The sequence below is a fragment of the Diadema antillarum genome, unplaced genomic scaffold, assembly GCF_040938485.1.
Source record: "Diadema antillarum isolate AM-2024a unplaced genomic scaffold, OU_Dant_1.0 seq00001480_RagTag, whole genome shotgun sequence".
Lineage (NCBI taxonomy): Eukaryota > Metazoa > Echinodermata > Echinoidea > Diadematoida > Diadematidae > Diadema > Diadema antillarum.
This window is the reverse complement of record NW_027272219.1, coordinates 127,195-199,283: the sequence shown is the minus strand read 5'-3', so window position 1 is coordinate 199,283 and position 72,089 is coordinate 127,195. Positions and strand designations below refer to the sequence as shown.

Here is a 72,089-nt window from a genome sequence, read left to right as displayed (position 1 = left end):
ATACACAGATAGAAACTCTTTATGCCATTATATCTTTTGTGAATCAGGACTTGAAGTATCATAAGTGGTTAAATTTGCAATATCATCAAGATAAAAACCATAGCTATGGATTTTGAATGAAGTATTATCTCTTCCCAAGAAGCAAACTAGTGATTTATCCATCCTGGAGATGATATACATTTCAATAGTGATGTGGGAGTCAATATTTTATGTGTTTCTTGAAATGTCTAGCATACACTGTCAGTAGGGACATATACATTGTAGTAGGCTGGTAGAAGCCAGTAGAGCAAAGTTAATTGTGGAAGAGATGGGTAGAGGAGGAGATTGAGAAGGTTGGCTTTAGAAAGGAGGATACCCAAAATTTGGTTAGATGACAAGAAGGTGTGAGAGCAGTGTGCTTTTAGAGCAAGGTAAATCTTGCCAGACCCGGATCAAAACTGGCTAATGTAATGTATGTAAGGTAGAAAGCTGTTTATTAAGCCTGAAAGAGATTTCTCTGCTTGCGTTGTCTCTGCTCCAGGTTGACTTTGTCAACATCCAGGCCAGGTCGGATGCTGCCAGGCAAAGGGAAGAAGAGAGGCAGCGGCGTCTGCAGCTGGCCCGCACCCAGAAACTCAACAAAATCACAGAAGAGATGAGTGGTAAGCGAGTATCTCAAACCCTCTTCAATGATGCCCCAAATCCCCAGATACTGAGCACCCTTTGTCTGGTCATGTTAAGAAAAATTGTGTCCAAACGTCATGTGAGTGGAAATGGAGCCAGTACTTATGTCTTTTTGTAGGGAAAGACCACTCTCAGCCCTGGTTGACTTTAATGAGAAGATAGAAGAGTACAATCAGCTGGATGGAACAGTGGAAGTTTTATTAGAATTTGACACTAATGAAATAAAAAAGTGAGAATGCAGTGAGGTGGCTCAGACATTAGCATATCTGCATTTCAATCATATAGCTATAGTTTGGGCATGGGTTTGAATCCAAGTGAGTTTTACTGAGCAGTGTTGTGTGTTATCATGCTCTCTCCTATGCGTAGCGGCGAACCACTCTGTCCGTCAGATAGGACAAAAAGTGGAGGTCTAGTGTGAGAGAGTCACGACTCACACATGTATCCTGCTTCATTCATTCATCGTGAAGAGCAGGATGCATAACCTGTTGTAATGGTTTGCCCCAAGTGCAAACAACTGGACCCCATGGAAGACCAGCTAGAGCAGCTGAATAAGGGTTGTTCAGCCATCTTGATAGATGGAAAATAAAAACAGACAAAGTTGTGCAATTTGATTATGTAATGATGTTGACACCTCATTACTCTCCCACTTGTATGTACATGAAAATATAGCCATTTTATTTTTTCTTTGTCAATAATTCAACAACTGTACAACTCTTCCCCTGTACGAAATTAACATTAGTACACTTTACAACTCAATAAAAACTTGATGTGAACAATATGATTTCTTCCTTTTGATTTCTTGTCAAAAAGAGGAAATTGGAGGAAGATTTATGTGCGAGCGTATGGGAAAGGGATACTTGTGAGGCCAGGACTTGTGATATTATCTAGTTTGGATATGAATGTGAGGAATGCAGCTTTGCTCGGAAAACATTTAAAACTGTGAAACTCAACAGCTTTCGAACTTCATGTCCACCCTCCATGAATCTTCAACTGTTCTGTTTGTTTGATCTTACTCTATATTGAAGAACCAAGTTCAATGTAGTGTTACCGTTAATTTGAGATATTGCTTTATTTAAACTGCTTCATGTGATTGTCTCTCTTGCAGAACTCATTCCAGAGATCCAAGAGTGTCTCACGCAGTGTGAAAACTGTTTCCAGCTTTTGCTGCCAAATATGGCACAACCAGAACACTCCCATGATTCTCCCAAGGCAAGGCAGAAGAAAAATTTCAAACGAGATGAAAGAACTCAATCACCGCAGCCATCTACCACTAAAAGGAAAAGAAGGAAAACCAGTGGCAGTGCAGACCAAAGGAAAGAAGAACAAGTGGACCCACCGACAAAAATGAGCCACAGCAACACCACGTCTAAGATCAGCCCTGCAGACTCTGTAAGAACAAGCATATTTGACTTGGATGAGGAAATGACAGCAGAGGGGAAGTCCTCTGGAGATGTAACTGGGCATAGTGAGGCAAAAAGGGACAATAGAAACAAAGGAGATGGTGAACAAACCTTGGAGAGCAAGGAGGATCCAGCCGCAGGGAGGAGAGAAGGGAAAGATGATGAGGGGAAGACCCAAGAGGGTACCTGTAGCGGCCATAGTGAAACTGGAACGGAAGGAGACAACAGTGCCAAGCTTTGTACAGAAGACAACACTGATAACCTTCAAGGAGTAGATGATGGTGACAGTAGCAAGGATGAACCAGAAGAGGAGGAGGAGGAGGAACGAGAAGAGGAACGAGAAGAGGAAGAGGAGGATAGGGAGGATGTTGAGATGACAGAGGGGTATGAGGATGACACTGAAGGTGGAAGCAGTAACCTGAAGCATCACGGCTTGCCTTCATGGACCAGCATTAACATCAACATCAATGTGGATGCCGGTGAGAAGATGCTTACTTCTTGCAGTTTTCCAAGGTTTGCTTTGAGCGAGATTTAACTTGAGTGATCTTTCCATGTTGAGTATTGTCTTTCATGCCCTAGATTTTATCTGATAGAAATTTGATGCAACAGGAAAATAATTGAATTTAGCTGTATATGAGAATATTTCAGAACTGCATCCAGCTTTGAGATTAGATTCATTGCCAAATATCTGACATAACATCCAGATGTGATCTTGTTGATGAAATCAAGGTATCCTGGAATCTTCCTCCTTTTTCTTTGATCATTCACACTCTACTCCTCTAGAGATTCAGACAGTACCAGATCTGATCGATGAAGCATTTGGCCAAATCTGAGTAATGCAGTCACTGCTAACAAAACAGTAAAAATGTTATAGAACTATAGATTTCTTGTATTTCTCATTTGGCAAGGTGGATTAAGTATCAGAGAGGATGTCGACAATACTGATGTTTTGACCAGCCTAACTGACCAGCAACTTCTATTGGGCACCAGATACCTGACCAACATCAATGCCTGGATGGAGGTTAGCAGAAGATTCTTACTAAAATACACATTAACCACTGGCTATTAACTGATAACTGTAAGGGAATGTGATATTTCTTCTGTGATATAACAATGCTGCATTCATTGGTGAGTACTGGAAGATGCTATTTACTAAAGTGTGAATGTTTCTTGAGTAAATTGTTCGAGGTGTGATTTGGAAACTAGATATAGATCTCCATATGAAACTTACAACTTTCAAAAAAAATTCCTGCTTTCATTTATGTAACCAATTGCATCATAGGTTTTTCTTTTGTACAATGTTTATTTTTAATTTATGGTCATCTTTGAATGCCCACACATAACATCAAGTACTCCCCAATAATATAAAACAGCAAAAAACAAAAACAGCAATAACAGTTCAAGAGCAGTTGAAATTGTATTCATACTTGTTATGTACCTTGGGGTGCATAGTAGATCTTTGGTGTTTTTCTTATTTGTGGGGATGGACAATCAAGAACAAGAAAGAGATGAAGGGTAAACATTGTACAAATGTAAAAAGTGAGCAACCTTGAATATTGACAGTTCCGTTCTTTCTTTCCAGTCACTCACCAAAATGGGTCAGTCTGATAAGGTCAAGCAATTGATTGACCTCAAGAGGGAGGTGTTGGCCAGTCAGGAGAAATTTAAGACGCTGAGTGTGCAGTGGTCAAGGCCTCAGAGGAAAGGCACTGCAGGGAAGATTAAAGAGAAGAAGGAAGCAGTGGACGATGACGATGATGACGAAGGGTTTGAAGCCGTCCCTGAGAAAGAGGGATATGAGGCGGATATCCCAGAAGAATTAAAACGGGAATTTGGTGAGTGTATTTCATTACCTGTGACTGAAATGGGAAATTCCTTTTTTTTAAAGACAAATCATTGTGTACTACATTTGTTCTGCAAACAAATGTAAGTAGAAGGCATGTATTGTGTATACGGTTAAGCTTTAGAGGAGAAACCAGTTATCTGCTATAACTACTGTTTTAAACACACAGGAAAGCAAGAACATAAACAATGATAAATCTTGCTTGCAATAACTAGTCCAGCTATCTGAAATTGTGTGGAAAGCTTTTAGACCTGCTTTCTTCAGTAACTCTCTAGGATCTTGTGTTCATGTTTTGTTCAACTTTGCTTGATCCTTAGTATACTGAACAGAGCTTTATCCTTCATTCAAATTATGCTCAATGCAAACTGTAGAGTACAGAATAGATTTCATTACAATGTACTGTAATTTTTGCACATGAGCATGTCATGAGGGCCGCAATTTATTAAGAAAACCTCACCACACACCAATGTGATGTTAAAGTACAAGTTCACCTTCATAAACATAAGGATTGACCAAGAGAATGTAGCAATATTAGTAGAACACATCATTGAAAGTTTGAGGAAAATCAGACAATCCATTCAAAAGTTATGAATTTTTGAAGTTTTTGTGCAGTACCCGCTGGATGAGAAGACTACTGCAGTGTATGAATAACTTAGATGTCACATGCGTACAACAATATAAGGAAAATATCAAGAAAATTTCACAAAATTCCATCTTTTGAAAAAAGTACACATTCCCCTGACTCGTTACCGACAAATGTTATGGGTAATATCATTCCCCCTGCCTTTAGAAAGAGGCAAGTCAAGTGCTCTTTTATTATGCGAAAAAAGTGAAAATATGTTGAATTTTCTTTTACATTTTCTTTATACTGTTGTACGCATATGACTCACAAGCTGTAGTAGTCTCCTCATCCAGCGGTTCCAACACAAAAATTTTAAAAATTCATAACTTTTGCATCGATTGTTCAATTTTCCTCAAACTTTCACTGATGTGTTCTACTAATATTGTTGCATTTTCTCAATCCTTATGTTTATGAAGGTGAACTTGTCCTTTAAAGTAACAGCTACCATTGGCAGTGAATACATTGCAGTATTTATTTTTGTGAGGTTTGTTTGTTTGTTTGTTCATTTGTTTTGCTTCTGTTTCAAAATGTTTGAGAATGAATTTGACTGATCGTGATGTAACTATAATCTGCTCAGACCTGAGGCCTGCAGAGAAGGAGGAGCAGACGGAAGAGGGGGAGGCGGGGACCAGTGCCAGCTGGCATCCGTACAGGGATGCGGACATCAATCTCCTTGATCCCACCTCCCAGGCGGGAAGCGTGGCGGCCATGAAGGAGCGACTGAAGAAGATTCGGGATGAGAGGCAGCCTCCTCCTGGGTGAGTCCTCCATAGAGCATTCCTGGGATCATCACTCAGCGTCAGGGGCGATGAGGGGACTCGGTTGGCAGAGTGTCTGCTGTACAAAAGCTCAGGTTGAAGTCCTATTAAGTCTAACCGAGAAATATTCATGTGCAATCATTACATCCAATCTAGTAAGAGGCAAAAACATACTGTCCCTTGGGTCAGATATTAAATGCAGGTCCTGTGTATTAGGGAATCATAACTATAACACGTAATACTGGTAAATCCCACTTCACCTCTTAGTAAAGAGTAGGGTGTAAACCTTTGTGAAATGGTTCGCCCTACAGACCCACACCAGCGAGGGATAAATGATACTGATCCTACCTGGAGTTTGCCCCAAGTGACTTGCAATAATCAACGAACAGTATCAACCTGTCACATTGTGCCATAAGAGAAGAAGAAGAATCAATGTCAAATGCATTGATCACCTGTTACAGTGTCACTGACAGCTCATTAATCAATGTAATATGGATATGTATACAGATAAGCTGCAAAAATATGTATCCTAGTATCATGTAACACTTTTTCTAATACCCAGAGTCATTGTGAATTGATCATTTTCATTTCTTTAATTGTTCATGCACAATGGAAAGAAGCAAATTGGAACATTTGTGTGAACAGAATAATAAGTTTGTCTAATAGTTGGATTGTTAAAAATGAGAATCTGAAGTGTTAACAAAGGTATGAGAAGTAATTATGCAGTATGTATAACTAAATGAAATTATATTACTTTGTTACATTGTATATTACCATATTATTCACTGTGGTTTTATCATCATTGATTAGAATCAAGTAGGCCCTACTGCCTGCACCAAACACAGTAATGAGTCAGCAACTCAATTACATTCATACCCATGGCTTTTGTTCTTGATTGCAAATATAGCTCCATATGATATCTTTTTCCAAGTCCATTCGTGGAAAGTTAACATAAGCAGTGAACGAAGATGACACATTCTCTTCATTTTAGCCGTGGTTATGAAGTAGGCTCCTGTGAAACCATAATGGATGTAAATCAATGCGTGCATCATTCATATGCATTGAATCTATGGGTAGCAATTGTGATGTTCTTTGTTCTGATGTTGGCTTACTCAATTTTCATCCATCCATCCATCAAAGGACCTACGTCATTCCTCCAAAGGGGAAGAAGAAGCTAACGGCAGAGGAACAGGAACGGGCGGAGCTCCTGAAGAGGGCTCCTGTGGTGTCCTTTGGAACTGACCTTGCCTATTGGTCAAACCCGGAGGACATTAAGGCCCCGGTCATCCTGAGGTCAGTCAAGTCTAACTGCATTGTCATCCACCTTTGCTGCCACCTCTTTCTTATTTCCAGCAGTATTCACAGAAGTGATCATCCCACAGGCCAAGAGTGAATGAGATTTTGGAAGTGGCAGAAAGAATGTGCTGTTAACAAGGCTTTGCACTTTATTTTGTCATCAAAACAACGGTTACATTTCATTGAATAAATGTAACAGCTCAATTCAACCATGTATCAGTAATTGAGTAGGTGAAATTAATTCGTATGTAACATATTGTGAAGTATTGTAGCTACTAAGGATGTCTAACAAGTTAGTAGAAAATCAGTGAAAGATGAATGATTATATTTGTGTGTGTGTGTGTGTGTGTGTGTGTCTGTTTGTTTGTTTGTCTGTGTGTCTGTATTTTTGATTAACAGAATGCATTTCCCCCTTCTCCAGACCTGACACAGATGCAAGAACGTGGATATCTCACGTTGACAATGAAGAGGTTGTTATCGAGGTATGTCCAAAATATCTGCATTCCAGCAAGATTTACAGAGTGACTTATGCAGCTTTGGGCAGGAAATAAAAAAGCCTTATTGTGCTTGTTCTTTACCATGTTGTTTCCCTGATTAGCACTTCTTTTGGCATGATTTCTCCTGGATGTAAAATGTTTCCACTCCAAGAGACCCATATTTCTGTGGTTTGATGTTTATTTTGACTTCTACTATTCATTGTTGGCATTTCATAAGGTAGGGTAAAAAAAAAATGAAACCTTGACTACAGCTTTCAAAGAGAAGTAAAGTAACAGAAATAAGGGGGAAACAAGATTTCATTTGCCACTGTTTCTTTGAGGTAGTGTATGCTGCTGTCACAATGAAGATACCGTGGGGGTATGCTGTTAGATATAATTTTCTTTGTAGACTTATTATCATTTCATTGTTCATGAGTTTTACATTCATATATAGATTGCTTGTCGCTATCACTCAGGTTAATAAAGCATATTTTCATAGATGCCATTTACAATGTTAAAATGAAGAAAACAAGTCAAATAATAAAAATGTGGGTAAAGATTGCCAAGGGCAAGAAAGACATTCTTAAAACAAACACAACACAACAAACAATAAAGAGTTAAATAAAATGCTAAGTGCAGCAGTAGCAAATGATTGATGAATTTGACCCATTGAGGACGAGTCCCGAGTATACTCAGGCAAGTGTCTATGGGAAATGCATGTTGTAGCAAAATCAGTCTGTCCTCAACGGGTTAAAACAATCAAAACTATGAGGAAGATGAGAAAGAAAGAAAAAAAAAAACCCAAAAGTACAATGTTGGTAAGGAACCTATTTCTCCAAAATGAGTATAACTGATTTAAAGATAACTGTTGATTTATTTTGGGTGGTTGGATTCTGAATGGAAAGGTGAAATAATGTCTTCCAAGATGTCAGCAACAGAAGAATGTTTAGTGACATCAATCTTAGATGTCATCTCTGTTTGCATTTCATTCATTTGTTGGCATGAACACACAGTCCATTAAGGATGACCTGAAGACCCGAGTCATGAACTTCACCGGCTCCTTCAAGCCTGTCAAGTGGAAGTGCAGGGCTCCCCTCCCCAATGGGTCGCTGTGCGAGAGGATGGACAGACACAAGGTTGGTGTGGGAGAAATACCACCTTGGGACCCTCTGAAATGTGCTTGTGATGGCCTCCTCAAAAAAAAGAAAAAGAAGAGGCCATTAAGGGTTATGCAAACTACCAGGAGTAGGAGTTCCCTAAAGAGTCAATTCTAGGCCCAAAGGTTAATAAAAGAAGCAAAACAAAGCTAAAATAACATTTACGTAATGCATAAATTCATATAAAGCGCATTTTATTTGTGCTGAGGTGTGTGTGTTTGTGAAATTTTGTGGCATGTGCATGGCTTTATCTGGGTTGGATGCTGACCAATTGCTGGATATTAAACACCACTACCAACCCCTAACCCCTAATCCAATACCCAATATTTAGTGAGTGTGGAGAACTGTTGATCAATAAGCTGAAATCATTTTTAGGTGAGCTTTGTGTAGAGATGAAAACAAATACAGTGGTAAAAACGGGGAGGAAGGCCTTGAGCCTCGGTGATTAAGTTTGCCTTTTCCTCCCCTGGCAACCAGCAGTATGCACCCAGTACCACTAGATTCTTTATATCATGGAATATGACTTTCTCCTTCTGTTTTATGTTAAAATGCCAAAGTCAACACACCAAAGCAAATCAAAATTGCACATAAACTAGTAATTTGTTTGTTTGTTTGCTTGTTTGTGTTTTTTGTCAAGTGTCCTTTCCATGGGAAAATAATACCACGAGATGAGCTTGGGAATCCTCAAGACTCCAGGCCATCGGACACACCCAAGTCAGAAGCAACTGCACAAGGTACAAATGATAATCATTTTGTTATATAATGTATATAATGTTTAGTGTGTATTGTATTAATGTTAATGGCAGTAGCTCTTTTGGCACTTTTTCTCAATTTCCATGCAAAATTTTCTCACATTTGCATTTAAGAACAACATGAAGTATGACATTTTAGATCAAGTCAGTATCCTGTAGATGACTGGAAATGTACTTTCTTTCTGTTTTCATGAATACAGTGGGCAACTCCCATTTGCCTTCTAAAAGGCAAAGGCTTTCTGCTGTGAGTTAGTGGCTACTTAGTCACTAAGTCTTGAATGGTCATATCTGAAGAACTCCCATTAATGAAAGTACAAGTAGGTGTCTCATTATTATGGAGTACCAATGCAATGATTGGAAATGAAAGACACCAAATTTACCCTTTTCTCATGTGGAAATATATTTCAAACTTGAATTCAACTTATACTCAGAAGAGAAAGACAATATTTATATTGTGCTGTTGAGCAATTTTGATGGCCCTGTTGAATCCTGTTTCATAAAGTGTGATTGCCAAGAAGTTAGATGATCAACTACAATTTTTTTTTAATGTTTTGTGATGTCTTGCTTGTAGACAAGAAATATGAAAGTGGTCTTTGCTGGTCTGAAATTCAATACACCTTTTACAGAGACTCCAACCCCAAGCACCTCATCTGGAGATTCTCCTGCCCGAAACCCCTAGCAAACGGGAGACCTCAAGTTGATGAGTGCAAAGCATGAAGTTCCTAGGGTTCTAGATGTTCTCTGGTGCTATCTAAGGCTTATTTTTTCAACATACGATAGCAATAAGTAAGAAATCCTTTCCACCGGGAGACACAGAGCCAGGGCGGGAGAAATCAAATCTCAAGCGGGAGAACGGGAGATTCTGCGAAAATGGGCTTTCAGCGGGAGAGTTGGAGTCTATGCTTTTATGCATGGATTATTATGTGAACATAATGTATAGTGGACTGTATCAGTAAAATGTGAGAGTGCAGTGTATTGTAGAGCAGACATACAGACAGAATTACCAGAGCTTGTGTGCTACTAGCACTTTTCAAACAGATATTGGTTCTGATAACTTGCTGTCAAATTTAGAACATCCAGCAGCATGGCAGGATCCAGAACTGCTGCGAGACATCGAGGGTGCAACGGGACTGGACCTTGGTTCATCGTCCTCCTCCTCGTTGGGAAGAGCCGGGGGTGCCGGAAAAGGAGGGAAAGGGAAAGGCTCCGGCAAGAAAGGCAAAGGAAAGGCCAAGAAGTACCCGGGCCTGACCGACATCAGGAAGATTGAGAACACATCCAGAAATCGGCTGGAAAAGCGTGTTCTGAGCAGGTACAGCTGCACCTTGACGTGTCACAACTTGTCAGGTTCTCTAGATGCATCCATGCAGTGATGTGATAAGTGTCTGTTTGACATCTCCCTGCCTCCCTCCCCCCCCCCCCCCCCCCCCCCCCCAAGTTGTTCTCATGGAATGAAAATGTGATAGTAGTATGGGCCTACCTCAGTAACACTTCTACTTTTGAGTGCCAGAGGGCTCAGTGTTGGGGATTATACTCCCCGGGAGTGACTATGCATTTCTGCCAAGAAGAGACACATTTGTCATTCTCATTTTAAAGGGACTGTACAGTACTGGTTGAGATTTGGGAATTGTGCATTGTCGTTTACTAACCCGCGCGGGATTTACGCATGAACTAAAACATTATTGTTGCTGATGTCAGGAGGCATGTTTTGGCGGCAAAAGGAGTAAGATTTGGGTAGCGATCCGCATAGTATTAGTGATCCAAATCTTACTCTGTACAGGGGAAATTAGTTTTCATTTATAAGTCGACAAAATGTCGACTTACGCATAAGTCGACATTCGCGTAAGTCGACATGTTTTTGCTCAGTCCCGATTATGTCGACTTACGCGAGGTTGACTATACATGTATTAACAAAATGTGGAGACATTGAATTTGCAATGTTTAACCTTTTCAGTATCATTGCAGTGAATGACTTAGCAGTGTTGCCAGGATTACTTTTTATTTGACATATTCAGAATTTGGTTAGAGTGAATCTGAGGAAATGTGAATAATGTGATAGTTCCTATACCAACATTGGTAGTGCACTGTGTGCTTATTATGTTTGAGTGTGTTATTTGCCACATTTTCAAATTGAGACAAATGAGCGCTTTTGTTGACAATGCTTATGAATAGAAATGACTGCTGTGAAGTAGGTTCCATGTATTCCTTTTCTCGTTTTCTCATTTTGCTTTTGTATTTTTTTGTATTGTCAGGCAAGCCATGAAGAGAGTCGCTGCGGCCATGAACCGGGTAGATCAGCGGAGGTACATGGACAAGTTTGGTAACAACTTCAACTACTCCATTAAACAGTGACCCACCAACAGCTGGTGTGAGCACACGGTCTATCTTACATCCCCCATTACTGACAATAATTGAACTTGGTTGCCATGAGAGTGCAGGGCTTTTTTTTACTCCCCATTTTTCTAGTCTTCTATACTCCATGAAATTCATATACAAGGTGATTTTTGAAATTGATACTTTTGGTTTTGATCACAATGGAAGCGCCTAGACTCATATAGATGTTTTGTTTGTTTTGAGCATGATTTCCTTTTTAAGTCTTATTTTTCTTACAAAATAGACTGCAAGAGAAAAAAGAATGAAGTCACATACATTTTGTCATATTTCCCTATGTCAAATTTTCTAAGTAGGATGTCCAGAGTACTCTTTTTTATGACATTGGATGCTCCTGTTTGTGCAATGTATATTCAGAAATGTTGGCAGGATAGTTTCTTGCCTATCTACTGTAGGGAATTTTATGTATGAAATGTCAGTCTGTACATGATTTTTTTTTTTGGTAAAAAATGACTCATGTGCCTCCTCCACAACCACAATCAGGAACATAATTTTGGAACCACCCTGCTCCAGCAGACAAGGGAGAAAAAAAAGGGAAGTACAATGTATCTGAAAGTCCTTCACATAAAGTAACACGTTACTCTTTGTGTGTACACAGTATGAACAGAATGAGAGAAATTTGTGAATATCGTGTGAGTAGTTTGCATTGGAAACAAATTTGTTGATTAGTTTATGTGAGTCACAAACAGACTTTGATTGTTCTGATCGAGTGCTAGTATTTCTCTGTTACTCTGGATGTAAGGCTGTTGAATGATCGTCTTCCTCCTTCTGTCTGTCTATTTATCTGTCTGTTTCTCTCTCTCTCTCTCGCTATAATCTCTACCTCAGCATAATTGTACTACTGCTAATGCAGCAGACTATAAATTGTATACGTTATATTTTGAAATATTTTGTGAGTGCCACATTTTGCGAGCACACTGGCCAAATGTGATATTCAAATAATTGTTATCCATAGCAAAACTAGAATTCCGCCCACTGAAGATAATATAAGACTATATTTTTGTGTTACAGGAGGGATTTTGGGGGGAATTTATTGATTGTGCGAATACATTGTATCACTTCAGATATGATACTCCTTGTACAATTATATGGATGCAGCATAGAATAAAATGAGATCTCTCCAGAGAGAAAGGTGAAATAGTCCACAGCTATTTTATTTAACCTACTTTCCATAAACCATTATTTGAAATGGATCACTGCATATGTGTATGTATCTAATATAGATTGTAAACATAAATGATATGAAGTTCTACTGCAGTGTACATTATATGTATTTATAGATATGAAGTACTGTAAATTTTATATGCAGATTGTGCAGACAGTTTGTGAATTTGTAACACTTCATGCGATCCGAACATTTTAATTCTGATCCTGAAGACCTTGCTATGAGAAAGATATACCATACCATGACAATTTAGGATAATGCCATCTACTGTTGTCACTGCAACAACCAATTAACATGTGGGATTTCTACTTGTTGCCATGGTGACTGAAATAACTGTAGGCATTGCAACAGGGCTGTGTTTATCTTTTTGTATGATGTGCAATAAATGATGACTTCTTGATCTAACCACATTATGTAACAGGACTGTGTATTCCTCCACCCCAAAGGGTGCAGGAGATAGGCATATTCAGGTTGTCCGTCTGTCTTCTCATCTGTAAAAGCATGAGATATATTGGTTTTTATCTGTATTGCTGTGTCTTTCATTTCCTTGTCCTTCCACACGTTTGCACAACTCTCCATCTGTCTGGGTGATGTCCATAATGGCAATCAGAGGAGCTGCTAGAGATAAATTTATGAGAGGTTGGGGAGGTTGGTTGTTGCTGTATATAGAAATTCTTTTTGGATGGCAATCTCATCTCATTAGTTGTACATATACTCCATGCAGTCAAGCACATTACGACAGAGACATGTACATGCACATACCCACACACACACATTTTCTACAGTTTATATGTGCCTCATGTATGTGTATATGTGTACATGTATATATATATATACAGTGTATATATATATATATATACATTATAGATAAGTACATGTATGTAAGTGTGTTTGTGTGTATATAAATGTAAATACACCTCTGTAGGTACATTTTGTATGCATTCATACGACACGTAGTATGTGTATCCCTTCCCTTCATACACCTGACAGGAACACAAGCACAGTACCAAGGTACATAGTGGAATTGTACTGTAGATGACTGGTCACTGAAACGCACATTTGGCATTGAAAATTCATGGTTTATTAGTGATTTCCATATGGCGACATGATTTCATATTAAGGGGATAAAGATATGAATAGCATTCATACAACATGAATCTCTCCAACATGGGGCAATCTACGAGGCTCAATATTCCATGATTGACGTTTTCCAAAGGCTGCAAAGAACACAGTAAGACGTGTGCAATCGAATACAGTACTGCCATCAAATGATTACGGGGTATTCATATAAAACATAATACAGAACAAAAATTATTAGGAAAAGAAACGTCATTTCAGAGGTGCACAAGAATTGAACAAAAATGGAATGCAAGTGAAGCTAGCTCTAATAAAGAGATTGAATACACAGGGACATGTAACATGCACTGCAGTTATAATGTGAACAAGAATACATTACATATAGTGCACATAGATTGTGCTTGACAATTTTTTAAAATGGAAATGGCAAGCAGATTTGAGCCTTCACATCAACATGCCTGGTAAGAGACACTTGGGCATGATTGTCTGCACTTCTTGATTTTACTGTCAATCAGACATGTTCTAGTGCTGCTTTGCTAACCCATCAAAGACTACAGGCGTAGTCCTGAGTATACTTGCGCAAGTGTCAATTGTAAGTGCATGTTGTGGCATAATCGACTCGTCCTCAACTGATTAAAAATCCTTCTGATACTGAATACTCGTTAAGTTAAGCATTTGAAATAGGGACATTGTAAATGTACAATTAGGTAACAACTGGAATTCATGCATTCTTCTGTTGCAAATTTGTAATCTGTACATCAAATGAAAACTGTACAGTGAGTTTTGCAGGACCTCTAACCCAATGTCTGTATTTATCCCTCCAAACAGGACACATCTTATCTTTTACTCAAGATTTCTGTTTGAATTTCTTAACACTGAATGGCTCTTTGACCTCTGTGGGATCTCACATCTCATATTAAACTTGCAAGTATGAGGAGCCTGAGAAGTCACAATAACTGCAAGAAATTTTCCATCTTACTTGATTTTCTTTTAAAGGGAAGGTAATGATTTGCATGGAAATTTGGCGATGCAATCAGACATCGTGAGATCTGGACCCTGTTTTATGAAGAGTTAAAATTGATTATAAAGTTGATTTCTATCGTAAGTCTATGGCAGCCTGTGTGTTCAGGAAATTTAAAATTGATTACATCGTTGGATAAAACATAGCCCTGGATAAAAAATTAGCATTTTCTTTTTTCAGATTTGTAACAACTGATTACTTTGTGTCTCTAAGTAAGCTACACCTTGCAGAGCATACAGTCTGTAGATAAACTTCTGCAAAATCTGTTCTCCACTGCAATCATATATGTAGCAACCACAACACTTGAAAGTACATATGCTGAAAAAATAAAAGTTCATCAATGAAAAATCATGTGTACCTCTGGAACGAACAATCTGTACATAAAAATATTTGAACAGATAGCAGCATCTTCAGACTTCTATCACATAGTGATAATGTTATTTGATACCCATCTTTGTGGTGAAATTTGACAGTCCTCCAACGGACACAAATCATAGCTTGTGTTCATGCATCTCGACTCATAATTGAAAATGATTTAAAATCAAATCATATAATGCATCAAAAACCAATCCAACAAAATTTGATTAGCCATGTTACATCCAGAAACATACACAGAAGTATTTATACGTACAACACAAGTAACCTTTAAAGACCTAATGTTTCACAGGGGTTAATACAACACACGTAACAGCAACTGCTACATATACAATTCATATTCTCTGCCCACTTTACCCGGTAAACACGTATGTCAAATCTTTTCTATAAAGTTGACTGGGTCATGAACTACATTCTTATAATCAGCACTTGTGCATTTGCACATCATCAGATGAGAGACTCTCCCAAAGGTGGACCATAATATCATACTTTCCACACATACGGTTCAAGACGTCTACTGTGTCTTAACCCTAATCAGGCGGGGGGGGCGGAATCTGCCCCCCCAGACGTTTCGCGCAATATCTTCGCAGCGCGATTAGCTCCCGCCGCGATGTTTCATGACTTTTTTCTTTCAAGTATCGCGCAACTTTTGAGACCAAAATTGTTGCGCCCGCACATACCGTTTTGATGCGACGCCCGTTCGAAAAAAATTTGTCAACCCCAAAATTGCTCCAAAACGTAATTTTGTGTACAAATCCAATGCAAATTGTGTTTTTTCAATTAATTCACATAAAAATTCAAATCTTGACTTAGAATGGACGAAATTAATTTATTTTAGCATAATAAAGCTTCGAAAAATGTCTGTGACAAATTTTGGCCAAAAAACGAACAAAAACAAAAGGTCGAAAAACAAGGAAATACATAAGAAATTCAAAAAAAAAATCAAATACATGCGAAATTAAATTCGATACAGATTTTTTTTTATCCTTTGTCTCAGGAGAATGATACAAGAAACATTTTAAAAAAGAAATTAGCTCTATTAGAGCATTAATAAGTGATTTAGAGCTCAAAACTGATTTTATGCATAAATTACAATAATTAATTAATATAAATATAAGAAAAATTTTTCGGAGAAAGCAACCATACATTTTGATAGTATACGTTGCGGGCGTCGCGTGTCCCAATTTTCGGCGCGATCACGCGTTCCATAGGCGAGATCTGAAGGGGGGGGGGGGGGGGGGGCGGAATCCGCCCCCCCCCCCCCCCCCCCCCCCCCAACCCCCACCCCCCAATATAGCATAGCCAAAAAAAGCCCAGCCTGATTAGGGTTAAAAAACACCTACGGTGGATTCTAACTTTGACAATACCAAACTGACAATCACCCACAAACATCGCACCAGTTGACCATCACAGCTAATGGTAGTACTTGAAAAGAAAAACACCCTCATTTGCACAGATGAAACCAAAATGTAGACTCTCCATTATGAAAATACTGGCATGATTATTACCAACAGACATCGTACAAGTTGAACGTCAGAGGTAACGGTACTTGGAAGGGAGATACACTCAGTTGCATGGATTGGAGGTGGCAGACACACCGGACGCACAGCTTGGGGTCACTTCTTAGGAGACGACCAGTTCAGTGTTCCCTGCTTTGGTAATGAGCTGGACAAGAGAGCCAGACGCTGGACGTTCCTCACCCTGCGACCACTTGAAGAGGAGTCTGCAAAGAGAAAGAGAGAGCATATGAGCATCATGTGCATGCTTGTGTGTATCTGTGCGTGTGTGTATGAAATCGTCATCCATAAAATTTTGATGCAGAATATGTCAGAATTCACATGTGAGGGCAACAGACTTTTTTAGAACAGAAATTCCAGTTTACCGGGGACCTCTATACTAAGGAAGACTTTTGTTTGTCTATTTTTGCTTTAAAAACACATGCTAATGATATAGCTGTTGCATGGCTACAATTTCTGTGAAGAAAAAAAAACAGTGAACAATTGATGGTGGCATTTTTGGAAATTATCAAATCCATCAATTCTGTGGTCAATTTGTTTTGTTTGAGTATATTTTTGATAATATGATACTTCCAATGCTTAAATCTTCCAAATTATTAGGTCCACTGAATCAATGCTGTTTGGGGAGCTTTGCTCCATGATCCTTTAGCTGATAAAAAGGATATAGAGCATTCCAATGTGTCTCACATATATACTTATTGACTGAAGACTACAATCTTAAACTAAACACTGGAGAAATCTCAGAACTGAGGAAAATCAGGCAAGTATTGTGGGCCCCCACTAAAGATTCTGTCTGTCCTTGTATTGATGTTACTTACTCCGCCACATACTCCAGGGTCGTCCATGAGGAGAAGTCGGCATTGGCCATGAATTTCCTGTTCATGGGAGTATCTAGAGTGACACTGTGGAAGAAAGGGGAGAAAGTCTACAAATAACTGTTTGAATATCTCTTGTTTCATATACAAGGCAGGACATGCTTGGCAACTGTGTGGCTCACTCACAAAGTCAACTCTGCATGGAATTGCCTTTACACAAGTTCCAATTTATGAAATATCATGCTTGCAAAATACATGGCATACAAAATGAATGAGTGGCAATTTTGAGCTGCAGTGACAATACATGTATTTCTTTTTAAAGGCTGTGACTTTTATGAAGAAAGGGAAAGGCAATATTGCAATGACACAACTGCCACAAGGTAGATGCATATTCTCCTCAACAGTGATAACATATCATAATGCTAGTCCACTTGGGGGAATTATTGTGCCTGCATATTCTAATGCAAAGAGAAGATTAAAAAAAGGAAATACAATGCTCACCTAAGATCTAGAATCAAATATATATCACATGCATGGGTGTTCATATCTGTTCACACCTGCTCGAGTCTGCTGTGTGAATAATTTCCCCTAATCTTTTCAAACTCCTCCTATTCAACTCACGGCAAAATTGCAACAGCAGTTGAGCCAGCTGGAAGCCCACTATTCTCCATCCCAAGACCTTTGGTCAGTTGGTGGACAGCTGCTTTGGCCATTCCATAACCCATCATACCTGTTTGAGGACCAGAGAATGAGAGATTATTTCAGGTTCCCTAACCTTTTATCTTTGACACAAAGTATCACTAAAATCACAGCCAATTCTATATGCTTTCAAGACAAATTTACATATTTCATCTTCCATTATGTTGCCAATTATATGTCCCAAGGATAAGCTAAGGAAGGAAACATCATCCATTGCTTGCAAGAGGTATAAGTGTAAAGGCTCCAGTTTAGATACATGTATACTACTAATACTAGTAACTAGGTGGGCAGTTCTCAGTGTCTGATAACACGTAGACACATTTTGCCATTCTGCCGAAGGACAGCAACCAATGTCTGACAACAAAGACTTGTGTATTGGGAGTGGACATCATAAGAGTATTAAATCAAAGTGCAGATTGAAGAATCATGTCACCAATATTGCATCTGTACACCATCTTTATTTGGGGTTATTTTTGTGTTCGCCTATTAACTGAATTCATCAGTTCATGTATTTGTTTATTATTGTCATTCAATTTTTTTCTATGGGGTACAGGTAATCTTTGTAGCTACACCTATTCTTTCTGTGGCATTTCAGTGAGTATGAGTACTCTCTGTCCTAAAACACCAAGTCTTATACACCTGACACACCTCAAACATTGCAGCTCACAATGTATATAACTGCTCTAGTGGTAGTTATTGTACGCTACATTAGTCCATCCCAAGGCATCAGGTTAAATGCCCAAATGTGGCTCCTAAATTCCAACTCAAAAGCATTCTTTGTGCATTTTATGGTTTCATAGATGCTACTGTATTGTCATTGTTGTAGTTGTTGTAGAACAATAGCCAAATTGTATGAGAGGCTTACACTTTCTGAGGTGGAAATTCTTCTCTTTTTTTTTCATTCATAGTTCTTGTTAATCTAATTTCCTGTGTGTCATGAGAGGGCTTTATCACACAACCAGATCAGTTCAGAGCTCAACGGCGCAAAGAGTTAGACAACAGTCACTCATAGTGTCTGTACGAATACTACCAAGTAACTGTGCAACAAAACATTATTTACATTACAAACAGCAAATATTCCATATGATAGGCCAGATTAAAGTAAGTGCTTTTTTTATAACAGAAACATGTGACAGGCATAGCATGGTGTAATGGCTCGGAAGGGTTGAACTATCAATAGACTTGACCTAGGAGTTATTGCTTCTCAATACCTGGTGTGCCGTCCAGAGCAGGTGAAGCTCCTGTCAGCTGTAGCAGCCCACCCTCTTTCAGGTGGCGTGCAGCCAGGCCAGCTGAGATGGTGGAAGTCCAGCAGCTCTGCTTGAACATGAGGTCAGCATTTTTCACAAGGTCTACACAATATGACACAGAGAATCTTTGGTCATTCACTTTATGTCTGTAAGTTATACCTTACACTTTATTCAAAAGGTTAAAGAGATGGTTATAGTATTGGTTGAGGTGAGGATTCAGCTTTTAATTTTTCACAAGATACTTTAAAAACCACTTCAAGAAGTGTTAAAGAGCATACAATTTCAAGAGGAATTCAAAGTTTATTTGATGAAAATCCATTCTGAAATGGGTGAGATATCAAAAAACAAAGTAAATCAGAGTGATTCTAATGAAAGGTGGGTCCCACCATTTATTAGAATCACTTTATCGTTTTGTTTATCTCAGCCATTCCAAAACCAATTTTCACCAAATATACTTTGAATTCCTCTTGAAATTATATGCCCTTTCATTATTTCAAGAGGTTTTTCAATATCTAAAAAAAAAAAAAAAATGGTCATCATCATAAAATGTTGGAAACCTGAATCCCCATCTCAACCAAAACTGTACCATCCCTTTAACAATAATTAGCATCATTATTCATACTTACAGGTACACCCAGGTCATATTTTTCATCCTCTTCCTCTTTTAATCTCCTTCTCCCTCTTCTTTCTTCTCATCATCATCATCATCATCATCATCATCATCATCATCATCCCTATCATCATCATTCCTGTCATTGGTAACATACTGATCTGATCAGAACTATACTGTTCATACTGTGCCAATTAGAATAGGTGTAACATTGCTATACAATGGTTTCAAAATATCTCCTCTTCAATGCAAATTGGTAGACCACAAAACATTGTCTACTTGCACTGTGCACAACCTCAGTATGAAGAAAGACGAATTTAACTGTTATTTATAATATGTCTGTGTGCTACCACAGTATATGAGAGGCATTAATGACTTTTTTCACAACAGAGACTAGATTAAGACCTAGAAAAGAAAGAAAGAGAAAACACACACACACACACACACTGGGGAGATGATTCTATCGAACCACTAGACTACCATAAGAGATCACAAAGTCTAAGCAAAGGAAAAGGAAATAAAGCCTACATCACACAAATTACACTGTATTGACTTGTTGGGGATTTAAATTATATGCAAACACACTCAGTGTGCCACATTCATATGAAGGAAAGCAATCAACTGTGCAACTCTATCTTGTTCCCTAAAAGGGGTAATTTTGCACCTTTTGATTTTGCACTGCCTCCAGCCCAGCCACCTGCCACGCACAGGATGGCATTCAGTTTTTCTCCAGCAAGGGCATCCTCCACTTTGGAGTAAACCTCTTCCGACTGTTGCGTCCATGCATTCAGCTCTGATATGATAATGTTGGCATCTGCCTGCTCGTTTGGTGCCAGGTCAGCTGAGAGAACCCACTGTATCAGCAGAGATTCAAGAAAACAAACTCAATAGAATCTAATATTGCCTCATTTATAGGCAGTAATACTAAACAAACATTGTAACCTCTTCCAACATCACCTAAATATTTGCAGGAGCTAGATTGCCATTAAAATTGTGAACATCAGTTTTTCTTTTTCTGATATGACTTTTCATGACATTAATATTCAAATATTTTACAACAGCAGTAATCCACTGCATTGAAGAACAAAGCAATATAACTTCTGACTTCTCTCTCTGTACCATCAACATTAGCGCACCCCCTGTCCGGTTGGCCAGTGCCCAGGGGTGTTGGGCAGTGCTACTGAACAAGAGGAAGAAATATGTGCAGGTTTAGAGAGGAATAATCATGTGTCAAGAGATAAAAATGTTATTAGCACAGACACAGAATGTTAAATCTATATAGATTCAAATTTGTGTGATACTAGTAACACATAATTTTAAAACCACTCAATCATTCATGGTAATATAAGAGAAGAGCCTGTAGACATATACAACGTATCGTTATAACAAATGCTGTCAATCAATCTTGCTGATAGTTGCATGTGTGTGTGTATGGGTGCATATCCCCTATCTATAGATAAAGTGGAAGTTACTTTCAACTGCTTTGGGAAGTAAGGGTACTCTTGCACCTGATTGGACCTTTTCATCAATGAATGAAATGGCCCGTGCCACAAATAGGCACCCTGTCACAAACAGGGATAATTAATCTCTTTATATATACACCCAGTTCTATATAGACATGATAGGCTCCAAACAAATTCAAATCTAATTTATCGGAATGTAAAATGGCCTACAAATGTAGATCTGTTTAGATGTATAATATTAGAATCTCACAGAGTCTATTTCTACTGCATCCTTCTTTGCTTATTCAAGCGCCCAAAATACCCATTGGCCATCAGTAATTTGCTGCCATGTCCCTTGCACTGGCATGAATGCCCCTTTCAAAATCAAACCGTTCACAGCCACAATATTTTGTTACTGGCCTGACTGTCTAGGCATACAAGATTTCTTTGTATTTTTCTAGGGACATTTAAAAGCACAGTGCAGTGATGAGACCGGGAATAAATCTTCCCCCTAAATACTGCAACAAAGTACAGCATCTCTCAAATAATTTTCTCACATTGAAAAATAATTTTTCACATCTAGTGCATAACCTTGTAGCCAGGAGGCAGTAACCTTTGCCCTCCTGTTAAAAAAAAAAAGAAAAAAAAAAGTATGGAAACGTAGGAAGAGTGAGAGGAGACAAGGAACAATGACAATGGAACATCAGACTCAGAGCGTCTGTGCTTAACTGGGGATGGGGGAAACTCCATCCTCCCAGCTCCCTGAACCCTCCCCCTTAGGGAGCTTAATATGTAATTCACGGTATCGCCAATTCACAGAAAAATTCAGCACATACACTGAAAAGCCGTCACAGATGCACTGTGGGATTCCTCAGAGCCATTGTCGCTTCCAGTTAGTTCCCATGCAATTCAATGCAATTTTCATCTGCTTTTCTTTCATTACTGCTTTTTTCTTTGCTTAGAACTCAACTAAAAAAAAAGAGTTTTAAATTTCAAAATTTTACTGATATGCAGTCACTGGTCATGGTTCACGACTGCAAGGCTTCAATGTGCTGGTCACATCATGAAAACCGAAGAAATTTTCAACAAAACATATCCTGGGATAAAAACGGAATGTGATTCTGAGTGCATATGCTGCCAAAATTGAGGCAAATTTGTCCCCTGAGCCACAGGTGAGCTATCCCATATAATGCATCTAAAAATGCTGCTCTGTGCACGGCACCTACTGTTGGAGATACTGAATTCACATAATGTTTGACGTACAACACATGATATGGCTGACATTAAATAAAGATAAGTCCATGCATGATCCAGCAAAAAGTTATGGTTGACAAGTAATGTAAGCTGCCCATGATTCGACCACAATGGTAACGCCGTCCAAAATTTTTGACTACCGGCTACATGTAAATTTAATGTAGAAACCTAGATATGCTTTTGCGCACGCTCGTGCTCAAACTTAAATTGGAGCAGCTGGTGCTGATTTAATTTAAAGTATGTGAACAATGCGCACTATGAAAATAGAGCTAGGTGAATTTTGTGCACACTTTCCAATTTAGCCTCAGTGCCCCTTTGAGACTGAGTGGATTAGTGCCCCCTCATCAGATGGTCTTGACTTAAGTTATGACTGACTGCCCCACTCCCAAGCTGGAACTTGACCCAAATTTGATATTTGAGGCCTGTAATTGAAATTCATATCAAATTCCTGTCCATCTAACATCACTGCCCCTCGGTACGAGTTATCAACGTTATTTGTCCTCCATTCTTGCTTTTCCTGTCATGTAATCCTCGAGTCAAGTCAGTATCCTGAGGAAACAAAATAGATTCAGAAACTCAACAACAAAAAAATAATAACCACAAGTACAGCAAAAATAGCAATAGTTGGGACTACTATACAACGGGTTAAAACTGGCACATATAAATTATAGTTTTTGGGTATCATCCACGACTCAGATGGAGCACATGTCACACCACTATGTTAGGAATTGTACATAGAAGTTATTACCCAATTCTTTGCTTCGAAAAAGTTCACTAATTGTGAACCAAGGGCTCCTTTTCCACCGTACACGAGAACACGAGCAGTAGCAGCCATCTTGATGTCGAAAGTTCAGAAATTATTTTGCTATTTCTTTAGGATTGATATGATTACCTTTAAAACTATATGAAAAAAATTGAATCAATATTTATTTAATATTTTGCTGTCAAAACATTCTCTTACTTTAGAATTTTTTATTTATTTTGACACTCTTTGAAATATCGGTACCTACGAGACTGTGACATCACGCTCATGGGGCTGAGTACTTCTGCACTTGGTGTAATATGCTATTGACAAGTTAATCTAAAACTATCATTTTATTTGCATTGGAAGAACTAAAATTTCAAGTAAATGGTACAGATAACTCACAAACGTCAGTTGAAGTGGTGCATGGATTTTGTGTGCAAGGTGGGGCTGAATTGTCGCCTAGGATGTCCCGACATGAAGGTAAGCATATTGCCGAAACCGGAACATGTCGGCACTAGATACGCTGATTCGCACACATCATCGTACAGGCAGCAACGAGACACGACATGCATGCATCACGGTTTGCACAAATGAGGGATTGACTCCACAGCTCGGTAATGCTGCACACATAAAAGAGTAGGGGTTTCTCTGACATGACGGGGCACGATTTGCAAATTGTAGTAGGCCTAGACACTATCCCGGTTTAGATTGTCCATCTTTCTGTGTGTGCACTATGTTAATTAGTAAAAGGGGAAGGTAGGAGCATCTTGTCCATCCCCATTTTAATGTAGACTCGTAAGTCTAGAATTGCTTCTGAATGTTAGGCAACAAATTGCACCTTGGTGGAAGTTGGTCCTTGACTTGAGAAGTCTTGTGATGTTTATTGTTGATTATGGGTACACTGAAGTGTAATTCATGAAACGTCTCTCAAAGTCAAAATGCAGAACCAAAACAATCAAGTGAATCTTACATATGTTACGATTGTTGTGGATAGACCGACCAGATGCTGTGCGAAGTGTTTTTACAGCGACTGGGCTGTTTTGTAGATTGGGGAGAATCTCACACCCAGTTGAGCCAAAGAAGGCCATAAAGAATAATCAAGATGATGCTCAAATCCGAACACGGTAAAAAACCTGCACCAAGGTTCAACCTCCCGTGCCAAACTGGCAAAAGTCAAATTTTGGACGGTGTTGCGCATTATGGTCGAATTATGGGCAGCTTGCTTTAGAGCTACTTCCCGTCTAAAGTTTAACTTTACATTGTAGAACATGCATGTAGAAGTAGATTTGGTGTGTGGAACCAAGTTTTTACCGTTTAAAATCATGTGATTGTGTATAAACTTTACCAGTCAGACTGATATCTGAAAGACTTCGACTTGAATATATTATAGGAACAAGCCAAGACTACAGTATATGTACATGTAAATGCCTCAGAACCCAAATCATTCCCATGGCCCCTGATGGCCAACTCTAACAATGCATAATTTAAGGATTGATTATCTACATGTACTTGTGATTGAGTATAAACTTTACCAGTCAGACTGATATCTGAAAGACTTCGACTTGAATATACAGGTGTATTATAGGAACAAGCCAAGACTCAGTACATTATATATGTACATGTAAATGCCTCAGAACCCAAATCATTCCCATGGCCCCTGATTCTAACAATGCATTTTAAGGATTGATTATCTACATGTACGTAGTGTTTTAACAAAATTCTTATAACAAAATCCTTGGGACTGACAGTTTTCTGTTGGAGTTATGTTAACATATCAAAATTTCATTCAGTAAGACTGTATATCAAACTGAAGAGAATTTTCAGCATACACTGTAGACTGTACCTGTAATTATGATAATTTTGGGACCTGAATTTGTACCTGAATATTAATAGGTGTGTGAAATTCATTACAACTGTGTCTGTTGTAACAGTTCTGAGTGCCCTTTACTCATACATGTACAGTGTAGTTTTGAAGATAGAATCTTTAATCTACCCAACACTGACACAAACTCGCAGATGTGTCAACCACATTTAATATTGGCATGGGAGATTTCTTCTACATTCAACAAATTAGTAATCAGTACCCTTTTGATCACCTACACTGTACACTTTGTACCTTGTATGGTTCTAAGTTTTGAACATTACAAGAACTGTACAAGTCCTCTTGTACATACACTGTACTAAGGTTTACACTTATAACTGTACATACCTCTATATTCAGATCCAGAATGAGCTTCCCTCTCAAGTTCGCTTGGTCATTTCCTGGTACACTTGGACATGTAATCATCAATCATAGTTGCTGGGCTCACTATTCTAGTCCCCTTCCATCTCCATCTAATTTGAAACTGATAGCAGTTACTAACTTATTCACCATTTTGAAGACCATCTGTGTCATGCACTTAAATTGAACATAGGAGGTACAGGTGTATGTACAATTGGTGTATGTACAGTGTACCTCTCTTTTTAGTCCTTGGCATTAACAAAATTTCACTTTGATCAGTGACCTCTGATTCTGAAAGACAGGGCATCATTTCATATATCAAACCTAAAGATCAGATAATTTCCCTCCCCCTATCTTCTATTTGATAGCTTTTAGAGTTGCCCTAAGTGTATGAAGTAAATTTAGCAGCCAAAGTTGTACAATTGTATGCTGAAGTTTCTTGCAAACTTGTGAGCTTTACAGTGTATGTGCACATTGTGTATGGCAGGACTAGTGTGAATGGATATATGAAGTTTACCTTCTTTTTTTTTCAAATGCTCGTTTCTCTGGATTTTGTTGATTAAATTTTTATTTTAAAAACTTTTTGTCAACATAGCCAAGATACAATCATTAATGTGTGCAAATTTTCAATATGTTCCTGATCAAGCTTGGTGTCCATCAAACTGAAGTTGATGCCTACTGCATGCCTCCTAGACCAAGGGGATCTTATGAATACAATGTACATAGCATAATCAGTGAACACCTTGTAGATCAACATCTTAGTGTAGTTGTATGATGTGTAAACCATATATATATCACAATGTAATTAATGTCCGGTGTCAAGCTTCAAGGTAGCACCAATCAGTAGTAATTATAAACAGATTAGTACTCAGTATATCAAATGTATGTTCATTATGTGTGTATACTGATGTGTGTAAAGATATAATGAAATCTACATTTTGCATCCCCACCCCCTACTTTCTGTCGGATACCTGAAGTACAGTAGCCAAAGAGGAATTGTGGTAACAGGGAAATATGGCTGTTTGGCATTACAGATAAAGTGCAAAACCTGGGTATTCCTTTGACATCTTACAGTTCTTAAAATGCAGCTTTTCTTTGCCATACACATTGTATTTTATTGTACAAATGTGTAAGTCATAGGGTCTTTTTATCAGGTGACAGTGACATACTGGTATAGTGTACACTACGATGTATGTAGGCAACTGCCATTTGTCCTTTTGATACATGTAACATCTTATTTCAATTTGCTGTAATTTTGTCTGTTTGTTTGTTTAGTAATAATAAATTCATTTCCACAGTGTACATGTATTATCAACAACTGATGTTTTATCACAGTGAAGTAAAGTTGGCTGGTGTACATATGCATGAATATATTTCCCTCACATACAATGTGCATGTTAACCCTACATGAATGTAACTTGTACATGTACATGTACAAGTTTATGTGAGTGTGTTTTATGTTGATGTTGAAGATTTGACAAAGCAGATACTCAAAGCAAACATCGTAACGGGGTTCTGCATATTGTACTTATAGTCCATGGTTTGTATTCAGATGAATGGGAACTGGGACACTTTATGAACCACCATTTTTGTATACCCTGCATATATATGAGTAACTTTCAAAGATTGTAAAATTATATTTTTCCTGATGTTTGGTTTTGTTGTTGTTTTTGTTTTTTGTGTGTGACTCAGACAGGCATTCACAAGAATACGTACCACTGTATTTTACCGTAGTATTATGTCCGAGTAGTAGTAAACATATTAAAGGACAAGTTCACCTTCATAAACATAAGGATTGAGAAAATGTAGCAATATTAGTAGAACACATCATTGAAAGTTTGAGGAAAATCGGTCAATCCGTTCAAAAGTTATGAATTTTTGAAGTTTTTGTGCAGTAACCGCTGGATGAGAAGACTACTGCAGTGCACGATGTCACATGCGTACAACAATATAAGGAAAATAAAAAGAGAATTTCACAAAATTTCATCTTTTGAAAAAAGTACACATTCCCTTGACTCGTTACCGACATATGTCATGGGTAATATTATTCCCCCTACCTTTAGAAAGAGGCAAGTCAAATGCTCTTTTATTATGCGAAAAAAATGAAAATATGTTGAATTTTCTTTACATTTTCTTTATACTGTTGTACTCATATGACATCACAAGCTGGAGTAGTCTCCTCGTCCAGCAGTTCCAACACAAAAATTTTAAAAATTCATAACTTTTGCATCGATTGTCCAATTTTCCTCAAACTTTCACTGATGTGTTCTATTAATATTGCTGCATTTTCTCAATCCTTATGTTTATGAAGGTGAACTTGTCCTTTAACAGTGTAGTGAAAACTGCCCACATTTTCGTTAAGTGGACAAATCACTCTACAAACTTTATTGTCATCCATAGATTGAACAACATGGAATGCCCAGTGATATAGCTTGAAGTGCATTCTGTAGCATTTATAATCAAATTTTGTGATGAATTGTGCTCATGCAGCAGTCTAGATAGCATTAACAGAAAATAGGAAAGGTATCCAGCAGTCTCATTGATGTGAGCTTTATCCCTGCTTACTGTGAAATAATAACATTCTGCAAAGAATGATAATACCCTAATATTAAGAATAATGAACTCAAAATAATTTCTTCAATTAAAGTTTGATATGTCGTATTTCTCTTATACCTGCATTATCTTCATTAAATATGACATCATAAGAAAGCCTGATTAATTATCTTTAAAATGACACCTCACTTGCTATGAATGGGTGTTCTCGGAAAGTGCAAAACAGCTGAGTATGGGGACAGATCAAAAGTGAAAAGTTGCAACAATTCTGCTATTGATAATGTACAGTTTTTATGAAAAAAGACCACTGGTAGTGGAATAAGCACTGCTGAAATGAGAGCACTTTCAAAAACTCCCATTTCCTAGACAATAGATGACTGTTTGGTCAACCTTTATGTTTAATTTTAATCTGCAGATACTACTGCAGTTTTGAATTGCATGGATGATCGATGAAGCCTGGGATCTAATGATCTTTCTCAAGCACTTTCCTTCCTTGAAACAACAAAGCAAATGGGAATTATACTGTTTGACATAACATGTTTGCTCTATTTTGCAACATTTCACATTTGACCTTTCCTCACACTCAGTCATACTGTGTATTTCAGGAATGCATAATGTAAACAAGTGAGATGTCGTAAAGAAAATTAATAGGCTTTCTTATGATGTCACATTTGAATAAAGTGATGTAGTTTTAAGAGAAATATGATACATCAAATTGGAATTGCAGGACTTTTTTTGCGGAGTTTGTACATGTATTATATTGAAACAGTGAGTGTGATGCTATTAGATGTTTTCTGCAGAGCACATGAGTGAAAAGATGCGCACTGCCCTAATAAACTAAAGGCAGTGCGCGCTTGCTATTGGCACAAATCATACATGCATGAAGTGATGCATATTAATGAGCACCTAGAGTGTGGGTGTGTCTTCTCAGACTGCAGCCACTGAGATCTATGCAAGCATGTGGCTTCATATCATCCTTTAAAAATGAAGGCAATCAAATGCTGTCTATGAGTTTCTGGTGCACAAAAACAAAACAAACATTTGTAACATTTTGTACAACTTGTACAAGCCTGTGTGACAGTGATTGCTTGTTCAAGGCTCCAGAATGTTTTTCTGATAGTGATGATTTCATTACTCCTAACATTTGTGTCCCCCCCCCCCCCCCCCCCCCCCTCAATGTAGGTGTAAGCTGTGACTGCTGTCTGAAAAGTAATTTCCGAGGCAGGAGGTACAAGTGTCTCATCTGCTACGACTATGACCTTTGTGCAACCTGCTACGAAAACGGAGCAACCACAACTCGTCACACAGCAGAGCATCCAATGCAGTGCATACTTACACGATCAGATTTTGGTAAGATGGATTCTAGAGCTACATTATCTCTTAAACTACTCAGATTGTTGAAATGCAGGTTGACTAGAGAATAGATAAAAGCAATTGTTCCAAGAGCCTCTTTCCTTGAGATGGTTATCACTGATTGTACACATGTATGCAATGTCGTTTATATTGTACAATGTAATCAATGGTCACATTAAAAGTAAAAGTTGTCGTAATGATAGCTACTTGAAATGTCATACAGTGTAAACAAGCCCCACTTCTTGTGCTCGTCATAATAATTATGATTATTAAACAAAAATCTGTATTTTGTACCCAGAGCATTTTCAGTTACATTGTATATTGATCGATGAGCTCCACATTGTAAAATCATCTCAGTGATGAGGTCAAAAAGAGTACAAGAACTACTTGAGATTCTTTTTGGAAATTGACACTGAGGGTGATGAGAGAAGTTCCTTTGGCAAGATATTCCAAGCTTATGGTCCACAAACTGACAAACAACACTTACCCAGCCCTAGTTTTTATGCCTCCGCCTCGAAGTGGTGCCGGAGGCATTACATGTATGTTCTTGGGTTGTCCGTCCTTCCGTCCGTCAGTTGGTAATCAATTTTGTGGACAGCGTATGTTTGATGTTTGAAGTTTTTTATTAGCAAGAACATTTTGAACATGTACACCCTATATACGAATCATAACACAATTGTATCTACATACATATGTGAAAAAATATACTTATCTATTACTCCTTTACAATAACATGATTAAATGAGGATATTTGAGAGTTAAATATATACGTACATGTAGCGTAATTCTACAAAGTTGCTGTTGTGAAAGGTCCTGTTTACCTTTGGGAGCAGTAATTATAGATATCACTTTTGATGCATATGTGTAGGTCAGTTGTATCACAAAACATTCTACTACAGTATATACAAATTCTTTCAATAAAGCCTAAAATATAAGGAAATATCACTATTTTTCTCATTAAAACATCACTAGACGGTTTAGTCTGGAAACACTTTTATTATAACTATTGTTCACATTTTGTATAATCAGCAATACGTAACATCGATTACAGTGGTTCAAATTTTTACATTGGTTGTTTCTATCCTTAACTCACATTTTATAACTATTTTGAGACACTAATGCTTGGTTTTTGTTTCATCTGCAAATGGTAAATCATGCCTTTAAACAAGGAAACCAAAAGTTAGCACAAGTGCTAGTCTAGATTGGTCACCTTGATCTTCATACTAAGAGCTAAATACAAAAGAAAAATTATTACATGGTTAGTTGAAATGACTGTGAATATTTATACATCATTCATTTTCTAACATAGAAAACTGATAATACCTGATGCAGTATGATATCTATTGGAGTAGGAAATCTGCAAGGCATTTACGAAATGTAGATCTTTTGCTTTGTTCATGCATTTCTCGTGGCAATGTGTTCCAAAGTTTTGAAACTATGAAACGGGCTCCGTACATGTGTGTGTCCGTCTGTCCGTCTCGCCGTCCGTCTGTGCGTCCGTGTGTGATCAAAATGTTCAAAATGCTACTCCTTCGCCATTTCTAACCCGATTTTGATTCTGTTTGCTTTATATGATAGCACTACATGGGAGCTTTGAAACTTCTGTACAGAATTTCAGTTGTGACCTTTGACCTTGACCTTTGACCTATATTGTACATTTTGCTTCAAAATGCTACTCCTTCGCCATTTCTAACCCGATTTTGATTTCGTTTGCTTTATATGATGGCACTAGGTGAGGGCTTCAAAACTTCTACACAGAATTTTGACCTTTGACTTCTTTGACCTTTGACCTTGATTTTTGACCTATATTGTACACTGCCTACAAAATGCTACTCCTTCGCCATTTCTAACCCGATTTTGATTCCGTTTGCTTTATGTGATGGCACTAGGTGAGGGCTTCAAAACTTCTACACAGAATTGTGACCTTTGACTTCTTTGACCTTTGACCTTGATTTTTGACCTATATTGTACATTTTGCTACAAAATGCTACTCCTTCGCCATTTGTAACCCGATTTCAATTCCGTTTGCTTTAAGTGATGGCACTAGGTGAGGGCTTCAAAACTTCTACACAGAATTTTGACCTTGGACTTCTTTGACCTCTGACCTTGATTTTCTGTATTGTACATTTTGCTACCAAATGCTACTCCTTCGCCATTTCTAACCCGATTTCGATTCCGTTTGCTTTATGTGATTGCACTAGGTGAGGGCTTCAAAACTTGTACACAGAATTTTGACCTTTGACCTTGATTTTTGACCTATATTGTACAATGTACATTGGCTACAAAATGCTACTCCTTCGCCATTTGTAACCCGATTTCGATTCCGTTTGCTTTATGTGATGGCACTAGGTGAGGGCTTCAAAACTTCTACATAGAATTTTAACCTTTGACTTCTTTGACCTTTGACCTTGATCTTTTTACCCATATTGTACATTTTGCTACTAAATGCTACTTCCGGCGGGGACATATATTACGCACCGCGTAATTTCTACTTTTCCTTGTTTCTCCATATATTGGAAATGGTTTGAGGTATTTTCATGGAACATAATGCATGTACTGACTGGCAGTGATTATCTAGGGAATTTTGGGGTTAGGGGGTCAAAGGTCAAGGTCCACTCTTCAAAATTCTACTATTTCCCTCATATCTATGCAATGCCTGCAGGATTTTTTTTTTTTTTTTTTTTTTGGTGTATACATGTACATGTATTACACAATAGAGATTCTCTTTGAAGTTTTTTTTTTGCCAAAAAAGTCAAAGGTCAAAAGGTCAAAGATCTAGTGAAGGCGCTGAACTTTACTTCTTCCTCCATATCTCGGAAGTGGCTCAAGTTCTCTCTGAAACTTAGTACATATTTATGCATATGCTGCCTGACAGTTATTCTCTTATGAATTCTAGGGTCATAGCGTCAAAGGTCAAGGATCAAAGGCCAGGTGAAAATGGTAACATACTATTCAGTTGATACAGAAATTGCACTTTTTGTCCAAACCTTGAAGATTACTCAATGCACAAACTTATAAAAGTGTCAAAGTCAAGTAAAAGTCCTCAAATCCCCAAATACATGCTCTCCCATTCGTCCAATTAAACCTACAAATTTGTAGGTCAAGGAAGGTGAACATATAACACATTTGTGACGAAAATGTCATATTAATATTTTGCCAATTATGTGAAACTTTCATCACACATTGTCCACATGTACTATAGACCTATTAGGAGAATCATGCATTATGGCAGAGGCATACCAGCTGCCATACGATGTATATGTGTACACTGTATTGACATTTCTAGTTACACATGATATGGAGCACCAAAGTATCCATTGGCAGAGTGCAATTTATGGTTGGTGGAGTTCTATTCCCTACCTTAGTAGAGGCATGCATCTAGACCAAATATGAATTAACAATATTAATCAGTATCATATGAATGTCAGCTGTATTGTTAACTGAAGAATACCTGATATGTCAATGTGTGCTGTAGTTGGTTCATCTTTGAGGGTGGCAAGATGGCTCAGTCAATAGTGTGTTTGCACTGCTATTGAGATACTTGGATTCCAGTCCAACTTTAACAATATTTTGTGTTACCTTGCTGTGCCTTCTAGCAAGAGGCAAAGATTGTTCTCTCCCTTGGATATGACATAAAATGGAGGTCCTCTGTGTGACTGAGTCTCAGTGCACATGAACAAAAATCCATTGAAAGTACCTTTTCAAAGAGCAAGCTGCAAACCCAATGTGGTGGCCTTGTCTCATAACCCACAGCTAGAGAAAGGGCAAATGATGTTGACCGTAGGTGGTTCATACAGATGGCCGGTAGAAGTCGGGAAAGACTATCAACGTGGCACCACTATGATAGAAGGTCAATATCTTAAGAATGATGAAGTGACTTTACATTGTATGTAAGTCAGGGTGCCCTGACCCCATGTGCCAGCTTGCGTGGTGCATCCAAAACACTGTCTGTTTATATAACCACTTAAAATGACAATGTAGACTGAACACAAGTGTAATATGTAGCCTGTAGAATCAGACATTTGCCTGATTAACCATTTGGAGCAGTCATGAAATGTTATCAGAACGTCCTTCATGTCCAGAAATCTTGGACAGTGCGTGATCATGTCCAGTACATTAGTGCTTGGTACTTTTTTTATTGTACATAGTGAAGCTATAATTTTGGTTAAATTTCTTTTTTTTTTGCACTGAATACACAATATGCATTAAATGTTCCTTCAGCATACACATGGACAACTAGCATTTCCAATCATACAATGTATGTTAATTTCTCTGTTTTTGTGTTTGTGTGTGTGGACACAATATTATAACATGCTTTGCTTTGTTTTCATTGTGTGTACAAACTGTATGTAATGTATTATCTTCCTGGAATCCCATTAACAGATTTATATTATGGTGGAGAAGCGGTGAGTTTGGACCAAGCCCAATCGTTCACGTGCACCTACTGCGGAAAGATGGGCTTCACAGAGGCAACCCTCCAGGAGCATGTCACTTCAGAGCACTCAGACTCAAACGCTGAAGTGGTGAGTTTCTTGAGGCAGAAGATGAGAGTCAATGCCGACATTGATGTTGGTTAGGGCAGTAATGCTGTCTGTGAGATTATGATGGTGATTGTGATGAAGATGATGTTGATGAGAATGATGAGGACGATGATGATGATGCAGGTGATGGGGATTTTAATGTTTGGATTTATAGTGCCAATGATGGTGGAGTACCAAATGTTGATGACGACAATGACACTAAATTACGATTTCGATGATGACAGTGATGCCGACTACGATGATAATCCTTGTAATGAACTCGAGCAAGAAAGATGAGCTCAGATCTTTTTACCAGCTGTAGCTCTTTTGTTGGTTGTTTCTGAATTGCACTGCATTTCAGTCTTTTGTGTCATAAATTTTATCTACATTGTCATATTATGAAAACCAAGTGGGGGCTCAATTTTCTTATTTTCATCATGTTCTTGAAAATGCATGGACAAAGTTTAACCAAATTTGGCAGGTATCATTGCCAGTGTGATAGAATTTACATACAATCTTATGATCACTATGCTCCCCTGGAGGTCCAAAGCCCCACTCCAAGTTTGCTACATGTACCATTGTATGTTCTTAAGTAATAGCATGCAAGAATGTGTGAAAGTTGAACTTGCAATGCTTAGATAAGTGCTAGACTTGCATTTTTTTTGATTATTTGTTTGTTTGTTTTTAATTCTTGCATTGAGTGCATTTATACGTATTAGAATGAACAAAAGACTGCATGAAGAACTTAATAATTGATAACACGATTTCCCCAGCAATTAATCTTCTCGTGTAGAAGATGGAAACTAACTGCTGATTTTTGTATGAGGTGCCCTTGAGTTTACCAAACATGTCATTCTGTCGTTCATAAAATCCCTCAAGCAAATGCTATGTTTTGACACTACAACTGAAAATGAAGATGATTGTACCGTAAATGGTATGTTGCACTTATGTATGTTTTAAAACTCTATTGAATACAAATTTGTACCATTATTTTCTCATTTACATGTAGCATGTAGGTAGCAGTGACTCAATACTTGTATCAAAGAAACCACAGATTCACAACACCAGTGCAGCCATTGCCTACAGAACAAAGATTATTTGGACAGACTGATAACTGATCTGTGTAGTATATAGCCAGCCTGTGCTCAGTTGTGGTTCAGGTTCATGTTTTTTAGGTATTTAAAGTGGTAATTTACCTTTGTCAGATCCTCAATCACTTGTATTGTCTATAATTTACTCAAGTCTAACTTCTGCCACATTAGAGCAGCATTAGAACTGACATGTTTACAAACATTTCTTTGCTGAAAATAAGTTAGACTGAACATCAAGATCCCTCAAGACTGATGCACCCAGAGAATATATGATGGTACTGTACCAAACTTGGGCACAGACCGACTACTCTGGAAAAGAACTAAATGCAATTCGCATGTAGTGCGGAGTGTCGTAATGATATCCCCCAATCTTTTTGTTGACATGAAGTGCCTGACACACGTTTTGTTCTTTCAATAGGTATGTCCAGTATGCGCAGCGTCACCCGGCGGTGATCCCAATCACGTGACAGATGACTTCGCGGCTCACCTTACGTTAGAACACAGATCGTCGCGAGAAATAATATCCTTTTTCAGCATTTACAGAGCCAGGAAGTAATGTCATTAGAGGACCTTTGGCTGAGTGAACATTTCCTTCTTTGATTTCAGGATCACGATATTTGCAAATTGTTTCAGCTGCTAGTCTTCTAGTTCCAACATGCACAGTATGGAGTATTGTAAAAGTGGAAATTTTCGCACATTTTGCGCTACCAGAAACTAGCACGAAAATAAAAGCATGCGAATATTTATGCATGCCACATGTTCCAGTACTTACTGTCTTGATTCCGCGAAATCAAAAACATGCGAAACTCTTCTTACGGGACCAAGCGCTAAAAATTAGTCGCACGACAATATCCACTTTTACAGTAAATGAATGCACCTCATACATATGTGTGTGCCCAAAGATTTTGTGAATTTTTAGCTCACCTGAGCCGAAGGCTCAAGTGAGCTATTGCGATCGCTCTTCGTCCCGGCGTACGGCGTGCGTCGTCCGGCGTGCGTCGTCCGTCGTCCGTCGTGCGTAAACTTTTTACATTTTCATCTTCTTCTTGAGGACCTCATGATCGATATTCACCAAACTTGGCAGGTAGCATCAGAGGTAGGGGGATAGGATCTCAATTGTTCATGGGGGAATCAGGGGTGCCCCCCTTGGGACCCAGGGGAGGGGTCCTAATGGGGCCTAAATTGTACATTTTCATCTTCACTTTGAGATTGCCATGTCTGATTTTCACCAAACTTGGTAGGTAGCATCCCTAGGGGGATAGGATCTCAATTTGTTCAAATGGGCACTGTGGCCCATCTGGGGGCCCCCAGGGGGCCCAAACCCCCTAAAATTAAGGAATCTTTAAAAATCTTCTCTAGAACCGGACGTGATAGGGCTTAGATAATACTATACTATACATTGATGACTGTAGTTTCAAGTTTGTTCATGGGGTTGGCGGAATCAGGGGTGCCACCCCCAATCCCCCCCCCCCCCCCCACCCCCGGGACCCAGGAGAGGGGATGGGGAGAAGTCCTACAGTTGTAATGGGGCCTGAATTGTACATGTTCATCTTCTTCTTGAAAACCTCATGATGAATTTTGACCAAACTTAGCAGGTAGCATCCCTAGCGGGATAGAATCTCATTTCCTTCAAATGGGCACCATGTCCCTCTTGGGGGGCCCCTAGGGGGCCCACTCCCCCCCCCCCCCCACACATACACATTAAGGAATATTCAAAATCTTCTACTCTAGAACCAGAAATGATAAAGCAAAGTTAATGCCATGAGTTTATACATTGATGACTCTAGTTCCAAGTTTGTTCATTGCAGATCAAGGGCTGCCTGCCCCCCCCCTCCAAACCTGGAGTTGGGGGGGGGGATCCATATGCAGACCTAAATTTCCATTGTTCTCAGGTAAGAGTGTGCAAGAATGCATGGAAGATGAAATTGCAATACTCAGGTGAGCGCGTGACCCCCGGGTCTCTTGTTCATAATTAAAACCATATAGTAATCCTTAATAGAACGTTCCTGTCATATTTCCTTTGCCCTGTGTATACTGTTCATATTATATTGTTTAGATGTGGTGATTTTCTTGTTTTTGTTGTAATTGTGTTTTGTATTATCATGCATAGCTTTGTTATTTCCTTAATTTGCTGATTTTCCACGACGAAGCTGGTAATGTTAGGCATCTAAGGCGAATGTTCCACCCAGGGCGGGGCATCGGTCCCCGCCCGAGGAGAACCAACATGCATTTTAGTGGTGGTGGACTCTCCGCTGGTCAAAGTTCAGGCTCACCAGGCAACAGGGAGGCCATGGACCCAATAGCCGGTATGTGCTGCTTCATGTAAACCTCTTGCAATCTTTCACACCTCGTAACTTTGCTGTTCGATTGCATTTATGCACATGAGAAATTATGAGCAACAATCTCTCCAAAATTTCCAATTTTTGTTTGCGCATTGTCCTCCACTTTAAGACATTGCTTGGTTTCCATCAGTAGCAATCAGTGTAATTATATTTAACTTTGAGTTGGCTCAGTCGGTAGCGCGTCTGCCTCATGATCACGCGGCCCGGGTTCGAACCCGAGTCTGGACTGAGCAATGTTGTGTGTAAGCATACCGTCCCCTCTAGCAAGAGGCAAAACACATAAAATGGAGGTCCCGTGTATGAGAGAGTAACAACTCGTGCACGTAAAAAGATCCCGCTTCATTCATTCATCATAAAGAGCAGTGTTTAACCCGGTGAAGTGGTCCCACCTCAAATCCAACTGGACCCCATGGAAGACCAGCTTAACGTAGCTGAATATGGGCTATCCAGCCATCTCCTCGGATGGAAAATGAACAAACAAACAAACTTTTTTTTTTCATCAATTCAATTGAATTTCCATTCAAATTTCATTTTCTTATTTTTTCAACAGAATATACACAGAAATGATTGAAATTAGACTTGCATTTGAATAATACACAGAAAGCACATATCAGCTTAAAAGAGAGTCTCCAGATGATTTTTAGCCTTTTGCATTTGAAAATATATGAATTGATTATCCTGGGTGCAGAGTTTCAGTATTTATAGCAATTGGGATGGGGAATTAGAATGTTTTCAAGATTTGTAAAAAATCACAATGAACAAAGATTAAGACATGGCAACTTCATGTAAGAATGCACGTGGGTAGTCAAGGAAGCAGAACAAGAAGAGGAAGCATGCATAAGTTCTGCACAGGTAAACTTGCTAAGCAAGTGGTATTGTAGTTGAATTATAGTGCTATATTACTGTAATGTATGAGTCTCCCATGTCATCATCCTTCTTCAGTGTATTGTAATTTGGGTTTTTCAGAGTATTGGTTGCTCTGCTCAAGGACCACAATGAATTGCACCAGTCTGTACATGGGGCTATTGATTTATGTAATACCATACTATATGTGAATGTCTGGAATACCCATTTAGATGCACTGCTTACCTGTTCTCGTGTGTTTTACCTTTCTCCCTTCGATCCCAGAACTCTTGTCCCAGCTGTCGGGGGCCCGGCGGTCAGCCGGCGGTCTCGGCAGCCACTCCTCCACGGCCTCCCAGCTGCACCAGCTGCAGATGATGCAGCTGCAGCTGGAACGCCAACAGCAGCAGCAGCAGCAGCAGCAGTCGCAGAATGCCCAGGTGAGGAGCATGGTGAGTGAAACATCGGCAGAGGGCCGGGCAGGCGATGCTGGCAGGAGTGGTCGCCTTGCGTTCCATATCATACATATTATGTGTACATGTGATCCACATTCTTGCACCTTTGTTTTTATGAAATCCTTTTCGTGAATTTTCCAAGTTGCTACCATTAAATACATCTAACAGGATGCATTGTGTTCCATGTATACACACATGAATTTATACCCATAATTTTAACCCTGTCTTGACTGGGGAGGGGGTTCAAATGGACTCCCCCCCCCCTCGACATTTCGCGCGATGATTCCGCAACGCGCAAAGATTTTGCGGCGCCATTTCATGACTTTTTTCTTTGAAGTCTCCTGCATATTTTGAGACTAAATTTGTGACGTCCAGGTACACTGTTCTGAAGTTATGTAATGTTTTGCATATATGCATGTCAGCCCAAAAACAGCAAAATGTGTTTTTATGTTCAATTGATATGAAATAGATTATTTCAACTTTTAATCATTGATATTAATTGATTCAATTACAGATAAGCTTGAAAAAGTGTATGCAATAAATTTTGGCAAAAAACAATAGAAAACAAAAGGGTAAAAAACAAGAAAATACATAAGAAATTAGAACAATAAGAAACAAAAAAATTTATTTGAATTGGGCCATTTCTTTGCAAGAAAATTATTGGAGGATATGTGTTGAGGAATATGTCTTGAGGAATTCTGACACAAAAAATAAACAATCCTTCAGCATTTTTAATGGAGTTACAGGCAAAAATATGATTTCATGCATAAATTTGCATAATGAATAAATTGAAAATAGAAAATCCATATTTTCCTCTTGTATAACCATATAATCTTGTAGTTGACATCCGGTTGTATGTTTGGGCAAAATATTGCAGCGATCGCGCGATAAGGGGCGGAGATCTTGGGGGAGGGGGGTCAATTTGACCCCCCCTCAGTAAAAACTTGGTCTCAAATAGCCCAGTTAGAATAGGGTTAAAGGCTATTTTCACAAAGGTTTTAAATGTTGTTTGGTGTAAAGTATTTGTGAAGTCAACAAAATACAACATATTGCCACACACGTGAGAGTTTGCAAATTATACTGCATATCCATCATGGAATCAATTACCTTACAAATCTGATTGATATCCTCAACTGAGTGAAAATGTTGGCTTGAGGTACAGTACTTGATAAACCTGGTGATGAGGATTTGAAACCCTGACAAAGATACATGATGTTTTGAAGATTTGATGCAACCATCAAAATTTGTTGGACGTTAATAATGCATTACTGGTCTCTTCCTTTCATCCTTTCATCTTGTACATTGTATGTATTGTACATGAGGCATGTATAACTGTAATCATCAAATTGATTTAAAAACAAGACCTACATTGGTTTGTGCATGAACATTTCATAGAGCCATTTGGTCCATGATGTAGGTAACCTAAGGTCTTTATCAATAAAAAAAGGAAATAACTTGATCTTGAATCATTACAACTGTGAAATGATTTTGTGAGAGCGATGCAGGCAAGATATTTTTCCCTGGATCTCTGGACTTCTGCAGATTTTGAAATAAAAACAAAAACAAAAACAAAAACAAACAAAAACACGTGGGGGGGGGGGATTTGTTTTGTTTTGCAGCCATCATATCCCACAGTACTGTATTAACTGATGGATAATGCTTGTGCGATAAGAGATTGGCAGTGTCTGCATGCATGTGAATGGTAATGAGGGTGTTTCCAGTGAGCAGCTATGCTGTGTATATACATGATGTGCAAATTATAGTGCACACACTGCACAGTACAGTGGCACAATGCGTGTACATGCTTGCATACATGTTTGATCGATCAGTGATGCGTGATATGTACATGTACTGACTGCAAGACTACTTTTGATAATATTGCCATGTGCCTGCATTTGTATTTGATCTTCCAACTTTGAGTCAGTTGACTTCATCAGGACCTGCACCTGTTACTAGTAGTACGTTGTTCCCCTTGTAGAACTCATTTTAAGCAATACAATAAAGAAAGCTGAAGGGGCAGGGAGAGCAGAAAGTGCCCTCTTTGGGGGAGGGGACAGACCACCTCCTACATACTCACCGGTTCTCTCTCTCTCTCTCTCTCTCTCTCTCTTCTTCTTCTTTTTTTTTTTAAGTTCTCTCTCTCATTCCTACGGTTATGAGTTCTTCTCATAGAATTTATTATTCTTTGACCGAAAAGAAAAAAGGGATGACATTATTACCTCAATATTTTTGTTTGTTTCTATTTGCTGTAACTCTGCTCTAGCGATCAAGCTTTAGACCAACATTTGTGCCCCAGGTCACAGCTCAATATTATCATGGGCTTGTGCCATGAAAGCCGTGAATGGCTGTGTGTGCATGTGTGTGTGTATAGATGAGTGACTAAGTGTATGCTTGTGTCTATATGTGTTGGCATGTATTTGGGGGCAATTGAGAAATTGTTTTGACCTTGCTTGTTTGTTTGCTTGCTTTGCATACCCAAAAGCACTGTCTGTATCTCTTATTTGTGTATACAGGGAAGCAGAAGGCAAGTGGAAAGTCTGACAGTACCGCCCCCAAGGAGACCCACGGGAACATCTGCATCTGCGAACAGTAACCCAGGGCATGGGGCCCCAAACTACAGCAGTGTTGTGGAGTCCACGTTACTATCCACCAGCACCAACCAACCCGAGTCCCAGTACCTATTATCAAGGTAACAGCGGCAATGGCTTCTTGTAGGAAGGAGACTATCAGAAGAAATTCAACACCAGCGATGTTTTCACTTGCCGTGAAATTGTGATAATGCATTGACACGCAAATTTTCAAAGGGCAGAAGCTACCAGGCCAGTTATAAATACAGATATATATTCTACTTCTGTGAAAGAACTCCCAATGTACTTCATATACTACAAATTCAGAGTATGTAATGAAAAAAAAATGTACACCTTTTATTTTGATGTGGAAGTGCTCATTGATGTTGAAATCCACCAGTAGATCAACTATGGTGACAGTGTTTAGGAGTTAGTCAGCTGAGCATGTTGAGAACTTAGGAACTGAATGAGGTCATTGTAGGCGAGTTTTGTTCTCAAACAGCGAATCCTTTTGTAGTCGGTAAGACTTGTTAGTGAATGTTTATTGATCATGCTGAAAGTTTAAATGATCAAACATACAGGACATGCTTGTCTCTTGAGGAATTATTAGAGATGTCATTCTACAAATGCAGTGGAATTTAGGTCATCAATTATGCAATATATTTTGGTTTAATTCCAGATGGTTGATTGTATTTCATCAATTTTACACCAGAGAAGTTTGTTTCTTGTTTTTGTTTGTGTGTGCTGTCTTGATGTTGTTTAGTATTCTGCTTGTGAGATTCATTCAGCAAACTAAATCCTTGCTTTCTCTTTGTGACTCTTGATGGTTTTGCTTCCAGGATAAATGAGCCTTCCCTGTCTGAAACAGACCTCCAAGTCACCGAGATAGAGAATGCCGACCGCAGCTTCTTCATCCAGGACCTGATCCTCTCCACGCTCAACGAATCTGACAAGGAATCCGACACTTCCTTAGAAAACGTCGAGGGCAGCCTGGCCAGTAGCAGTCCAGCGGACGGCGCCACGATAGCATCGCAGACCCTTCTAAAGTTAGGATCTTTAAATTTGAAAGAGAAGGAGGGGCCAGCATAGCACATAGTGAAAGGTCTTGTGTGTTTTGTGAATAAATAGTAGGCAAACAAGGAGATGAGAAACCAATTACCAGTGCATTCTTGTATATGATATTGATATTAATGACTTACAAACAGCATATCTGATCGTAGAAATACTACATAGTCTTAACAGGGGAAAACAGACAGGCGAATTCTGCGATGCGTGGCACTTTGACAGGTTGCAATGATATAGTTCTGTTTTATTTTGTATCTTTTTTTATGCAGAATCCAAATGATTTCCTCTGTAGACTCTTTCCTCTTGTGATTTTGTGCATGGCCACATCAAGGTGAGATTTGCAACAAAGCTGTAAAAAAAAATTAAATAAATAAATGAAGCTATCAATATCTGCAGAATGTTTTGACTTGCTGCTAGAACGAGGGGAAAACAGAGCTCAGACAACAGTAAGATATGTAGAGAGAGAGAGAGAGAAGCCACAGGAAATGTTGTTCATCTCAAGTCTGCTACATGACTTTGTAATCTAATTTTTGAGACATGGGCATATGTGAGACTAGCTCAAAAGTAGTCAAGGAGCATTCATGTAGGTCTGAATAGTAACAGTTTACTCTGTTTCTGCAGATGCATATTTCAACCCTTTACATTTATCTTTTAGCCATCCTTGGCAGACCTGCTGCAAGGGAAATGATTTTGCTGATCCGGGCCCACAAACAGCCTAATTGCAATCTCTGTAAATCTTAGTATAGGCCAGAATATACCCATGATATTTGACCACAATGGAAATTTGTGGGGTGGGGGGCAAAGAGATTAGTACTTTCTCAAAGAAAATCTGTTGGGTTCATGTTGCACTCCATAACACATTCTATTTATGGATATGAGACAATCAAGTTTATGCCCCCTGCTGGGATAAATGAGGTATCTCCATCATTACGAGAAGAACGCCATTCCTGCTCTCTCAGCCGACTCTTTCACACAGACTGACTCAAAACCGATGATGAATATCAATCCCATCATCTCTGTCTTATTTTTACTTGTCATTTTGAGCAAATAGTACTGGCACAGCCGTCAAAGCTCATGAACGAGCCGACGTCTTTGCTGTCACAAAGCAGTGAAGACTGTATCACTGACGCAGTTTTTATCTGTTTTTTAGTAAGGGGTAGGGGCAGGGCAAGAGGCAATTGTGTTAGTTCATTGTCAATAAAGAGTGCTCTCTCTCTTTCTCCGGATGAAAATAGTGATATTTGTTTACCAAAAAAAAAAAATAATAATAATCAAATAGAGATATAAAAAAGAGAATACAGGTTGAGCTAGTTATGATATAAACTAATTCCACAATGTGTAGCTTACATTTTACAGTTTTGTATCGTAGCACACACACACACAATGACCCATGAAAGAAAATGGGAATATTTTTTGCAAACGATGGCTGTAATGAGAAAACAATGCATTTCAAAACTGGTAGAGAATGTCCTAATGTTAGTAACCTCAATTTTCCATACCTAATTTCCACGTCCTGTAGCCTGAAATACTGAGGTTTCATCCATTTTTTGCAAGTGCAACATTAACAGCAACAAATTTGACTTCTTTTTTTTTTTCCCTAACCAACGTATCGGACCGGATTTCCCTTTGCTTGCAATAGTCCTTAGTTAGCATATACTTGTGCTGCACTGTGCATACAGTGTTTCACAACTATGAAGTCTCCCTGACAAAGGATACCATTTCTAATGTTATACATGTTTACCTGTGTATTGTATATTGACATTACGGAAATGCCTTGAAGTTGTTTGAATGGAGATGTGATGTTTACGAGGAAAAAAGAAGATGAGAAAATTATGGAAATTTACAAGAGTTGTCTAATGTGCAGATGAGTATGCTAAATTGATTGAAGGTGTGTTTTATGCACCATAACATTCAGTAAAGTACTTTTTAAATTAGATCGAGGCTCAGTTAGCTCAAAGACTTGAGGGTTATTTTGTTTTTTTAATGCCTGTTCAGATTGGAATGTCAGCAAAATCTAATTGACCAGGGTAGGTTACGAGTATACCGCAAATCAAGCAGTGTCGACGACGAGAATACTTCTTCTTTTTCTCCTCACATGTCGTGTGACAGAAACTAAATTGATGACATTCCTTACGGCATTTGAAAACTGCCCAGGCCTTTGAGCTGACTGCTGCTGTAAAAGAAATATGATGGCAATTGATGTCATCATGTGTATTTAAACAAATACTATGTGCATAATTGATTCAATAGGGAAAAACAATCTTGCTAACACTGTGAACAAGCACAGACTAAGAAGTGTGATGTTTGATTTATGTATATATTCCAATGCAAACTTCAGTGTGTACAAGGCTTTGTGAAATATAGTGGCGTCGTGTTCTCATCCCATCTAAAGTTTTCGTCCTTCACGTCAGTGTAGAGCATACTCAGTGAGTTTTCCGTTAACAACCCCCTCCCTCTCCCACCCCCCCCCCCCCCCCACCAATACACCCTCTCAAGGACGTACAGTGACTGCCAGTTACTTGAGTTAATCTTGTGATATTTCAAGCAATCCATTGAACACATCCTCATTATGTGTGGGACTTCCTCTTGCACCATGCCCCTCTGGGCATCCCTTCATTCTATGTGGCAAAATCTCCTAGATGGGAGAAATGAACAATGGCAGAATCATTTGGGACAACAAGGGTGTTCTCTTGCGCTGTTCCCCTCTCCCTTTGAGTATCGTGCCATCATCCAAGGCAGTAGGGAGCTTTCAATTTCAGAATGGTAGGGAAAGAGGACAGTAGGTAGAGCATAAAATTGATTTGTGCATGCACAAAATTGAATATCTTTCATGTTAATTTTTAGGATGGTTCACGCTGGAAATAGCATTCGGTCTATAACAAGGAAGGAGTGGCAAGCTGTCGTATGTTTAGGTACGGCGCGCGCACCTGTAACAGCTTACATGGTACAATGGATGCAAGCATCCCCATCCCCAGAAATCAAAATGGCCAACAATCCAGGACAGAGCAAGAGGGGCACAGTGGGTTAACTCTCGGTCCCGTATGCCATACCTTCCCGAATTGAAAGCTCCCTAATGTCGATGCATTGGGACTCGGTCCCATTCAGGCTGGTTGGCAGGTTGATCTCTCTTTCCCTTGTAGAAGTGTTGTACGATTTTGTGAATAAGTGATTGCTTTGTTGGTTGTATCATTCTGTCTCTAGAGCCTATGGACATCTCCCGTGGTTGTGAATGCGCTGCAGGAGAACAGTTTGCTATCATCATCATTAACTATGCGCATCAAATCCATTTGTGTGAAAGGATGTACTGCATTGCCCAAATCACTGAGTCTCTTTTTTAACCTAAGAATTTAGATTAAAAAAAACATGCATTATTTCCATGATAACATACATTATTATCCTAGCCACTCAATTCGTACTTTGTGAACATTTTATCGGAATGTGCTATTTTGTGGAAAAGAGGCATATAGTCACTCTGGGAAATGTTCCTCAATGGGCTGCTCTTCCAGTTGTTTTGTCAGATTTTCTGGCCTTAATGGCCACTCTAGCCACTCTGGCCACACATTCACTTGTCTAGCAGATACAGGTCCCATTTACATGTACCCACAAAATGTTTTAACGGGCAAATTATGTCTTGACTTATCCTGTATGGATATAGAAGATTTCCAGATGGGGTGCATTACCATTCGCTAGTTTGCTGTGAGAGCAAGAGTCAAGAAATGATTAATATGCCATTGGTAGCCACCTGTGGCAAAAGAAGAAGGTGGCAATAGTGACATTTCATGCATACAAGTAACTTGTGTCTGGTCATTGCATTAACATCAATGCAATGTTGTGATTTTGATGTAAATACCTTTTGGTTGGTACTCGGACAAATTTTACTGTTAGTGCTATTACTAAAAAACTTTGCAGTCACATAACAAGTACAATCTCATAAATGTTCAGAATTGAAAAAAGCTGATTTGTCACTTTCTTTCCTTGAACAAATGTATTTTTACCAAGTTTTGTTCAGAGTGAAAAAAAAAATGACTAATTCTCTTTCTGTAAAGTTCACGAGATGGATTTTATTTCTTCTCACATGAGACTTGTGTTGGCAGTGAATATTTAAAAGAAATATGACACATTCAAGAGAATGCTCTTGTGACAATTATGAACACCAATCTGACTACTGTAAAAGTGGTTTCTTTCGCGTACAGATACTTTCGCGGTGTCCATCGGTGCTGACTTTTTCGCGCGTGTTTAAATTCGCGGTCGGCAAAATCTGTGAATTCACAGTTGGCAAAAACTGTTTTATTTTGCACATGAAAACCCAAACTATAATCCAATTATTCTTTTATTTATTAAATAGAAATAAAAATTAAATGCAGGCTTACCTGAAATCCCGTCTCTCGAGTACTTTATAACATGCTTGACCTACATTGTGCGGTATCGCTGTGTGTGTGTTGACCATCAATATACTCAGTGCGCGGAATCTTCGTGTGTGCATGTGCGCAATAGCGTTGTAACAAGCGGCGAGTTCAAAACATTTCCTTCTGTGGTTAATTTTGCGCGACTTTTCAAAACATTTTCGCGTGATGTTAAATTCGCGGTTCAACCTCCAAGCGCGAAAATAAAACCACCGCGAAAGAAACCACTTTTACAGTACTCTGCCTGTGTGTTGTATTACAATTCAGTTTCAGTTCTGCAAAGAATGTCTGAAATGAATGAAAAAACAGACTTTGCCAATCGATATTCACACATAAGACAGTTGTTTTTCATTCGATACACTTCTTAATGTCTTCAATGAGCATACAACGTATCTTGTCCACAAATTTTGTCATATTCTTGTTATTTTTTTTAATAATCATTCTGGAGACTGGTTCATGTATTTGATGCAAGAGGCACTGGAGTTAATGGGATAGTCACAAGTGTGCACTTAGATAAAGGGAAAATTGGTACTGATGTCAATGTCTGTCAGAGGTGTACGTATGCCAGAATATTATAAGGAAGACTGCACAGAAAGAATAAAGGAGCAACAATACAAACAATTCCAAATTTATGCATTAAAGAGGAAGTGTAATACCACCTCCGACATGACCCCTATTGTGACATTCGTACTTAAAAAGCAGTTCAGCCTCTTTATGTGTGGGGAGACACATAGCATTACTGAATTGCAGGATAGCGTATGTTGCTCGCAGTAGTTGAAAGATCTCAGGATTGCTTTAATACTTTGGCCCTTCTTGCTCTTCTGGTGTCTTGCATGTTATCATGTAACCTTTCTTAGTGCAAGATTATCAATTCTCAAAACCAGAAGAGCAATACCAGCTGCACCTCCAGGGGCTACTGAGCCACAGAGATCCAAATTTGGCTGTCGACAAGGCCATAATTTTACTCAGAAAATGTAAAGAAGTAAATGAAGGTGAGGCTGCTCTGCATTTTGTCAGCCTAAGATGTGCCAAATGATACATTTGAAATGGCACTGTTGCAGAGGCAGCGGTCATGCTGAAAGAACTGCAGTTTTATACTCCAGCCAAATGTGGGGTCATACAAATATATTGCTAGATTATGGTCTGCATATTCACTGCCTGAACTAGCATTCATGGTTTGTTTGGTTCGTGTAGAGTGTGAAATGATCTCATCTGTGAGAGGAAGGCAGGGATTTATCAACCATGTAGTGCATGTGAAAAACAGCACAGAGGGAAGTGTACATGTATGGTACTGTATCTGTACGTCGCCTGTCACCAACCAAGTGGTACAGTATGTATGAGATTTTTTTTAGAAGTGGAGTTATATTCACTAAAATCTTTGTGACCACAAGTAAAGGGGAAAGGGTATCGCGCATAGTGTGCGTTTGGCAAATGGCAGTTGTTGTCATCCAACAGAAGAGCACATATGTGTGTGGCCTTTGGAGTGTTTTCCCTCACCCACCCATCACTTCTCACATGAATCTCTATGAAGTGCAGTTCTTGATAGTGTGTGAAAAGCTACCAATCATGATTCCTCGTAGTTACATATGGGTGGATCTCTCTGTCATGACCACAATGAACACCAATGATGCATTTGGTAAGTGAGCTGGCGGTCCTAGACCATTGTCTGAATTGCAGAGTTTGAATATGGGGGTATACATTGAAAATATGGCTTCTACCAGGGATTGAACGTTTTTGTGTAAGAATCAATCACATATCCCCTTCATGTGCACCTTCACATGGATGATACCCAACAACTTTGAAACATCATGACTTTGTTGCAAGTGTTGAGCTTCAATTTACCCCAGTACAGTACCCCACTACTCCAGTCTTTTTCAAAGTTTGTGTATGTTCTTCTCACCCGATGTTGTCTCAGAATTGAATGGTTCCGTCTAAATGAATATTGCTTGGAAGGAAAGACACAAGTGAAGTCCAATGCCTATGTATTTCCAGATTGATATGTGCAGTCTCACAAGTCTGAAGTCTTGACATGATTCAACTGTAATCTCTTTCACCACGACATTGTTAAGACTAGGTATTCTATGTATGTACTATGTGTACATTTAACTAATCTTGTCAAAGTCAGCTAGCAAGGGATATATTATAAAGTAGTTCATTTTTTATTTTTCTCTTTTCAACCAGTAGTGACATATACAGTTACTCTTGCGAGATACGTATTATAGCCATATGTCAGCTGTACTGTATAAAATTGATGAGAAAACTGTCCCATTGTTCATTGCATTAAATAGATATGTTATAAAAGATATGAAATTCAAAACAAATGACACGTTGTGTTTGTGAATCATTTGGTTGTAAGAGAAGTATGTTCTCTGTTGGTCTGTGGTAAGTGCCGTGTGCATAATGCTTGTGTAGCAGTCATTTGCTATATTCTCACTGTAGGTTTATACTATCCACAACAGACCTTACATAAAAAGTAAATTACGTACAGTGTACTATTTTGTGTGTGTGCGTGTGTGTCTGACTTCATTAATTCACTCTTAATAATCTCCCCATGTAGTAATACAGCTTCTGTTAACAAAATCAATGACCAAAAAAAGACAATAAAACACCGCAAGTACTTCTGGTAGAGCCTTAAATATCTTCTTATAATTACTGCATATGAACGACGCTGCATATGCAGTGTATCGGATAGAAAGGGTAAAATGCATTTAAATACAACATGTATTTACTGTTTCTGGAAGACATGACCGTGTCATATATATGGAAATTTAAACACTGCTGAAAATGAAAGAAATTCTTAATTGTAGCAGACTCTAAGTCCCCGTTTACAGTGCGAGGCTCGGCCGCGGCTCGGCCCAGCCCCGTTTCAGTGTGAACACGCAAAAGGCCAAATGCGAGGCCAAAATTGGCCGCGCATTTGGCCTCGCTCTGGAGGTGGTCTCGCCCGTGGCCGAGCCGCGGCCGAGCCCGGCCTTTTCTCAGTGTAAACGCAAACTGGGCCAAATGCGCGGCCAGTTTTAGTCTGGCTTCCAAACCTACCTGTACTATTTCGCTATTCAGGATATTAACCCCCTCAACGTCAAAAACTAGTATAATTTAAGGTAGTTTTGTCCTGCAAAGGAATTTTCCTTCGGCAAAGGCCTTTGCCTGAACAGTGACTTCGTCGCCACGGAATTCAGTTGGCAAAGGATCTGAAAACCAGACAATACCAAATTGCTTTTGTTTACAAGTGGAGCGCCACTACGACAAAATATTGAAAGGTTTGAATCAAAAGCGCGGCCGAGCCTGGCAGTGTAAACGGACAAAATTGCGGGGCTCGGTCTCACAACTGAGGTTGGGCTCGGCCGCAGCTCGGCCCAGCCCCACACTGTAAATGGGGTCTAATAGTCTTTGCTGGAAACCATGTAGTTCTGGTTCAATTAGAAATTTTTGCATCAAGCTGTTTGTAATGGAACTGACTGACAAATTGCCCTTCATCAACGTAAATAAACACCCATTATATGCCCCCCCCCCCAAAAAAAAAAAAAAAAAAAAAAAAAAAATCAAGGGCATACATATTTGGGTATATACTTGGGATACTTGGGTGTGTATGCCCATGATTTTTCATCATGGCTACCACTCAAACATTGAATAATCAGTGTTTATTTACATCAATGAAGGGCAATTTGCCAATCAGTTGCAGTAAACCTTGTACAGCTGTAGGTATAGTCTTAGCAAACATGAGGTCTGACAAGAAATGACAAACAGTGACCTTTTAGGATGTCATATCACCAGCATTCAAAGGGGAGCAACAAACATTAATCTTACCACATTGAGAGACATATATATGTCCATCCACATAATTTTTCTTATTTGTCTCTTTTTGCCATTATTACTATGATCAGTTGCCTTCATCTCAGTGTTCCTAATTAAAGGCAACAACCTCTTTAACCCAATGAGGACGGGCTGATTTTGCTACAAAATGCATTTTCCATAGACCCTTGCCCAAGTATACTCGGGACTTGTCTTCAACAGGTTAAAGGCATCATGTCAGTCGGCAAAATGTCACAAGTTTTCAAAGTTAGCCAACGCAACATTAACTTGTGTCTCAACACGTCAAAAGTTCTTCACAGACAGCGATGAACAGAAGCTCTCCATTTTTTTGACACAAACATCACCACATTATTGCAGTCATATTTCACCGTGTACGGGAAATATCATAGTTTTTCTGTAGTTGAGGTTCAAACCCTTCACTCAAAATTTTTTACAGCATTGGACCTCCGTCCTAAAAACCCTTGCAAACAGCACGTCTTCATTCCAGACATTTCTTCTTTTTGGGGGTGGGGGGTTCCATGGCACTTCACAGAATACAGCACTCATGACTATGTTCTCAACTAATGCAGAGGTCAGAAAGTACTATGTGGTCAAACTGTTCAATGTGGCTTCATCTATTAAGTGCGCTCTGTCTGTCGAATGGTTGTCCTTTCTGGTGACTTTATGCATCCACAGTGTGCTGTTGCTAACAAGTGTCCAATGCTTCTGAGAGACGGCACCACATGAATCCAATCTTCCATTATTTCTTGCCCTTGTACTTGAAACTTTTCAGTGGGTCTTCTTCATGCTTCCTCTGCAGACATGTAGAAGACAACATAAAAAGAAATATCAGTACAATCAACTCACGATGTTACCACATCTACATTCACAACACAGCATAATTATGTAGACAACATATGGGGACTTCATGTTGGGACCAACTGACAATTAACAAAGAAAGCCGAAGAACAAGAAATAAATCTACACCTTGCACAGAAAACTAAGCATCGAACGGATCAACAAAAAGTGTTAACTGATTGAAAATTCTTATCAGTTTTGTTGTACTGTATAAGCCATAAATTTAGCAAGTCTAAAATTTTGTGAATCCAGAGTTCCCAACAATTTCGCAAGTGGTAAAGTTTCTGATTGTGGAGTGCAGGACTGAACGGAAAAATGTATGCATGTATGATGTACGTCACATTCACAATGGGATCAGAGTTAATATTATGGCACATTTTTTTATTCTTGTGACCAACTCGAAAAATAGGCAAAAACAAAAGCCTTGTGAAATATTTGGTGTATTCAGTCTCTCACTTGAAAACATCCATGTAGTTGGGTTTCAGAGAAATTCTGAACCACTATTTAAGAAGCCTGCCCTACCAATGGTGATGAACACTTGTCTGTTCTGTGTGATGGCTTATGGTACGTGTATATTTACTTACGATGCCATCACTACATTAAGTAACTTTTACAAGTATAATAGATTGTGATCAGAGACTAAAACATTTTAAAAATGACTGAATTAGTGAAAGAACTCCTGAAGAATAAATATTTAGTAATATTCTAATAACACGGAGAAAGAAAAGGATTCACAAATATCTACAAAATAAAGACTCTATTGAAAAACAAACTGACAGTAAATTGTCAGACATCTTCACATACTCTGTCATCTCAAAATATTTTGAAATTTTGAAACTTTGCAGATGTTACGTACTATTCAACTCTAATGACTTGCTAGCATTTTGTGTTCAAATGCCTACTTCAGCTAATCATCAAAGCGGATTTGTTCAGTATGGCTGTGGCCAGCTCTCTTATTGCTACTGCGGTAGGTCATTATATTTTGCTTTGGTTTGTTTTGTGTTTGTTGTTTGTTTTTAAATTAAGTAGAACAAATCAAAGACAATTTGAAAACTGTGGCATCAATGTGCATATTCCACAATCACAATAAGGGGGCATTTCATGAAAAGTTTTGTCAGATATTGTTTTTTGACATATTTGCTCTCAGCCAGTCAGATGCAAGGAGTTCAGTAGCTCATAGCAGTTTATCAGAAAAAATATCTGACAAAACGCTTCATAAAATGCCCTCCAAATTTCAGTGTTTGGTGACTTCTATCATCGTTCTATTTTTTTTTTCCTATAGTGATAGGTCACAGAGAATTTCATGCAAGACAGACAAAAGAATCCATGAAATGTGTCTTGATCCCAGATGTTTTCAGAACATATGAAATATACAAATGTCCATCCATTCATCGTTGCATGCATCCATGTATTATACCGGGTGTCCCAAAAAAAGCGGAACAGTGGATTTTCAGTACCTTGCGGTCTAAAAGTTATATATCTTTTGACATCATTGGAAAGAGCATCTTCCGTAAAAGACTATGATACCAAACTCATTTAATTTGGTTCAGTACTTTTTATTCTACGCCAATTTCTGAAAATGCAGTCATTGTCAAATTTCGTCGGATTTTTGCGACTTATGAGATAATAATTTGAGTGCGACACGCGATCCATACGGTGAATATTGTGTAAGCTCGGTGATCCATGTCAACAAAAGATACAGCTTTCACATTGGGCACAGACCAGGAAAAAAACAGTGTGTATGTGTGTGTGCGCGCTCCCAATATGAAAGCGTTATCTTTTGTTGACATGGATCAACGAGCTTACACAATTCACAGTATGGAAAGCGTGTCGCACCCAAATTATTATCTCATAAGTCGCAAAAAATTGAAAATGACTGCATTTACAGAAATTGGTGCAGAATAAAAAGTGCTTAACCAAATTTAATGATTTTGGTATCATGGTCTTCTGCGGAAGATGCTCTTTCTAGCGATGTCAAAAAATATATCACTTTTAGAACGCAAGGTACCGAAAATCCGCCGTTCCGCTTTTTTTGGGACACCCGGTATACCCAGGTACATATATATGTGTAAATACAAACGTACACACATACACACATACAAAGCTATACACATGCACACACAACACATACATACATATGTACACACATACCGGTACATACTGTAAGTACAAAGAACAATCACAGATGGATATTACTAATGGCACCACAGGCATGTAGCACTCATCCTAACCTTGATTTTGGCGACTCTTGTCTCTCTCCTCCGGCCCTCACTGCTTGCCCCTTCAGCTGATCTCTTGGAGCCTCTCCTCCTAACTGTAGTCGGAATTGTTCCCCTCAGCGCTTTCGGGACTGGGAGGAATGTACAGAAGAGCAAAAAATAAATGTCTGGCAACTTTTGGGTGGTTTTGTGACGCAGGGTCACATATTGCAGCAGCACAATGGATGACAATGTGATGTAAAGCACTATGAAATGACTTACAGTTTGTAGGAATTCCATGGAAATTTAATCACTGTATTGTATTGTATTGCGATGCAAAGTAATGGCAATGTACCACTCACCGAGGTAATCAGGAACATTCTTGAGGTCAGAGTGGACCTTGGCCGGGTGAAGCACCTTGTCGTGGCGGAGCAGCTGCAGATCCCGTGGGTTGTCCTCAAAGTAGGCCTTCAGCTTCTTGGAGTTGAAGATTTCGTGCTTTATTTCCTTGACGCGGGCCTCTCGCACCGCTACCTGGGTGACTGCACGCATCGCATCCTGGTCAAGAAGAAGACTCACGTCAGACTAAACTTGGAATGCAAAGTTCTTCTTTTTTTATTTCACTCATGAACTTGAGCAATTCATTTTGCAATTGAGACTTGTGAGTCACGCAATATTTGTGGTTGAGGACCACAGTGGCAGTATGAAAAATGAGTACTGTAAAACGAGGAATTTTCGCGCGCATTTTAATTTCGCGAATTTCGCGAGCGCCGAAATTCGCGAAATTAAAATGCACGCGAAAGTTCTTGTCTACACTACATGCATTGAACGCCAGTGGCAATTCGCGAAAATTTCATGCCATGAAAAAGGCTGTCGGCTCCAATTCGCGAAAATTTCATGCCGCGAATATATCATGTTTTACAGTATTATCCCAATTCATGAAGCAAAGTTTGTGATTTCCCATTCAACAGATGATATACACTCCATTACTGTGGTGAGCTATTGATAATGCAAAGATTGCAAAATTTGAAAAAAATGAAGCCAAATATTGGAAATTCAAGAACTGCTCCATGTAATCAGTACTGCACTACAACTGTGAACACTCTAATCCTGAGCTTAAAAATAGTCAGATAAAGTTCAACTGTACTACAACTTTTTGTCACTGATATTGCTTGCATGTATTCGAAATGACACATTCTGTGGATGATTAGCACATCATGGATCCTACAATATGCATACTTGCCATACAATAGACAATAATTTGTTTCACATGTTGCAACCTAAACAAGATTACCTATGTAGATCTACAAGAAGCATGTACTTAAATGTGGCATGTCAGACGAATGTGAGTCATATCCATCCCCCAAATGGGAGAGTTTATCAAAAAGTATCATTGAATGTAGCAAAGAAGAAAATCAGGGGTGGTATTCAGAACACTGTTTTATCTCTGTTGTAACTTGTGTTGTAGCTTCTGTTGTAAGTCTGTGAGTTACAACACCACTAAAACAGCTGTAAATTGGTATTCTGAAAACTGTTTTAACGGTGTTGTAAGTCATGAAAACGACGTCCATCACAACAATCATATCCAATAGGAAATATTGTTAGAAGTAGCATCTAAGACATTTTAACCAATAAGATTGCTCCCCTTTGGCAAATGCACCTTGCTTAACTTTGCGCGTTTTAACATGCGCTCATTCTCTGGCGTGTGCACAAATAGGACAATGGCATGCGCAGGTGAAGAGAGCCTGAGAAAAAATAAAGTTACAACAGAAGCTTGATCATTTATGCCTTCTTACAGGTTTTGACATATTGGTGCGGTAGGAGGATCTTAAAAATCCATCTCAAATTGAGTCTTTTTATTTGAAATTTTGTTTCAAAATTAATAAGATATTTTGTAATAATAAATTATCTCACTATAAAAACAGAAGTTAAAATGAAAGTTACAACAGAGTTAAAACACCTTCCACGCTATTTTATCTTCGAAGCATAAATTTGCGCGTGGTATGACTTAAAACAGAAGATAAGACAGTTTTCAGAATACCGTGTAATCTAATGGGTGCACAGATTTGCGCCCAAAGTTACGCACGTGAGCATACCCCTAGACAAAGGCAAAGAGAGCGCGAGATAAAACGCAAGTTACAACAGAAGTTACAACAGAGATAAAACGGTGTTCAGAATACCGAATTGCTACAACAGACTTACAACAGAGATAAAACGGTCTCAGAATACCACCCCAGGACACAAGACCCACACTGGATCACCATAAGATCATCATATCTGCATCAATATGTTCTACATCCTACAGACATGAACCCCCTCCCCCCCCCCCCCCCATAACATAGTAATATTGATCAAACATTAATGCATTACACTGCAGATATACCAGGATAGGTGCTTATATATACATTAGAGTTCTCACCTTAGCACGATATCTGAACCCTTCAATTTCTGACATCTTGAACTGGTAGGGTCTGATGAGTGGAGAGCCATCATCTGAAAAGAAACAATAATCAAGACTGAATTTGACAAGACTATGACATACATATGTAATGTTGTCTCCACCATGATCATGTTTAAAACCAACAGCAGTTCTATCTTCATTGGCAAAGGATACTTTGAAAGATCAGTGACTAAGCTTGCAATGATGTTTGGTCCTTTTTATCCATGACTTTAATCTACCTGGGTGGTAACTAATTCTTGCACATGGGAAATTGAGGTTTATGTGAAGGCTGTTGTGTGACTTCCATCTTTACAAGTGTCAGACAGATGAACTGTGGGTATAAGCTGTGGGGCTATACTTTGCTTTGTGTGAGTGATACAGATCGGTGCATAATTAGAATTGTTATCTGTGACAAGAATAAAACATGCGCTCCATTTAGTCAGGTACACAGCTTAATTGGGTAAGAAATGCTTTGTACAAGACTACTCGACTATATGGAGATTACTGTATAATAGGATGTGATAGTTTGACTCCTGGAACCTTTTACTGCTTGAACTTTCATCTACTCAGTTTATCTTAATGTGGTAATGTATGGATACACCAAGATGCATTTAATACTTGATGCTGCTGTCAGTTTTATCCTGTTGTAATAAAGGATAACTACAAATGGTTTTAATAGTAAATGATCAAACCTTCGTAGTTCAACAATTTGCAGCCTCTTGAATTTGGTGATCTTTTCAACTGTTTAAGGAAATGAGTAAAACCATTTGCATACACTGCTTTTTCTTTAATCAGATATTTTCCCCAGTTCTTTGTTGTTTATCACACACTATATATCCTCACTACTTTTTCTCATAGAAATCAGACTTCCCGATTTTAAAGACTCGGCTGTGTAAGTGATACATGATCCATAAGTACACCAAACATGAGATCTTTCAAATTTCTCACTCTGACATTGACTATGATTGCCCTCAAACTTAACAAGGGATTTGGCTATGAAGAATGGAAATTTTGCAAAATACATTTTGGCTATACTGGCATGGGTCTGAGCTACACTATTTGTATCCATGAATTCAAACATGTGTCTAGAATGGAATGACTTTTGGATTCTGTACCTACCCCCTATTAGCTGTTCTTGGACTTCTTCCAGAATATCTTGTTCTTTTTCACTGACAAATGACAGGGCAGTTCCGCTCTTTTCTCCTCTAGCAGTCCTAGAAATAGAACAGGGGAAGAGAATAAATTATAACATAATTACAGAGATCACACAGTATTAAAGATACATATAGCTACAGCATACATACACACATACATGCATACAAACATACATAATATACACACACTCAAGTATTGAGACATTGCTACCTTTGACAAGATGGGAACCAATAATTTGACAAGTAACAAAATGTCACGTTGTATTGCAAGTACCGGCATGCTATTGACCAAGAACATTTTACATTTTTTAAAAGGCTAAATCCCTTTTTGTATGCTAAACCTCATACATACACACATCACACACAATGAGAGATATGAAAATGCTCAAGCAGCAAAAACCAAATAAATTCAGCAGGAGAGGCAGAAAAAAAAATACTGCCATACAAATAATGTCAAGAAAGGTAAATTACAGCAGACTAAACAATAGAGAGAGAGAGATTCATCCAGAGCTCACAAGTCATAAGTTTGGGACAATTTGATAGAAAATCTTTAGAAATGGTGGTAGTGAATGCATTAAGCCAAAGTTAACAAAACAGTTTTGTGGCACAGCGTACCTGCCCACTCGATGAATATAGGCCTTGACAGACTCTGGGAAGTCAAAGTTAATGACGTTCGAGACATTCTGGAAGTCGATTCCTCTTGATACCCCATACTCCTTGTCTTTCTTCTGCTTCCCCCTGGGAAAGACAAAAACATAATCATCAGTTATTTTAGATCTCTATAATCATCAGGCTCTTTTTGGTGACATATGAATATGTATATATATATATATATATATAATTTCGTGTTTATCTGTTAATCATTTTCCATTATATATGTCTGTATATTATACATTCCATTATGTTCATGTTCATTGACAGTAACTATCCTTCATAATGTTATGTCTTGTAGTTGCCAAACATGTTGCAAAATATGTCCTGAAGTTATTAGCTTATGCTGAAATCACACTCTACCGTATTCGCCGGCGCAAAGGCCACAGCGCCATATTAGCCGCATCCCTGATTTGTGCAACGCAAAAAAAAAACAACAACAACAACAACTGAAAAGTAGCGTGAAAACCTGATGCTTGAAGACGAACGATGAAGACACTTTACGGTAAAAAAAAATACTTAAATTTACACGGAAATAAACGAGTGGGTACCATACAAAATACGATGTTCTCGCACACACGTAACTGTTAAATTTACTCGTGTTAGATACATCATTCAATCGAAAAACTCGAACAAACACTCGAACAAAAACTCACCTCCAAATTTTTGCCAGTGAGGTAATAACTTAACAAAAATGAACAAAACACGCTCAGAAGTACGATTGTACTCTGAAAATAAGGTATAATGATACAAAAGCAAAAGAGAGAAAATGAGAGAAAGGGACAGGAAATCTAGAGAACATACACCACAGGTGTGCGAGTCGCTACTGTAGTCGAGTCACATTGTAATAGACAGGTGGTTGTCTGTATGTACAGTCTATAGACAGGTACATTGTAATATAGTAGACAGGTATTCATGTAATATAGTAGACAGGTATTCATGTAATAGACAGGTGGTTGTCTGTACAGTCTATAGACAGGTACATTGTAATATAGTAGACGGGTATTCATGTAATAGACAGGTACTACGGTACATTGTAATAGACAGGTAATCATGTAATAGACAAGTTCTGACAAACACATTAGTTAGCATAGCGCTACGCTTTGAGCTTAAGTTTTATTTTTGCCTCATTAAAATTTCATAGAAAAGACAAAGAGGACATACTGATGAGGAAAGTCAAGTTGTGAAACAAACACGGAATGCAGCTTTGCTTGTAAGATTTGTATACCGGTATTCATATCATCGGGGGATGGTTGCCTCCTTGGTTGCCTATTGTGTAGTCCCATACATGTATAAATGTGCTAGTTTTTACTTCCGATTTGCCGGGTTGCAGAGACCAATTTTGGTTTTGCCGCCAGAAAGGCCGCACCCCGACTTTTCATTTTTATTTTTCTGAAAAATACTGCGGCCTATACGCCAGCGAATACGGTATTCATTATGTTCATTACTCCATACGATTTGTTATGCTCAAGACTTCTAATCCATCCATGTTTATATAAACAGACAATAGAGCTGAGGAAGACCTCAGGTCGAAAGCTCCTACTGCCCAGCTGGCATCATGCCACATCTATTATCTTCATTGTCACAATTATACATTCAAATGTAATAATGTATTTTATTTTTCATTTATCATTTCCCAATCTTGTAATTAAAAACTGGCTTACTTTTGACCTTTCCCGCCTTTGACTTTTTTCTCCACATCCACCGCAACGCCCGTCTCAAACAACGATGACTCCTCCGAGGCGATGATGATGTCATAGAGGCCGGTGTTGAACTGGTGGATGATGTGGCACCTGGAGTTGACGGGGAGCTCGGAGTTGAGAACACACGCTGGCACCGAAAACTGCTCAAGGAAGAGCTTTAACCTGTCGAAATTAACCAACATGTTACCATGGACCTCGATGCATATCAGACATAGACTTAAATCAACTACCCCCACCCCCACCTCTTCACTCATGCTGTTGCTATTTCACTCTTTCCCTATTCTTTATCCCTCTGGTGTTCCTTATCTTGTTTGATGTTGCCTCCCTATTCATCCTTATCGTTCACAGGTTGCCCCCTATGATCCTTGGGGTCTTCACTCACCCACCTCTGCCCTTTGTCTGTCCACCCTCCTGCTTTAATCCCCTCCCATACTTGTTGGGTCCTTGCCCTTGACTTCCAACCCTTCCCTTTTGTTGTCTTTGTTCTGTGTCCCTAGCCCCCCCCCCCCCCCCCCCTTGACTGTGCATGACTCTTTATGTGAGATTGCTTTCCCTGCCTATTTGTCTTTTTGCCTTCTTCAAGACATGATTTCAGACACAGGACCTAACACTGAATGCATTCCCTGCACACACCTGTATGACCTGTCAATGGAGTTGACAAAGATAATGGTCTTTCCTCGTATTAGCTTCAGCTTGAGTAGCGTGTAGATGAGTAGAAATTTGTCCTCCTCCAGGCACCTAATTTGATACTGTGCTAGGCGGTCTGCATCGGGTAACTGGGACTCTGCTAGCTTGAGCGTGATCTGCAATGCCAATTGAAAAACACACACATTGTAAGTATTTGGAACTCAGAGGTATGCATCCACACTTTGATTGAAAGATAAACAATCAATTTGACAATATATCAAAGGGCTGGCATACAATAACAAATATCGTTGGAATGAGAAGCAAAAATGGCATAATATAAACAATATTTTGTTATGTTTTTAGCACTGAAACAACAAACAAAAGAATGCACTGACATGGGTTATTTTTTTCGTCTTTTTGCCCTGTTTCTTCACACAGATGAGATAAAACTACATTGCAATCCTTCCCACATTTAATCATTGAACCAACTGATTTCTGAAATGAATGAAATGCAACATGCAAGAGCACAGTGAACCACACAGTGAACTTTTTTTTTTTTCTCATGAAAGTTAAGAAAAAAAAAACTGTTACTGTTCATTCTGACAGGATGGTAGATGACTCACAGGGTTATGTAACACCAGCTTCTTCAAAGCCTTCACATCTTCTGTCAGAGTGGCAGACATCAGAATGGCCTGGTAGATTTTAGGCAGGTGGGCCAATAGCGCCCTCATGTCTGCCTCGTGGCCAAAGGAGAATACCAGGTCAGCCTCATCGATGACCAGGATCTCAAGAGAGTCTCGGAGGGAAAGGTTCTTGGCCTGGATGTGGGCCAGGATCCGACTCGGAGTGCCCAGCACGATGTCTGGCCTCTCCATCAGCAGGGGCCTGTAAAAAGCAGTGGTGCAAACATTTCAGCTGAATGAGGTGGTATCATCACGATGTATGTTCCTCGTCAATTTCAGTCTCATTTCAGAATGTGAACCCACAAGAAATCTGGGGTCTGTGGCATGCTGACACACCAGAATTCACACCTCTTGTAGAAGCATGAAAGCATTTATTGCACATGTATGTGTGTGTCCAACTTTTTTCTTCACTGCATTCATCGGCACCTAGCTTTAGGATGCTTAAATTCTTATCAATAGGCAAGTTTTACCAGCAAAATGCACATGTAAGAGTGTAATGACAAACTAAAACAAAACCATAACACAAGAATATATTTTACCATTTGCCAACAACAGTTGGTGAGAATTAATCCATTAAAACTTAACTGTGAATTCTCATATTCTCCCCTCACTATGCTGGAAAGGCATGAACCAATGTGTATACAATCAAACCACAGGCATTTACTATACAAAATGAACCTTAAACTAAATCAAACTGAGAGTTTGTCTAGCTTCTGAACACCCTACCTCTATCACATAAACACATAGTATATCAAATAAGAGAGATTAGCGAGAAATCATTATGCATTAATTTTTTTTTCATCATTTTAAATCACCCAACAGAAATCAGACTTGTCATCATACTAGACAGTGAGATGACAGGAGATGTTCTACAGAAAATATGCTTGTAGCACAGATGGTAATCCCAAACAGCTGTTGTTTGGCCACATACCTCTGTGCTGACAGGTCAACCTGGCCTGAAACATCAGCACACTGAATTTCCTTGGAGCAGCATTTGCTAATATCCTGCAAAATATAACACAAAAGTAATACAGATTTTCTTAAAAAGGAAAGATATTGAGAGGTGTATTGTTTTGTGTGTGTTTTTACGGAACTCAAATTATCTGGTGATTTTAATACATAGACTAGTAAAATGTGTATAGACTTGAGAAGGAAAAAAATAGGAAATAATTGAATCTACAGAGTATCACGCCTGCTCAAACTGAAAGGAACCCTTCTTCATAAGCATACATGTATATGCTCATCCTGTCAACTCCTAGAACATGAATGCATAGGACAGAGTGCTTGAATAACTGCCTGCTGCTCAAAGTTCATCCCAACCCCCCACCCTCCCCCCCCCCCCCCCCCAAAAAAAGTCATGTTTATATGGTGGCTTGCATTTGCTATCTCTACACTAGGCTAACTGGAAGTACATTTGGAAACGTACGTATGTATATACATGCTATAAGAAAGCTTTTTAATCTCAAAGATTGAAATTACAGTATTGGGAAAAAATAGGCAGCTTTATTGGTCTTACCTATTAAAAACATACACTAGGTTAACTGGAAATACATTTGGAAAACCTATATGCCATATGAATGCTCAGAATCTAAAAGATTGAAAATAACACAATTGGGAAATAATGGGCACATCTATCAGTAGGAAGATACAAACCATATATCGCATAACATGCAGTGTATATCACAGGTATCCAAAGCTACCAGTTGGCAACGACAGATGTACCTGTCCAGCAATCCTCTCAAATAGCAGCATAGCTTACAAACAAACACAGGAGAAACACCTGTTCAATACCTGGATGTTCTTGTAGGCCTGCGAGCACAATTCTCTGGATGGGACTAAGATCAGCGCCCTTGTTGCCTGCTCCCTTACAGTCTGTGATATGAACAAGTCAAATGATATGACACATAATTATTAGATAGGTAGCTTTACTATAATTTCTTGTGGCATACAAAAATAAGTAAAGTGGAACTTCAGCAAAACCACCCCTAACCCCCACATTTCCACAAAATGAGTGAAACCTAAAGAACAATGAGTTAACCTTCTACGATGGATGAATGAGAAACTGCACACACAAGTGTTCAATGCTAAATGGTATGGTAAGTTAGTTCTTTGGGTAATTAGAGATATATGGTAGACAGACATCAACTCTGTTGTTCCACTTGACAACAAGAGAAAACATTTTCTCTTATCTCCCCTCTGTTCATATGCTGACAAAATCACACATTTCATCATAATGAACTACATTAACAAACACATAAAGTCACTTTATGATAACACATTATCAAGTTGTGTTGAAATACAGTGTATGATAATCACTTCATGATCAGTTTGGACAAAAAAGAAGGAGCAGCACATACAAGATGCCTCAAGGATATGACTGCAGATATATTCAATGGGAAAGGGCCAATGGATCCATCATTCTGAAACTCACTGATGGGCATATCTATCTTCTCACTTATTCATTAGATTTTACAGTGAATTTCACTGATCTGCCACAATACAATCAGGACAGCAAGTACATGTAGGTTATCGATTATTAGTAATATTACTACACAAACAGACAGAAACTCTCTAGAGTATGTTATCCTTCAAACTACATCATGTAGACACCAACATTTCAAACATGAGCATAGAAAAACCAGTAAGGTGAGTCTTGTAAAAATAATAATATGATAATAATGATAAACTAGAATGCTACACTACTGGGAACTTTAATATTGAAAGACACTGCACAGCCAGAGGCAAAGCTTAATGTTAGATGTAAAACATTTACAGACACATTTTGAGAGCTTTTGTGAATGTCTTATCAGGACTTACTTGTCTGGTACTGAGAATCTTCTGGATAAGAGGAATTGCATATGCAGCCGTCTTCCCTGAGCCGGTCCTGGCTCTTGCAAGGATGTCTTTTCCTTCGAGGGCAAGGGGGATGGCTTTCTCCTGAATAAGTGTGGGTTCTGACCAACCAAGCCTGGCCACAGCCTGCAGCACAAGGAATGGGCATTGTATCAATGACAAAGAGAAAAATTGGGATAACTGAAAATGAAGGACATATGGAAAGACTTCAAGTGTTTGTTCCCCACCTCCCCAAAAAATTTGATGCCACTCTGCACTACCCTGCCCTCGTTAGCTTACACAAAGATGCATGCATTTGGCAAGTGGTTGGGTATTCATGGGGGGTGGGGGTGGTTAACCCCACGGAGGATGGACTGATTTTGCTACAACACGCATTTCCCATATACACCTGCCCGAGTATACTTGGGACTGGTCCTCAATGGGTTAAGGAAGTCTTGCCAAATCAAGCAACACTATGACCATGTTATACAGATACTACTGGACAGAATGTCTTTGCAGGAAGAAAGGGCAGGAAGGAAGACAACTTTTCTGTTAGTTTCTATTTTAATGAACAGTTAACACTAACAGTGTAGACTAGTGCTAGGTACCTAGTACTACAATTAGTGCAGGAAAAAAGTATCAGCCCTCTACGGCTCTACTATAAAACCAGAAATTTTTGCATGCATGAAACTTTCCTGAACTTCACCGAGAGCCATGATTTACAAAAGTAAAATTTGAAATTACAAGAAGATTTTTGTCTACATAAAGCATGGAATTACGAACTCCAGTACAATGCTGTACACCATCATTGTTTGCAATTGAAAGTTGAAAAAGTTCATGCTGTGAGAAAGGCCATCAGCTCCAATTCGCAAAGTTTCATGCCACAATGTTTCTGGTTTTACAGTATTGTCAAAATTCAAGTTTCAGTCACAAGGGCGCCAAAGGCAGGAGACATGACTACAGACTAGACTATATACAGTAGTTTGTCTAGACAGGCACACCAGCGAATGAAAATTAGATCAAGGTACAAGGAGAGGAGCCGACACATGATGGATGACATAATACACAGAATTAAGTGTTGTGCCAAAGTCTAAAGGATGCCTTCCCATACAGGCACAGCATCTAGTATTAAGTACTATTACTACAATACTAGATCTATTTAACCAGTGCTACGAGTGTAAGGGAATGTAGTGAATTTGAAATGACTTCAGTGGTTGTGGATACATAAGTTTGGGAAATCCGCTCATGAGGGGGGTTCCTGTTCATAAAGTTCTCTCCCCCTCATGAAAACGGACAGACAGAATTACATGTAATTTTTTCTTCTTTTCATCATGGAGAGTGGACAGTAAAACAATTGTGACAATTGCACACTACATTGGAGAAAAGGCAAATAGGACCTACTTTTATATACGCAGTTTTCATTCAGAAAGAAAACATAAAATAAAAATACATTTTATTAGAATCCATACACTTTCAAGATGAAACTCTAATCTTTCTATTAAAGTCATTTTCTGGGCAACATAACATAAATTATTTTGATACGAATTTTGGCCACGAATGCAAGCACTCTGGTCTGGCGACTAGACTACTGACTAGAGTAAACCACCAGCTTTTCTGCAATATTTGTTCAACTCAATACTTACAAAATTATATCTATAACAATGTATGTTAAATATATCAAACTACTTTTTCTCAATATTGATTTTGTTAAATACATCATAAAATTTCACAAAATCCCCAAATATTATTATCATCTTGATAATTCCCCAGAATTCAGACAGCCTCTCCAAAATTCCGACACTCGCTGTGCACATTCAATGTCAATACGCATACAAGGCCGCTGAAAAATGAGCGTGCGCCATACCTTGTTGCCGCAAGGTTGCATCGCGGACATTGCGGCACCCGTTTGTGTCCGAATTCTGGTGACTCGGCACGTGCATTCAGCTCAGTACATTTATTCACTGCATCGGCACCTACAGAGATTTTGTTTTTCTTGTATGTTTTTGAGGATACCATCACACTCTGAGCTTGCAATAAGTGAAAAAGCTCACAACGAAACGGCATAATTTTTCAATTTTTAGCAATTTTTTGGCAACCCCTATTCTTAACACTGCACAGGACCTAATTTGTGCGTGCTTTGGAAAAGTTGCACCAATTCTGTGTTTTTGACAGCAAAATTTGGGATTTTAGATGGATTTTTGGAGGTGACTCAGGCACTTTTCTGTGGTGAACGAGTGTGCCAGTATGTGAAACGATGTGATATGTGTGTGTTGTGACAGTAGAATTTGCTGGCTTGTGATAAGTGGTAGAACTGAGTGTCCGGATTCTGGAGGCCGGCCGAAAACTGGAATTTTTACTCTAGAACCTTCTAATGTTAGTTGTCTATCGAGTAAAATATCCCGTTTGCGGCAGTTTAAGCATTGTTAAGGGTTTTTCCAACTTGGAAACAAATCAGGCAAATCATCTTCAACCATTTCATATATCATAGACAAGATTATTCATTAACGCAATTGTTTTCATAAAAGAAATTTACCATTGATCAACGCAGTTTTCATGATTTACCAGGGCAAAACCCGCCACAATTTTCGCCGATAAGGGCGATATGCGACGTAGTATTTCTGCTTGCAGCACGATGTACAATCCCTATGCAATACGCGCGTGCTCCGCGATCTTTAGCTGAACGCCTTCACATGTCTTGCGAACATTGCGTAAGCGCCAATTCCCATTGCGAAAGCACGTGAAAATAGCGGGCCTGGGCGCACATGCATTGGCCGCAAACAAGATCGCAATTCTGGCGGTGTTGTTGATGTCTTTCTCGTGTTTTTCTGAATTTTTTTCGATGGTAACATCCACTTTCCGAACAAAAATGGCGGCCCACATCGGCTCGCGAAAGTTCTATTTTATGTGAGGATATGTTTTCAAAATCCATGAGCATCGGGAAAACGACAAAAAATCAAGTTTCTTGGACCATTACATTGTACTTCTTTATTGTTATGTTAAGAAGTACCGAAAATTTTATTTTGGATGCGATATGTTGTCATTTAGGTGAGAAAATTTCACTTTCGTCAGAGATCAGGCCCATTTTATCAGTTGGTTTTTGTTGATTGCTAGTGTGTTAGTACAAATATATGTGTAGTGTGCATGTAACAGTGCAATGCTGTGTTTAGCGATATATTACCGTGTATGTTGTACCTGCTGCGAACGGCTGCACGGCCGCTTACTGCCACAGTTTATATAGTGAGGTGCCCGCACCTCGTCAGGGGCCCGAATACCGTCACCCCGCTTAAAATTGTTTTAAGCGCACTAAACAAAAATTTATGCCCGGGACTGTGTTCAGTACGCTTGAAACTTGGCAGGGCTACCACAACCAAGCAAATTGTGGTGAAAACCGAACAGTTTTTCGCGAAAATCTGAAATTTAATCGGAATACGCGTTATAAGTATCACCACTGTCCCCGCACGCATTTTTTACATGTATGTCTATGGGAGCATCACGGTCACCCGCACACGTCTTTTACGTGCTTTGTCTATGGGAGCGCGGGTGACAAGTTGCGGGCCCCTTCCTTAGCGCGCAACTTTTTCGCATCGTTCGCGTTTGACGACAATAGCAGCAAATTTTCGATATCGATCAGTGAACTTGTGATTCCATTGGAATTTTCAGCATTTTTTCTGTATGTGAGTTGGGTTTCAAAGAATTTCAGTGGCGAAATGTGATTCAAATATGCACAAACATTAACTATGACGAGGTGCGGGTACATTGTAACCCAAGTAGACTAGATCTAGATCTATATACTCTGTCTCTAGGCCCTACATTTTGCTTTTGGGAACCTGGTATACCAGATTCCCGTTTATCAGTTGACGAAAACCTGGTACGGATACAGGAACCTGGTACAAAAATCTACCACTACCACTACCAGGTTCAGTAAATTATAGATTTTCTACATTTATTTGTAAGGAACGGGTTAACTTTACTTCAGCTTCACAGTTTAGTATGGGTGGGACTACACTACACATCATCATCGCTGACTCCTCTCCACTCGCTTTCGTCTTTTTACGTCCAAATCACGGGTTTTTAATCAATAGTCAAATCTTCACATCACTTCGGAATGAAACAAACATTTACTTACTTTGAGAATACGGTCGTCGAGACCCATATCTCTAAATCTGGTTTTCTTTTTGTCTTCCATTGACTTCCGTCTTCTCCCACGTGTACACAGCACAGCATCAATTAACCCCGTCGCGGGGCGCTGTAACACAGTAACAGTCGCGGGGCGCTGTAACACAGTACGTATTTGTCCGTATGGGGTCGCTGCTGCGGTTAAGCATCAATATCGGAAACGGAAACACGAATAAACCAGCTGTTCCTAGCTAGACAACTCGACCTCAGTAAAACCCAACCCTTGCGATTGGGCATGTCGACCAAATGAACTATACATATCGTGGTACAGATTTCTAGAGAAGGAAACACTTTTTTTTTTTTGCGTAACCACATAAAATCACAATATGTTTTAGATAAGATGAATATAGTGATAAAAAGGTGTTTTTTCAACCAATTTCCTTTTACCCTCTGTCATTGCAGAGTAATTGATTCATGGCATTTGTCATGTTAGACCGAAAATTTGGTGCCAGGTAAAAATGGCAGGGGTAAAAATGGCAGAGGTAAAAATGGCAGGGGTAAAAATGGCAGAGGTAAAAATGGCAGAGGTAAAAATGGCAGAGGTAAGAATGGCAGGGGTAAAAATGGCAGGGGTAAAAATGGCAGGGGTAAAAATGGCAGAGGTAAAAATGGCAGGGGTAAAAATGGCAGGGGTAAAAATGGCAGGAGTAAAAATGGCAGGGGTAGAAATAGCAGAGGAAAAAATGGCAGGGGTAAAAATGGCAGAGGTAAAAATGGCAGGGGTAAAAATGGCAGGGGTAAAAATGGCAGGGGTAAAAATGGCAGAGGTAAAAATGGCAGAGGTAAAAATGGCAGGGGTAAAAATGGCAGAGGAAAAAATGGCAGAGGTAATAATGACAGAGGTAAAAATGGCAGAGGTAAAAATGGCAGAGGTAAAAATGGCAGAAGTAAAATGTCAGAAGTAATGAGAGCGATTTCGTCAGATATAAACGTATGAAGAGGTTTTGAATGATAACCTAGCCAGAGCAAACTGTATTTATCGAATTATCAAATCCAAACTGCAGATTTGAAGAATATTGATTGAATTATGTTTTAAAAAGATTAGAGCACTCTCATTATTCTGAGTTTGATTCAAGTGCAGTGGCGTAATCTGTCTGTGTGCAGAGAAATAATAAACCAGCTAAGAGCCTAGTAGGCCTATGGGAAATTATTTTTATTATTTATTATTATTATTATTATTATTATTATTATTATTATTATTATTATTATTATTATTATCTATCATTATTAGGGGGTTCCAACAATGCTGCAAAGCCCTTAAACAGTATAATCCTACGTTGTTTCGCCCAATGAAGTTATCACACACACACACACACACACACACACACACACACACGAACCCACTTTTGATATAAGCATATACGCAGATATACATACTCTCACATACACACTCTTAAACAAACGAATTCCGCTTACGTCCAGGCTAGTATATTGTCATTATTTTTAATTTTTTGAACTGTTTAGTGTAAAGAAGTGAAGGAGACATAGTCGAAACAAACCGCTAATTTTTCACCTGTTCAATATTATTTTCTCACATTCAGGTTTCGTAGGAGCCTATTTATCTCACAAGGCCTGATCACGACATAATGTAGAAGTAAAAATACAAAACGCAAAAAACAAACTACAGCAGATGTATCGGCAGACATAAGTAAGCTCTTGCAAAATATTTTATTACATTGTTCAAGTATCACATGGCGCAAAAACAAATAAGCTCTTGCAAAATATTTTATTACATTGTTCAAGTATCACATGGCGCAAAAACAAATATCTCGAAGTTTAATGAACACTTTGTGGTCACTTTACAAACTTATGCCTATTAAAACTGGAGACGAACTTTAGCAATAAACTGTTCTAGTGAGAGTAAAAACTGATAGTTTGCCATTTAATTTCTTTCAATCATTGTTGAACGAATCCGCAGGAAGGAAAATGTAAATGTTTGATGCCTTTCAAACTTAGCTGTTGCTCAAAAGTCAGATTCCATTATGTTATCAATATTGTGTGTTGCTAAAGAATGGTAGATTCAGCCACCGAAAATAACGTTGTTCCCTCGTTATACAACAACAGTAAGAAAATCCAATCCAATCCCATCCAGGTAGATTGAAATCACCGCCTATGACGTACCATACGATCGCGATTCAATTTACACAGGGATCGCTGAAGCTCTGCAAGACTCTCTTCACATGTGCCGCGGGGAGAAATGTAACACTGCCCTATTTCCGATTAAATTTCTCCCAGTGGTAACAGAAACAGTAAAAGATCCCTGCCAATTTTTCATACCTGCATGTCTGTTGTCAAGCAATTTTATTTTCAGAAGTTTGCACACTTTTTAAAATACTTATTAACATAGTATAGGACCTACCAGATCTAAAGTAAGTTTGATATTTTACTGACAAGATACCTGTAGAGCTGTATAGTGGTTAATATGTCCATTTTCAGGTGTACCGAGGCTCATCTTTTTACTGATATAATTAGATTGTTGACTGGCCGAGCATTTTTCAAGTTACATGAGTGTCCCATATTTCTCCCCGTGTCCCATTTCTCCCCGGTCTCCCCCGTGCTTTATTTCAGGAGAAGGCACGAAAAGCGCGTATTGCGAGAAAGGTGTCAGAAACATGAAGAAAAAAAAAAATCTCTGTCACTTTTACCTCGTCCTCTTGCATTTCAACGACTAAATTCTTATCAATGGCATTTTTATCTCTAGCATTTTGACCACTGACATTTCGACCACTGACAACTTTACCGCTGCCATTTTTACCTCTGCCATTTTTACCTCTGCCATTTTTACCCCTGTCATTTTTACCCCTGCCATTTTTGCCTCTGCCATTTTTACCTCTGCCATTTTTACCCCTGCCATTTTTACAAATTAAATTGGGTCAATTTGTCAAATAGAGCGAACCCCACCCCACTGGCGTAGCCAGGGGGGGGGGGGGGGGGGCGATGGGGGCGATCGCCCCCCCTAAGATTTGGACCGGGGATTTGGGAGGCGGAAAAAAAAATGCGTGTATACTGTATATGCATGCACATGAAGCGGGTCTCCTTTGCAACCTTTCATCAAATAAGATATTTTTTGAATATTTCACTCAAAGTGTGCACCAGATCGTTGAATTTCAATTCAAAATATGCAAAATCTCTCGTGCTTGGGAGGGGGATACCCCCTCCCAAACCCTCCCCCTCTATGCCTCTTTCCCTAGCTTAGTACACTTTTTAGATTACCCCTGCCATTTTTACCTCTGCCATTTTTACCCCTGCCATTTTTACCCCTGCCATTTTTACCCCTGCCATTTTTACCTCTGCCATTTTTACCTCTGCCATTTTTACCTCTGCCATTTTTACCTCTGCCATTTTTACCTCTGCCATTTTTACCTCTGCCATTTTTACCTCTGCCATTATTACCTCTGCCATTTTTACCTCTGCCATTTTTACCCCTGCCATTTTTACCTCTGCCATTTTTACCTCTGCCATTTTTACACCGAACCGAAAATTTTAAGTCTGTGTATTCGGAGGGGTGACACGACATTTGCTTCTGCGACAATATTGCTTCGGTTTTTTCTCCAGTGGCATAGGGTGAGGGTGAGGGTTGTGATAGGGTTTTAGATTTAGTTTGATGTGAGGATAATAAAAGAGGTTCGTTATTCCGAAGGTTCATTTGTAAGGATGACGGTCTTGACCTTTTCGGATAAAGGAACCTTACTCAGCATCTCATTTTTAGTCTGAAGTCACGAGCCTTTTAGAATGATAAACCTTCGAAATAATGCCACTTATGTTCGGATTTTTAACGAAGCTTTTCATTTCCGGATTAATGAAGGTCTAGACATATGAAATTTGTGATACGGGATAACGAACCCGTTAGTTCGGACTAATGAGAAATGTTATTTCATTTTTGGATTTAAGAAACAACAACATTCGGAATAAATAAAAAAAATCTTATTTCATTTTCGGATTTAAAAACATAAAATCGGAATAACAAGGCTTATTTCATTTCCGGATTTAAAAACTCCACAAAATATTCTGATCAGCACGGAATCCTTTTTCTTTTTCGGATTATTCAATTCAATTCAATTCAATTCATTTATTTTTCATTCTTCTTTTTTCAACAAAACATAACGCATAATATATTTGGAATTACATCATAAACATAAACATTCGACTTTGTAAAAGATAAATGATACAAATAAACAAAAGAATGCATACTGGCAAAAAAGTACAAAGTTATGCTTCAATTGAGGAAAAAGAA

General features: G+C 38.8%; 4 protein-coding genes across 5 annotated transcripts in view; 2 read left to right on the top strand and 2 right to left on the bottom strand.

The window, feature by feature from the left end:
* The window catches only part of LOC139709910 (UV-stimulated scaffold protein A-like), a 21,655-nt gene extending 10,336 nt beyond the window's left edge, over positions 1 to 11,319 (top strand). The window contains exons 5-15 of the mRNA XM_071621868.1: positions 521 to 641; positions 1,769 to 2,542; positions 2,972 to 3,084; positions 3,646 to 3,898; positions 5,106 to 5,286; positions 6,427 to 6,579; positions 7,004 to 7,064; positions 8,072 to 8,194; positions 8,853 to 8,949; positions 10,039 to 10,279; positions 11,220 to 11,319. Coding sequence (XP_071477969.1) covers positions 521 to 641; positions 1,769 to 2,542; positions 2,972 to 3,084; positions 3,646 to 3,898; positions 5,106 to 5,286; positions 6,427 to 6,579; positions 7,004 to 7,064; positions 8,072 to 8,194; positions 8,853 to 8,949; positions 10,039 to 10,279; positions 11,220 to 11,319 — 2,217 coding nt within the window. The remainder of the gene's footprint in view (positions 1 to 520; positions 642 to 1,768; positions 2,543 to 2,971; positions 3,085 to 3,645; positions 3,899 to 5,105; positions 5,287 to 6,426; positions 6,580 to 7,003; positions 7,065 to 8,071; positions 8,195 to 8,852; positions 8,950 to 10,038; positions 10,280 to 11,219) is intronic.
* A 4,968-nt stretch (positions 11,320 to 16,287) lies between these two features.
* Positions 16,288 to 23,418, bottom strand: LOC139709904 (dihydropteridine reductase-like). Its single transcript, XM_071621862.1, has 6 exons — positions 23,332 to 23,418; positions 20,552 to 20,741; positions 19,239 to 19,379; positions 17,950 to 18,058; positions 17,332 to 17,415; positions 16,288 to 16,719 (listed from the first exon to the last, which is right to left on the bottom strand). The coding sequence occupies exons 1-6, from the start codon at positions 23,416 to 23,418 to the stop codon at positions 16,620 to 16,622; spliced, it is 711 nt and encodes a 236-aa protein (XP_071477963.1). The 3' UTR covers positions 16,288 to 16,619.
* Positions 23,419 to 23,625: 207 nt separating this feature from the next.
* On the top strand, positions 23,626 to 44,770 carry LOC139709903 (E3 ubiquitin-protein ligase KCMF1-like). Of its 2 annotated transcripts, none has more exons than XM_071621861.1 (8): positions 23,626 to 23,808; positions 29,285 to 29,452; positions 33,839 to 33,978; positions 35,485 to 35,586; positions 37,210 to 37,372; positions 38,537 to 38,691; positions 41,220 to 41,395; positions 42,113 to 44,770. In XM_071621861.1, the coding sequence occupies exons 1-8, from the start codon at positions 23,793 to 23,795 to the stop codon at positions 42,360 to 42,362; spliced, it is 1,170 nt and encodes a 389-aa protein (XP_071477962.1). In that variant the 5' UTR covers positions 23,626 to 23,792; the 3' UTR covers positions 42,363 to 44,770. The 2 variants fall into 2 exon arrangements, with proteins under 2 accessions (XP_071477962.1, XP_071477961.1); XM_071621860.1 differs by having other exon boundaries at positions 38,537 to 38,703.
* Positions 44,771 to 50,617: 5,847 nt separating this feature from the next.
* Positions 50,618 to 67,877, bottom strand: LOC139709902 (probable ATP-dependent RNA helicase DDX56). The gene is made up of 13 exons (XM_071621859.1): positions 67,806 to 67,877; positions 63,665 to 63,826; positions 62,639 to 62,719; positions 61,779 to 61,852; positions 60,788 to 61,049; positions 60,171 to 60,340; positions 59,499 to 59,699; positions 57,799 to 57,921; positions 57,149 to 57,243; positions 56,009 to 56,082; positions 53,952 to 54,147; positions 53,623 to 53,741; positions 50,618 to 51,347 (listed from the first exon to the last, which is right to left on the bottom strand). Exons 1-13 carry the CDS (start codon positions 67,863 to 67,865, stop codon positions 51,294 to 51,296), a joined length of 1,671 nt encoding a protein of 556 aa, XP_071477960.1. The 5' UTR covers positions 67,866 to 67,877; the 3' UTR covers positions 50,618 to 51,293.
* Positions 67,878 to 72,089: the final 4,212 nt, after the last annotated feature.

Coding starts and splice junctions, on each gene's coding strand:
- LOC139709904 (XM_071621862.1), bottom strand. CDS start 23,418: ATGGCTGCTACTGCTCGTGTTCTCGTGTACGGTGGAAAAGGAGCCCTT. Junction 20,742..23,331: donor TTTTCGAAGCAAAGAATTGG/GTAATAACTTCT, acceptor CTGCTGATACAG/TGGGTTCTCTCAGCTGACCT. Junction 16,720..17,331: donor ACCCTGGAGTATGTGGCGGA/GTAAGTAACATC, acceptor TTCTCTTTGCAG/ACTCCTCTTCAAGTGGTCGC.
- LOC139709903 (XM_071621860.1), top strand. Junction 33,979..35,484: donor CAGACTCAAACGCTGAAGTG/GTGAGTTTCTTG, acceptor TTCTTTCAATAG/GTATGTCCAGTATGCGCAGC. Junction 38,704..41,219: donor ATGCCCAGGTGAGGAGCATG/GTGAGTGAAACA, acceptor TTGTGTATACAG/GGAAGCAGAAGGCAAGTGGA.
- LOC139709902 (XM_071621859.1), bottom strand. CDS start 67,865: ATGGAAGACAAAAAGAAAACCAGATTTAGAGATATGGGTCTCGACGAC. Junction 63,827..67,805: donor TCGACGACCGTATTCTCAAA/GTAAGTAAATGT, acceptor CTTGTGCTGCAG/GCTGTGGCCAGGCTTGGTTG. Junction 57,244..57,798: donor TATATTCATCGAGTGGGCAG/GTACGCTGTGCC, acceptor TTCTATTTCTAG/GACTGCTAGAGGAGAAAAGA.